General features: G+C 32.7%; 1 protein-coding gene and 1 long non-coding RNA gene across 2 annotated transcripts; both read right to left on the bottom strand.

Moving 5' to 3' along the window:
• Positions 1-18,875: 18,875 nt before the first annotated feature.
• On the bottom strand, positions 18,876-68,230 carry LOC127705143 (uncharacterized). Its single transcript, XM_052209392.1, has 8 exons — positions 67,905-68,230; positions 56,308-57,093; positions 46,976-47,101; positions 44,926-45,204; positions 37,571-37,695; positions 26,204-26,384; positions 20,416-20,553; positions 18,876-19,161 (listed from the first exon to the last, which is right to left on the bottom strand). The coding sequence occupies exons 1-8, from the start codon at positions 68,152-68,154 to the stop codon at positions 19,067-19,069; spliced, it is 1,980 nt and encodes a 659-aa protein (XP_052065352.1). The 5' UTR covers positions 68,155-68,230; the 3' UTR covers positions 18,876-19,066.
• LOC127705155 (uncharacterized) lies at positions 40,045-42,604 on the bottom strand. The gene is made up of 3 exons (XR_007983718.1): positions 42,235-42,604; positions 40,954-41,061; positions 40,045-40,080 (listed from the first exon to the last, which is right to left on the bottom strand). It is a non-coding gene; the product is annotated as an uncharacterized LOC127705155 (long non-coding RNA).
• Positions 68,231-72,089: the final 3,859 nt, after the last annotated feature.

Genomic DNA, 72,089 nt, shown 5'->3' with positions numbered 1-72,089 from the left:
AGGGTCAATTTAGGCCGTATCACATATTTACATTTAAAAATGCATATTGAAGCTATATGAAATAAAATTTTGTGTCTTTTCTATCATTTCTATACTCAGGTGACATGATACAATAAATCTGAGCACAAAAAGACTCTTGCATTCAACTTTTTTTGCAGACAGTATGGTCTGATACAAAGATTTTTCACTTTTTAGTGAAAAACATGCATGCAATTTTAGTCTCAACAGGCTTATATTTGAACCACTTGCTATCCTACTGAAGAAAAGAAAGGTATTATGTGACATAAAACAGGTACAAAAGACATTGTTAAGTGCTTTTTATACAAATTTAGTGAGGTCTTTATAATGGACTTCAACTTTTATGTTCCAAGCTCCTCACATTCAACTTGATCCAAACAGGGCGTTAGACGAGGATCATATATACAACACATTTTGCGCATATTGTCTGAGATAATCTTCTTTTCTGTAGATTCAGAGTTCACAAATGAGTAATACAACTGGATTGAAACATAGAAACACAAATATTGACACATAAAAACCTGTCAGATAGAAAGTCAGAATGCCACTTATGCATCAAAATTGAAAAAGCTATGAAATGCTTATTTTGACCATAAAATGCCAAAATTGGTCATTTTTGCAGAAATTCTATCAAATAAAAGTTTAAATCCTTTAGTTTTATGCTATTTGATAAATTGACGCCATCAAATCATTCAGGGAAGTTGCCAAAGTACAGATTCTATATTTCCTGATTTCACCTCTTAGGGTAGAAAAAGTTGACCAATCTTAATGAAACTTGGTATGACTAAAGCTTATTAAACTATAAGACTGCTTACAAAGTTTCATGGCAATAGGATATATATTATAGACAATATGACTAATTCTATATTGAACTTTGAGTGTTAAATTTAGACGTTAAAATTGAAAATTTTCAACTATCAACAATTGAGGCTTAAAAAATTAAAATATTGCAAAAAAATACTTTTGAAATGCCTTAATATATAATATATTGTGTATTAAAAGCAATAGAGTACTCATTTGATTCATCAGACTTATCATAATTATTAAAAAGTCAAATTTATATGAGCCTGTGGCTAAAAATGGAGGTTTTCCAATGAAGGGGGGCCTTACATGAAGATGTAATATTTTCCAGCAATTTTAAATTTGTAAAGCTTTTTGGTTATAAATAATCCTTACATATGTATTTAATGTACTTTAAATGGAAAGAAAACTTACAAATAACATATCACATTAGCTTAAAAGGGTCTTAGGCCAAGTAAGACTGAAAATAATTTAGGGTCAATTTAGGCCGTATCACATATTTACATTTAAAAATGCATATTGAAGCTATATGAAATAAAATTTTGTGTCTTTTCTATCATTTCTATACTCAGGTGACATGATACAATAAATCTGAGCACAAAAAGACTCTTGCATTCAACTTTTTTTGCAGACAGTATGGTCTGATACAAAGATTTTTCACTTTTTAGTGAAAAACATGCATGCAATTTTAGTCTCAACAGGCTTATATTTGAACCACTTGCTATCCTACTGAAGAAAAGAAAGGTATTATGTGACATAAAACAGGTACAAAAGACATTGTTAAGTGCTTTTTATACAAATTTAGTGAGGTCTTTATAATGGACTTCAACTTTTATGTTCCAAGCTCCTCACATTCAACTTGATCCAAACAGGGTGTTAGACGAGGATCATATATACAACACATTTTGCGCATATTGTCTGAGATAATCTTCTTTTCTGTAGATTCAGAGTTCACAAATGAGTAATACAACTGGATTGAAACATAGAAACACAAATATTGACACATAAAAACCTGTCAGATAGAAAGTCAGAATGCCACTTATGCATCAAAATTGAAAAAGCTATGAAATGCTTATTTTGACCATAAAATGCCAAAATTGGTCATTTTTGCAGAAATTCTATCAAATAAAAGTTTAAATCCTTTAGTTTTATGCTATTTGATAAATTGACACCATCAAATCATTCAGGGAAGTTGCCAAAGTACAGATTCTATATTTCCTGATTTCACCTCTTAGGTCCGAGTACACAGTTATTTCGTAGTGCATTTCTTTTAGACAATAAATGGAAATTAAAAAAATCCCACCTACGCTTTCTCAATAATATTTTTACAGTGTGTTGTACTACTTTTGGGACAAATTATATCAAAATTATAGAAAACTTCATCGGCTCTAACTCAAAATATGGACAATTTCATGCTAAGGGGGTCTTCAAATCTTTTGACAGCTTCCGATGTGCTAATTTTTAACATTTTTCAGCTGGACCAAATCACTTCTTTACTTTGAAATTCATGACCCAAATTTTTTTACAGTGTCATTTCACCCCCTTACTTACTATTTGAGTCATAAAACATGGAGAAATAAATTCGGAAGGGGTATAAAAAAAATCGACAAGTAACACACTGTCCACACTAGGGACTATATTCGTGGACAACGAAAATCAAAGGACGATAACTGTGTACCCGGACCTAATAGGGTAGAAAAAGTTGACCAATCTTAATGAAACTTGGTATGACTAAAGCTTATTAAACTATAAGACTGCTTACAAAGTTTCATGGCAATAGGATATATATTATAGACAATATGACTAATTCTATATTGAACTTTGAGTGTTAAATTTAGACGTTAAAATTGAAAATTTTCAACTATCAACAATTGAGGCTTAAAAAATTAAAATATTGCAAAAAAATACTTTTGAAATGCCTTAATATATAATATATTGTGTATTAAAAGCAATAGAGTACTCATTTGATTCATCAGACTTATCATAATTATTAAAAAGTCAAATTTATATGAGCCTGTGGCTAAAAATGGAGGTTTTCCAATGAAGGGGGGCCTTACATGAAGATGTAATATTTTCCAGCAATTTTAAATTTGTAAAGCTTTTTGGTTATAAATAATCCTTACATATGTATTTAATGTACTTTAAATGGAAAGAAAACTTACAAATAACATATCACATTAGCTTAAAAGGGTCTTAGGCCAAGTAAGACTGAAAATAATTTAGGGTCAATTTAGGCCGTATCACATATTTACATTTAAAAATGCATATTGAAGCTATATGAAATAAAATTTTGTGTCTTTTCTATCATTTCTATACTCAGGTGACATGATACAATAAATCTGAGCACAAAAAGACTCTTGCATTCAACTTTTTTTGCAGACAGTATGGTCTGATACAAAGATTTTTCACTTTTTAGTGAAAAACATGCATGCAATTTTAGTCTCAACAGGCTTATATTTGAACCACTTGCTATCCTACTGAAGAAAAGAAAGGTATTATGTGACATAAAACAGGTACAAAAGACATTGTTAAGTGCTTTTTATACAAATTTAGTGAGGTCTTTATAATGGACTTCAACTTTTATGTTCCAAGCTCCTCACATTCAACTTGATCCAAACAGGGCGTTAGACGAGGATCATATATACAACACATTTTGCGCATATTGTCTGAGATAATCTTCTTTTCTGTAGATTCAGAGTTCACAAATGAGTAATACAACTGGATTGAAACATAGAAACACAAATATTGACACATAAAAACCTGTCAGATAGAAAGTCAGAATGCCACTTATGCATCAAAATTGAAAAAGCTATGAAATGCTTATTTTGACCATAAAATGCCAAAATTGGTCATTTTTGCAGAAATTCTATCAAATAAAAGTTTAAATCCTTTAGTTTTATGCTATTTGATAAATTGACGCCATCAAATCATTCAGGGAAGTTGCCAAAGTACAGATTCTATATTTCCTGATTTCACCTCTTAGGGTAGAAAAAGTTGACCAATCTTAATGAAACTTGGTATGACTAAAGCTTATTAAACTATAAGACTGCTTACAAAGTTTCATGGCAATAGGATATATATTATAGACAATATGACTAATTCTATATTGAACTTTGAGTGTTAAATTTAGACGTTAAAATTGAAAATTTTCAACTATCAACAATTGAGGCTTAAAAAATTAAAATATTGCAAAAAAATACTTTTGAAATGCCTTAATATATAATATATTGTGTATTAAAAGCAATAGAGTACTCATTTGATTCATCAGACTTATCATAATTATTAAAAAGTCAAATTTATATGAGCCTGTGGCTAAAAATGGAGGTTTTCCAATGAAGGGGGGCCTTACATGAAGATGTAATATTTTCCAGCAATTTTAAATTTGTAAAGCTTTTTGGTTATAAATAATCCTTACATATGTATTTAATGTACTTTAAATGGAAAGAAAACTTACAAATAACATATCACATTAGCTTAAAAGGGTCTTAGGCCAAGTAAGACTGAAAATAATTTAGGGTCAATTTAGGCCGTATCACATATTTACATTTAAAAATGCATATTGAAGCTATATGAAATAAAATTTTGTGTCTTTTCTATCATTTCTATACTCAGGTGACATGATACAATAAATCTGAGCACAAAAAGACTCTTGCATTCAACTTTTTTTGCAGACAGTATGGTCTGATACAAAGATTTTTCACTTTTTAGTGAAAAACATGCATGCAATTTTAGTCTCAACAGGCTTATATTTGAACCACTTGCTATCCTACTGAAGAAAAGAAAGGTATTATGTGACATAAAACAGGTACAAAAGACATTGTTAAGTGCTTTTTATACAAATTTAGTGAGGTCTTTATAATGGACTTCAACTTTTATGTTCCAAGCTCCTCACATTCAACTTGATCCAAACAGGGCGTTAGACGAGGATCATATATACAACACATTTTGCGCATATTGTCTGAGATAATCTTCTTTTCTGTAGATTCAGAGTTCACAAATGAGTAATACAACTGGATTGAAACATAGAAACACAAATATTGACACATAAAAACCTGTCAGATAGAAAGTCAGAATGCCACTTATGCATCAAAATTGAAAAAGCTATGAAATGCTTATTTTGACCATAAAATGCCAAAATTGGTCATTTTTGCAGAAATTCTATCAAATAAAAGTTTAAATCCTTTAGTTTTATGCTATTTGATAAATTGACACCATCAAATCATTCAGGGAAGTTGCCAAAGTACAGATTCTATATTTCCTGATTTCACCTCTTAGGTCCGAGTACACAGTTATTTCGTAGTGCATTTCTTTTAGACAATAAATGGAAATTAAAAAAATCCCACCTACGCTTTCTCAATAATATTTTTACAGTGTGTTGTACTACTTTTGGGACAAATTATATCAAAATTATAGAAAACTTCATCGGCTCTAACTCAAAATATGGACAATTTCATGCTAAGGGGGTCTTCAAATCTTTTGACAGCTTCCGATGTGCTAATTTTTAACATTTTTCAGCTGGACCAAATCACTTCTTTACTTTGAAATTCATGACCCAAATTTTTTTACAGTGTCATTTCACCCCCTTACTTACTATTTGAGTCATAAAACATGGAGAAATAAATTCGGAAGGGGTATAAAAAAAATCGACAAGTAACACACTGTCCACACTAGGGACTATATTCGTGGACAACGAAAATCAAAGGACGATAACTGTGTACCCGGACCTAATAGGGTAGAAAAAGTTGACCAATCTTAATGAAACTTGGTATGACTAAAGCTTATTAAACTATAAGACTGCTTACAAAGTTTCATGGCAATAGGATATATATTATAGACAATATGACTAATTCTATATTGAACTTTGAGTGTTAAATTTAGACGTTAAAATTGAAAATTTTCAACTATCAACAATTGAGGCTTAAAAAATTAAAATATTGCAAAAAAATACTTTTGAAATGCCTTAATATATAATATATTGTGTATTAAAAGCAATAGAGTACTCATTTGATTCATCAGACTTATCATAATTATTAAAAAGTCAAATTTATATGAGCCTGTGGCTAAAAATGGAGGTTTTCCAATGAAGGGGGGCCTTACATGAAGATGTAATATTTTCCAGCAATTTTAAATTTGTAAAGCTTTTTGGTTATAAATAATCCTTACATATGTATTTAATGTACTTTAAATGGAAAGAAAACTTACAAATAACATATCACATTAGCTTAAAAGGGTCTTAGGCCAAGTAAGACTGAAAATAATTTAGGGTCAATTTAGGCCGTATCACATATTTACATTTAAAAATGCATATTGAAGCTATATGAAATAAAATTTTGTGTCTTTTCTATCATTTCTATACTCAGGTGACATGATACAATAAATCTGAGCACAAAAAGACTCTTGCATTCAACTTTTTTTGCAGACAGTATGGTCTGATACAAAGATTTTTCACTTTTTAGTGAAAAACATGCATGCAATTTTAGTCTCAACAGGCTTATATTTGAACCACTTGCTATCCTACTGAAGAAAAGAAAGGTATTATGTGACATAAAACAGGTACAAAAGACATTGTTAAGTGCTTTTTATACAAATTTAGTGAGGTCTTTATAATGGACTTCAACTTTTATGTTCCAAGCTCCTCACATTCAACTTGATCCAAACAGGGCGTTAGACGAGGATCATATATACAACACATTTTGCGCATATTGTCTGAGATAATCTTCTTTTCTGTAGATTCAGAGTTCACAAATGAGTAATACAACTGGATTGAAACATAGAAACACAAATATTGACACATAAAAACCTGTCAGATAGAAAGTCAGAATGCCACTTATGCATCAAAATTGAAAAAGCTATGAAATGCTTATTTTGACCATAAAATGCCAAAATTGGTCATTTTTGCAGAAATTCTATCAAATAAAAGTTTAAATCCTTTAGTTTTATGCTATTTGATAAATTGACGCCATCAAATCATTCAGGGAAGTTGCCAAAGTACAGATTCTATATTTCCTGATTTCACCTCTTAGGGTAGAAAAAGTTGACCAATCTTAATGAAACTTGGTATGACTAAAGCTTATTAAACTATAAGACTGCTTACAAAGTTTCATGGCAATAGGATATATATTATAGACAATATGACTAATTCTATATTGAACTTTGAGTGTTAAATTTAGACGTTAAAATTGAAAATTTTCAACTATCAACAATTGAGGCTTAAAAAATTAAAATATTGCAAAAAAATACTTTTGAAATGCCTTAATATATAATATATTGTGTATTAAAAGCAATAGAGTACTCATTTGATTCATCAGACTTATCATAATTATTAAAAAGTCAAATTTATATGAGCCTGTGGCTAAAAATGGAGGTTTTCCAATGAAGGGGGGCCTTACATGAAGATGTAATATTTTCCAGCAATTTTAAATTTGTAAAGCTTTTTGGTTATAAATAATCCTTACATATGTATTTAATGTACTTTAAATGGAAAGAAAACTTACAAATAACATATCACATTAGCTTAAAAGGGTCTTAGGCCAAGTAAGACTGAAAATAATTTAGGGTCAATTTAGGCCGTATCACATATTTACATTTAAAAATGCATATTGAAGCTATATGAAATAAAATTTTGTGTCTTTTCTATCATTTCTATACTCAGGTGACATGATACAATAAATCTGAGCACAAAAAGACTCTTGCATTCAACTTTTTTTGCAGACAGTATGGTCTGATACAAAGATTTTTCACTTTTTAGTGAAAAACATGCATGCAATTTTAGTCTCAACAGGCTTATATTTGAACCACTTGCTATCCTACTGAAGAAAAGAAAGGTATTATGTGACATAAAACAGGTACAAAAGACATTGTTAAGTGCTTTTTATACAAATTTAGTGAGGTCTTTATAATGGACTTCAACTTTTATGTTCCAAGCTCCTCACATTCAACTTGATCCAAACAGGGTGTTAGACGAGGATCATATATACAACACATTTTGCGCATATTGTCTGAGATAATCTTCTTTTCTGTAGATTCAGAGTTCACAAATGAGTAATACAACTGGATTGAAACATAGAAACACAAATATTGACACATAAAAACCTGTCAGATAGAAAGTCAGAATGCCACTTATGCATCAAAATTGAAAAAGCTATGAAATGCTTATTTTGACCATAAAATGCCAAAATTGGTCATTTTTGCAGAAATTCTATCAAATAAAAGTTTAAATCCTTTAGTTTTATGCTATTTGATAAATTGACACCATCAAATCATTCAGGGAAGTTGCCAAAGTACAGATTCTATATTTCCTGATTTCACCTCTTAGGTCCGAGTACACAGTTATTTCGTAGTGCATTTCTTTTAGACAATAAATGGAAATTAAAAAAATCCCACCTACGCTTTCTCAATAATATTTTTACAGTGTGTTGTACTACTTTTGGGACAAATTATATCAAAATTATAGAAAACTTCATCGGCTCTAACTCAAAATATGGACAATTTCATGCTAAGGGGGTCTTCAAATCTTTTGACAGCTTCCGATGTGCTAATTTTTAACATTTTTCAGCTGGACCAAATCACTTCTTTACTTTGAAATTCATGACCCAAATTTTTTTACAGTGTCATTTCACCCCCTTACTTACTATTTGAGTCATAAAACATGGAGAAATAAATTCGGAAGGGGTATAAAAAAAATCGACAAGTAACACACTGTCCACACTAGGGACTATATTCGTGGACAACGAAAATCAAAGGACGATAACTGTGTACCCGGACCTAATAGGGTAGAAAAAGTTGACCAATCTTAATGAAACTTGGTATGACTAAAGCTTATTAAACTATAAGACTGCTTACAAAGTTTCATGGCAATAGGATATATATTATAGACAATATGACTAATTCTATATTGAACTTTGAGTGTTAAATTTAGACGTTAAAATTGAAAATTTTCAACTATCAACAATTGAGGCTTAAAAAATTAAAATATTGCAAAAAAATACTTTTGAAATGCCTTAATATATAATATATTGTGTATTAAAAGCAATAGAGTACTCATTTGATTCATCAGACTTATCATAATTATTAAAAAGTCAAATTTATATGAGCCTGTGGCTAAAAATAGAGGTTTTCCAATGAAGGGGGGCCTTACATGAAGATGTAATATTTTCCAGCAATTTTAAATTTGTAAAGCTTTTTGGTTATAAATAATCCTTACATATGTATTTAATGTACTTTAAATGGAAAGAAAACTTACAAATAACATATCACATTAGCTTAAAAGGGTCTTAGGCCAAGTAAGACTGAAAATAATTTAGGGTCAATTTAGGCCGTATCACATATTTACATTTAAAAATGCATATTGAAGCTATATGAAATAAAATTTTGTGTCTTTTCTATCATTTCTATACTCAGGTGACATGATACAATAAATCTGAGCACAAAAAGACTCTTGCATTCAACTTTTTTTGCAGACAGTATGGTCTGATACAAAGATTTTTCACTTTTTAGTGAAAAACATGCATGCAATTTTAGTCTCAACAGGCTTATATTTGAACCACTTGCTATCCTACTGAAGAAAAGAAAGGTATTATGTGACATAAAACAGGTACAAAAGACATTGTGAAGTGCTTTTTATACAAATTTAGTGAGGTCTTTATAATGGACTTCAACTTTTATGTTCCAAGCTCCTCACATTCAACTTGATCCAAACAGGGCGTTAGACGAGGATCATATATACAACACATTTTGCGCATATTGTCTGAGATAATCTTCTTTTCTGTAGATTCAGAGTTCACAAATGAGTAATACAACTGGATTGAAACATAGAAACACAAATATTGACACATAAAAACCTGTCAGATAGAAAGTCAGAATGCCACTTATGCATCAAAATTGAAAAAGCTATGAAATGCTTATTTTGACCATAAAATGCCAAAATTGGTCATTTTTGCAGAAATTCTATCAAATAAAAGTTTAAATCCTTTAGTTTTATGCTATTTGATAAATTGACACCATCAAATCATTCAGGGAAGTTGCCAAAGTACAGATTCTATATTTCCTGATTTCACCTAATAGGGTAGAAAAAGTTGACCAATCTTAATGAAACTTGGTATGACTAAAGCTTATTAAACTATAAGACTGCTTACAAAGTTTCATGGCAATAGGATATATATTATAGACAATATGACTAATTCTATATTGAACTTTGAGTGTTAAATTTAGACGTTAAAATTGAAAATTTTCAACTATCAACAATTGAGGCTTAAAAAATTAAAATATTGCAAAAAAATACTTTTGAAATGCCTTAATATATAATATATTGTGTATTAAAAGCAATAGAGTACTCATTTGATTCATCAGACTTATCATAATTATTAAAAAGTCAAATTTATATGAGCCTGTGGCTAAAAATGGAGGTTTTCCAATGAAGGGGGGCCTTACATGAAGATGTAATATTTTCCAGCAATTTTAAATTTGTAAAGCTTTTTGGTTATAAATAATCCTTACATATGTATTTAATGTACTTTAAATGGAAAGAAAACTTACAAATAACATATCACATTAGCTTAAAAGGGTCTTAGGCCAAGTAAGACTGAAAATAATTTAGGGTCAATTTAGGCCGTATCACATATTTACATTTAAAAATGCATATTGAAGCTATATGAAATAAAATTTTGTGTCTTTTCTATCATTTCTATACTCAGGTGACATGATACAATAAATCTGAGCACAAAAAGACTCTTGCATTCAACTTTTTTTGCAGACAGTATGGTCTGATACAAAGATTTTTCACTTTTTAGTGAAAAACATGCATGCAATTTTAGTCTCAACAGGCTTATATTTGAACCACTTGCTATCCTACTGAAGAAAAGAAAGGTATTATGTGACATAAAACAGGTACAAAAGACATTGTTAAGTGCTTTTTATACAAATTTAGTGAGGTCTTTATAATGGACTTCAACTTTTATGTTCCAAGCTCCTCACATTCAACTTGATCCAAACAGGGCGTTAGACGAGGATCATATATACAACACATTTTGCGCATATTGTCTGAGATAATCTTCTTTTCTGTAGATTCAGAGTTCACAAATGAGTAATACAACTGGATTGAAACATAGAAACACAAATATTGACACATAAAAACCTGTCAGATAGAAAGTCAGAATGCCACTTATGCATCAAAATTGAAAAAGCTATGAAATGCTTATTTTGACCATAAAATGCCAAAATTGGTCATTTTTGCAGAAATTCTATCAAATAAAAGTTTAAATCCTTTAGTTTTATGCTATTTGATAAATTGACACCATCAAATCATTCAGGGAAGTTGCCAAAGTACAGATTCTATATTTCCTGATTTCACCTCTTAGGTCCGAGTACACAGTTATTTCGTAGTGCATTTCTTTTAGACAATAAATGGAAATTAAAAAAATCCCACCTGCGCTTTCTCAATAATATTTTTACAGTGTGTTGTACTACTTTTGGGACAAATTATATCAAAATTATAGAAAACTTCATCGGCTCTAACTCAAAATATGGACAATTTCATGCTAAGGGGGTCTTCAAATCTTTTGACAGCTTCCGATGTGCTAATTTTTAACATTTTTCAGCTGGACCAAATCACTTCTTTACTTTGAAATTCATGACCCAAATTTTTTTACAGTGTCATTTCACCCCCCTACTTACTATTTGAGTCATAAAACATGGAGAAATAAATTCGGAAGGGGTATAAAAAAAATCGACAAGTAACACACTGTCCACACTAGGGACTATATTCGTGGACAACGAAAATCAAAGGACGATAACTGTGTACCCGGACCAAAAGCATCACAAAAATGTTCTTGATTTACAGTATACAAGTATTTGGTAAACAGGGAGTTGATGCATGAGGAATCTGAAAATGCATCAATTATTAAGTCATGCTCACATGAAGCTTGATACCAAATTTCAAGAAACTATGATATGGTCCGAGTACACAGTTATCGTCCTTTGATTTTCGTTGTCCACGAATAAAGTCCCTAGTGTGGACAGTGTGTTGCTTGCCAATTTTTTTAGTACCCCTTCCAAATGTATTCCTTCATGTTTTATGCCTCAAATAGCAAGTAGAGGGATGAAATTACACTGTAAAAAAATTTGGGTCATGAATTGTAAAGTTAAGTAGTGATTTGGTCCAGCTGAAAAAGGTTAAAAATTAGCACTTCGGAAGCTGTCAAAAGATTTCAAGACCCCCTTAACATAGAATTGTCCATATTTTGAGTTAGAGCCGATGAAGTTTTCTATAATTTTGATATGATTTGTCCCAAAAGTAGTACAACACACTGTAAAAATATTATTGAGAAAGCGCAGGTGGGATTTTTTTTATTTTCATTTATTGTCTAAAAGAAATGCACTACGAAATAACTGTGTACTCGGACCTAAGAGGCGAAATCAGTAAATATAGAATCTGTACTTTGGCAACTTCCCTGAATGATTTAATGGTGTCAATTTGTCAGATAGCATGAAACTAAAGGATTTAAACTTTTATTTGATAGAAATTCTGCAAAAATTATCCATTTTGGCATTATATGGTCAAAATAAGCATTTCAAAGCTTTTTCAATTTTGATGCATAAGTGGCATTCTGACTTTCTATGTGACAGGTTTTCCTGTGTCAATATTTGTGTTTCTATGCTTTAACCCAGTTGTATTACTCATTTGTGAACTCTGAATCTACAGAAAATAAGATTATCTCAGACAATATGTGCAAAATGTGTTGTATAAATGACCCTCGTGTAACGGCCTGTTTGGATCAAGTTAAATGTGAGGACCTAGGTACATAAAAGTTGAAGTCCATAATAAAGATTTCACTAAATTTGTATTAAAAGCACTTCACAATGTCTTTTGTACCTGTTTCATTTCACATAGTATCTTTCTTTTCTTATGTTAAATAGCAAGTGGTTCAAATATAAGCCTGCTGAGGCTAAAATTGCATGCAAGTTTTTCACTAAAAAGTGAAAAATCTTTGTATCAGACCATACTGTCTGCAAAAAAAGTTGAATGCAAGAGTCCTTTTATGCTCAGATTTATTGTATCATGTAACCTGAGTATAGAAATTATAAAAAAGACACACATTTTTATTTCCTATAGCTTCAGTATGCATTTTTAAATGTAAATATGTGCTACGGCCTAAATTGACCCTAAATTATTTTCAGTCTTACTTGGCTTAAGACCCTTTTATACTAATATGGTATGCTATTTGTAATTTTTCTTTCCGTTTAAAGTACATTTAATACATATGTAAGGATTATTTATAACCAAAAAACTCCACAAATTTAAAATTGCTGGAAAATAATACATCTTCATGTAAGGCCCCCCTTCATTGGAAAACCTCCATTTTTTGGCACAGGCTCATATAAATTTGACTTTTAAATAATTGTGATAAGTCTGATAAATCAAATGAGTATTCTATTGCTTTAAATAGATAATATGTCATATATTAAGGCCTTTAAAATGTAATTTTTTGCAATATTTTGATTTTTAAAGCCCCAAATGTTGATAGTTGAAATTTTTCAATTTAAACGTCAAAATTTAACACGCGAAGTTGAATATAGAATTTATCATATTGTCTATAATATATATCCTATTGCCATGAAACTTTGTCAGCAGTCTCATAATGTATTAAGCTTTAGTCATACCAAGTTTTATTAAGATTGGTCAAATTTTTCTATCCTATTAGGTCCGAGTACACAGTTATCGTCCTTTGATTTTCGTTGTCCACGAATAAAGTCCCTAGTGTGGACAGTGTGTTGCTTGCCAATTTTTTTAGTACCCCTTCCAAATGTATTCCTTCATGTTTTATGCCTCAAATAGCAAGTAGAGGGATGAAATTACACTGTAAAAAAATTTGGGTCATGAATTGTAAAGTTAAGTAGTGATTTGGTCCAGCTGAAAAAGGTTAAAAATTAGCACTTCGGAAGCTGTCAAAAGATTTCAAGACCCCCTTAACATAGAATTGTCCATATTTTGAGTTAGAGCCGATGAAGTTTTCTATAATTTTGATATGATTTGTCCCAAAAGTAGTACAACACACTGTAAAAATATTATTGAGAAAGCGCAGGTGGGATTTTTTTTATTTTCATTTATTGTCTAAAAGAAATGCACTACGAAATAACTGTGTACTCGGACCATATGTTTTGTTTCCTGAGGAAAATGTGACCAACATTTGATTAACATTTTAATTACTATTACTCATTGAACTATGGAAATGAGGTCAGGGTAATTAATTACATCATCATGATTAAATGGACATATTCAATATTGTATTTATATTGTGTCATAGATCAAATTTATTCGTTCAGTGTATGTTTACTTGTTTTTGTTAATATGTCTTTTTGATTGAGTGAAGCCATTTCAATTGATATTTTATAGTGTGTCTTTCTATGTTATAATGTTTCACTACTATTACTACAGGTTAGGGTGAAGGTTGGCGCCTGTAAAAACGTTTAAACTCGCTGCATTTGTTTGCACCTGTCCTAAGTCAGAAACCTGTTGTTCAGTGGTTGTCGTTTGTTGATGTGGTTCAAAAGTGTTTCTCGTTTTTCTTGGCTTTCCTGATTGAATTGTTTTACAATAGTCATTTTGGGGCCCTTTATAGCTTGCTGTTTGGTGTGAGCCAAGGCTCTGTGTTGAACGCCGTACTTTAACCTATAATTGTTTACTTTTTACACATAATGACTTGCATGGAGAGTTGTCTCATTGGCACTCATACCACATCTTTTTATTTCTATATAATTACATTAGATGTATGTTTCATTATTATACGTTATTTTGATTGGCTAACAGCAATCTCGCGTCATTCTTCATTTCAAAATGAATTTTATGAATTGTAACATACATGATGACACACGTTTCCACAATAAAGTGCACAGGTAAATAAAAGAAAAAAATGATAGTAATCGTATTTTCATGATCATAGCGAAAAAATGTAATTATAAGTATTGAATGCTTCTTTTAGTAATTTCATAGGGTTGTAAAAGCGTTGACCGTGCGTACATTTTTAGAAAGAAGCGCTTCCTCGCTTCATACAAAATGTACTTCGGTCAACGCTTTTACACCCCAATGAATTTACAAAAAGAAGCATTCAATTCTTAAATACACTTTTCAATCTAAAATGATTCTAGCTTTAGACCAAATATAATTAGCATATTGCTCAAAGTTAGGATTTTCCTATTCATGAAAACTCTAAACCAACTTTATTGACCTGCTATTCAGTAATATTGCTTGACAATGAAAAAAAATGAAGTTATAAATCATTTCTACAAAAAAGTTCATTTTCTAGTAGCAACTGAGATTTGATTTTGGTTTATACTGATTATTAACTTTGATCATTATACTGTAAATCAATTACACCCTATTGAGTGGCATAATGCAATATTTACCCTTCTGGAACCCTATTTTAAAAACTTTTTAAATGATGTATTTTAACTTTCAAAAATTTGCAGTTATTAAACAAATAATATTTAAGCATCAAAATACTATTTATATTAAAAAGAAAATGTTCATAGTATTCTAGATTAAATCTTCCCCTTCAACAGGCCCTCAAAGTACCATTAACTGACACCATGCAAAATACTTCATCAAATATTGTACATAAATATATAGAAGTATATTATAAAATTAAAATTCACATGACAGCATGGTAGGTACAATTATCATCCTTACCAACACAGACAAAAAACAGATAATCTGCAAGATACATCATGTACCGTGTTACAACCCTAGATATAGCTGATGAGGAAAGGCACTTCTCGACTATAAACAAGAGCATATCTAATAAATCCTAGTTAGTTGAGTGGTCTAGAGCTGGACACAGAGCAGGCAGTGTTGCCACAATATCACAGAAGAAGGGTTTCCAATCCCGCTGAGAAAAAACAAAATGTTGCTATATAATGTCTTTTTTCACAGCATTCAAAACCTTATGTATGCCTAACTTGTAGTTTCTGAGAACTGCCAAGGACAAGTTCAGGTGAGACAAGAAAGATGGAAAAATAATGATAAGGAAACAAACAGAGCAAAAAACAATGTCTTATAACTTCTTTTTAGAAGACATCACAATATGGCTCTTTAAGAGATCTTTAAAAAAAGAATCAATATCATTATACATTTTGTATGAAAATTTTATAAACACCAACCCACATGTTATAACAGCAAGCAAAAAACAATTTACATATAACCTTTTCATAAGTTAAAAGGCAACATTTAAAACAAAACAAAAGCATTAGCCCAATGCACATTATATACTGTGATTTCATTTATTTTTGGAAAAAAATTCATATTTGTGGATATAATGTGTATGTGAAGGTTTGGTACCATTAAAACGTTTAAACCCGCTGCAATTGTTTGCACCTGTCCTAAGTCAGGAATCTGATGTTCAGTAGTTGTCGTTTGTTGATGTGGTTCATAAGTGTTTCTCATTTCTCGTTTTTTATATAGATTAGACCGTTGGTTTTCCCGTTTGAATGGTTTTACACTAGTAATTTTTGGAACCCTTTATAGCTTGCTGTTCGGTGTGAGCCAAGGCTCCGTGTTGAAGACCGTACTTTGACCTATAATGGTTTACTTTTATAAATTTTGACTTGGATGGAGGGTTGTCTCATTGGCACTCATACCACATCTTCTTATATCTATTTGATTTTGTGGTTCAGCCAAAGTCTTCATACAGATCTATAGAAAATTTGTATTTCGTTGGACATTTAAATTCATGGTTAACATATACACTCAAAATCCACGTAAATTGGTATCCCACAAAATATAATAAATTCACAGTATGACAAACCATGTATCTGTTTTTAATAATCATGACAAAAGAAAACAAGAGTGCACACGCTGAAATGTCTCGCCTTCTTTACTAATCATTGATATTATGTTGATAGTCCTAAATATAAAGCTTTATTACAACTGTCACATAAACTTAACATTAACCAAGTAAACTAAACATTGACCAATGAACCATGAAAATGAGGTCAAGGTCAGATGAACCATGCTAGGCAGGCATGTACAGCTAACAATTCTTCCATACAACAAATATAGTTGACCTATTGCTTATAGTTTAAGAAAAACAGACGAAAACACAAAAACTTAACACTGAGCAATGAACCTTGAAAATGAGGTCAAGGTCAAATAAAACCTGCGTGACTGACATATAGATCATAAAATATTTCCATACACCAAATATAGTTGAACTATTGCATATAGTATTAGAAAAAAAGACCAAAACTCAAAAACTTAACTTTGACCACTGAACCATGAAAATGAGGTCAAGGTAAGATGACACCTGCCAGCTAGACATGTACACCTTACAATCATTCCATACACCAAATATAGCTGACCTATTGCATGCAGTATTAGAAAGAAAGACCAAAACTCAAAAACTTAACTTTGACCACTGAACCATGAAAATGAGGTCAAGGTCAGATGACACCTGCCAGCTAGACATGTACGCCTTACAATCATTCCATACACCAAATATAGTAGACCTATTGCATACAGTATAAGAAAAACAGACCAAAACACAAAAACTTATCTATAACCACTGAACCATGAAAATGAGGTCAAGGTCAGATGACACCTGCCAGTTGGACATGTACACCTTACAGTCCTTCCATACACCGAATATACTAGACCTATTGCTTATAGTATCTGAGATATGGACTTGACCACGAAAACTTAACCTTGTTCACTGATCCATGAAATGAGGTCGAGGTCAAGTGAAAACTGTCTGATGGGCATGAGGACCTTGCAAGGTACGCACATACCAAATATAGTTATCCTATTACTTATAATAAGAGAGAATTTAACATTACAAAAGATCTGAACTTTTTTTTCAAGTAGTCACTGAACCATGAATATGAGGTCAAGGACATTGGACATGTGACTGACGGAAACTTCGTAACATGAGGCATCCATATACAAAGTATGAAGCATCCAGGTCTTCCATCTTCTAAAATATAAAGCTTTTAAGAAGTTAGCTAACGCCGCCGCCGCCGCCGCCGGATCGCTATCCCTATGTCGAGCTTTCTGCGACAAAAGTCGCAGGCTCGACAAAAAATAATTCAAGTGCTAAAAAGATAATGGTAACCCCACATTCAAATATGAACCAGAGATTTAAAAATTTATGGCTTTTATCTGAATAAATATTATTATAACTATGAAGGCAAAGTCAAGTTAACATTTAGAACAATTTGAGCACTAATTTGCCTCATTAATTACTGGGAAGATAAATAAAAAAATTAATTAAAACACAAACATACAAATATATATATAATAAATGGAGAATGTGTCAATGGGCCACAGATGCCCACACCTGTAAACATGCAGGAGTCAACTTCCACATACAGATGCAGGATTCAGGTAGTTAAGACTGTTTTGTGATTACATGCATTGTGTATAAGTTTTATAACACTTGGTTTAAGCAAACTAAAGGTAGAGGACGGAAACAACAGATTTAGCAATTTTTCCATCTATAAAAGGGCATAACTCAAGAACAGTAAAAGTGACACCACCCAATTTCAATTCTGATCTGTGTTTTGTGGTAATAATCATCATGTATAAGTTTCATTACATTTGGTTGATGAAAACTAAAGTTACAGAAAGGAAACAAAAAAATCAGCAATTTTCATGTTTAGAAAGGGCATAACACATGAACGTTAAAAGTGACGCCACCCAATTTCGAACTTGATCTGTGTTTGGTGGTAAAATGCATTGTGTATTAGTTTTATAACATTTGGTTGCGGCAAACTAAAGTTAGAGAATGGAAACGAAAAGTTCAGCAACTTTTATGTTTATAAAGGGACATAACCCATGAACGGTAAAAATCATGCCACCCAATTTCAAAATAATCTGTGTTTTGTGGTAATAATCATTGTGTATAAGTTTTATAACATTTGATTGAGGCAAACTAAAGTTAGAGAACGGAAACCAATTTTTGGGGACATACAGATCGGACGAGACGGACGGGACAGATAAAGGTAACACTAAATGCCCCTGATACCTAGCAGGGGGGGGGGGGGGGGGGGGGGGGGGGGGGGGGGGGGGGGGGAGGGAGGGGCATACAAAAATCTCACATTGACCCATAGAACAGCAGAGGGTGAACTGTTTGGAAGTTGATAAACCATATACAAGACTGATTAGTAGATCTGTATTACAAAAGTATCAAGTTGTAATTATTCATCATAGGTGCTTCTTATACAGGGAATGCAATTGTACTTTTATGGAGAATCAGTTAGATTAGAAGTCTGTGTTTTTCTGGAAACTATCATCTGTATCCTTATTTGTATTCATAGTTGTCATAGGTTCCCTTTCACCTTCTCTGGTATCTGTTTCTGTTAAATACAATACATATTTCTTTAAAATTCTTAAACACATATGTTATTTACAAAAACTAAATTAAACTTACGTCGTATTTGCTCAATAAATCTTATATAGACAAAAAAGTCCTCATTACAGTAGAAAAATCAATAACTACAAGAGTAAATATAAAATTGTAAAGTTCCTGTTTTCGTTTTTAACAATTATGCACAGTAACCAGCTGTTGCCTTTCAATGACACTTGTACCTAATTTTTAAGGAACATAATATTTCCTGAAATTTTTTATATCTAAATTCCAGAGAGTATAATGGTAAATAAGGACTTCACCCTCTTTCACAGGTAGCACCTACCTCATACAAGTCAATTCCTTACTAAGAGAATGGTTTAGGAGATCACAATGTCAAATTGTGTTGGTTGTTTACCTGTTTAGGCTCTTATTATTTTGATACAGCAATTTCAACTGGAATCATGGGTAGAAATATTATCTTTTCAAAATTGAATGTGAGAATTTCAAATAAGTTTTATTCTTAAGATGTCCTTTGTAGTTCAACTGCAGATTTTCTTTCTTTAGGCTAAAGATGTTACTACTTTTCATTAACAAATAATATTTATTTAATAATGATTATACAGCTGAATTTGAAATAGTCATGAAAATTCAATCATAGGGAAAACAAATGTGTTTCTATCTATCAAGCATGCATATTACTACAGAAAAATTTTGTTCATAGATTTTTTTTTTTACAAATTATAAAAAGTTCTCAAATAAGCCCCACTGACCAAATTTGTAAGAATGGGGACTGTAATCCCCCTAACTAGTGATGGACTTCTAATGTTAATTAAGACAGACATGTATTGAACCAATTTACAAAAGTTTTGATAAGTGCTTTAAATTTTGACACAAACTTATAATTGAGGAAACATTTTTTTTTAATAAAATAGGATGATTTGTCTGTGAAACACCATAGTATTTTTCCCAAGCATGTTCACAGCGCAATAAACATTAAAACAACTTTTAATTGATGCCTGCTTCCCTTTTTGCTGGTTAACAGGACTTATTTCAAGGAATTTTGCAGATATATTGGTTAACAATCCCAATCACAACAGAATTAGTCATATAACTTTTAAAAATACCAGAAGTAAACTTAGTTTTCAGTTTATTTCCAATACACCAATGATTAAGACCATGAATACATCTTATTTGATTCCTGTGCAACTGCTCTTAAAATATCTTCTGTAGACCAATCCTTGAACTTAGATCACAATCTCACCTATTTTGAAACACAATAAATCTTTCTTGTACACAATACAAAAAAAAGCAGCAGCTAGGCCCCCTGAACACCCTAAACACAGCAGAAGCATTTGACACACTTTATCACCACATGGGCTTTTTAATGAGTCTTCATTTCCTGAAATAGAAAAGACAATTCATCTAAATACTTAACAACTAAAGTATTTTGATTTACTATGTTCCTTATACAAAGAACACATATTACTTTAATACAAGCAGTCAGAATAACAAAATGAAGGAATATCTTAATCCATAACTTTCTACTGTTCTTCAATACTTAAGGGCATATGATACATTTTCGATCACATGATGATTTTTTTACGAAAATTTTCATACCAGCTATTATTCACCTAAGCAATTCAAATATGTAATAAAAGATATAACTTCATGTGCTACTTAAAGAGATAAAAGGGGTCAAAATTTTAGACATTTACTCAAGATTTTGGTTTCTTGGACATTTCTATCCTTTGGATAGACACACCTAACTTTTTTATTCCAACAGATAAACACAAGCGGATTTTTGTAGAAACATTATGAAAATCTTCTTTACATAAATATGCTCTTAATATGTGCAACAGTTTTTTGGAAATAATTAAATTTTAACAAAGTTTCAGTAATTTAGGAAAAAACCGGCATTTTGTGTGGTATATTTATCCAATTTAAAAAAAATTCAATGTTGACTTTTTTATTAAAATTGGTGCAAATAATCTTCATACGTAATCAAACCTAATGCCATTTTATAAAAGAGGGGTCTATGTACTCGTTTTCAAGTTGAATCAGTTTGAATCATAAAAAACAGTCGAAAAATGTATCTTTTCCCGATATGTCACAGTTTGACATCGCGAAAATAACATTTTACGTTAGCAACGTCATTACCTCCCCTGTAACTGTATTGTATGCCCTTAAATAAAACTCCATGCATGTATTTATCAACTTTCATCAATGCATACTATTGACTTATTCTGAACTATTTCTAACTTAACATTGACCTATGAACCATGAAAATTAGGTCAAGGATGAAACCTATAAGACAGACATGTACATCTTAAAATCATTCCATACACCAGTTATAGTTGACTTACTGCTTATAAGGAAAGAGGACTAAACCAGCCACTCAATATTTTGTCACAGAGAAAAGTGAGAATTTTACATGACTAAAAAACTGCAAATCTAATTTATTTAGTTGCTGAACCATGAAAACAAGTGAAACTGCGAGCTACTGTTCACTGATGATACCCCTGGCCAAATATAATAGTGTAAAAATATGCAAGTGTTCAGTAAACAGGATCTTGTTGAGTGATGAATCTGAAAAAGCATCACACAGTATAGATGACTTATATAAACCCTGAAACCAAATTTCAGAAATCCTTATGATGTAGTTCCTGAGAAAGATGCGACGAAAAATATGCATGGGACTGACTGACGGATGGACTGAAGGACAGACAGAGGTAAAACAGTTTACCCCACTTTTTTTAAAGCAGGGTATAATTAGATCAAGGACAATGAACATATAGAAACCTTGTAAAAAAAGGCATATGTATACAAGTTATGAAGCATAAATCATCCAGATCTTCTACCCTCTGAAATACAAAGGTTTATATGAATAGTTTACACCACTGGTTAGTTATCCCTATGTCTCCCAGTCACATAAAATTCTATTAGATTGACAACAATGTGTGAACAAAACAAACAAACAAAATAGGTATAAATGTCAAAAATAGGGGTACAGCAGTCAACATTGTGTTTCTATCTTAATCACTATAAAAAAAAAAATATTTGTGTGTTTACAGAATACACACAAGACAAATTTGATCAAATTAACAAGTAAAGGTGAAGCAACAAGACATCATTGAGATGGGAGCCATCTCTGTGGGCCATGCTGTGATTAACGTGTGGTAAAAAAATTGTATCTTTACCATAGAACATGGGGTTGTCAACTGAAACCAAAGTTGTTGACCTTGACCGTTGACCTACGAAGTTGTAAAATTGAGAATGGAAATGGGGAATGTGTCAAAGAGACAACAACCCAACCATAGAGCAGACAACAGCCGAAGGCCACCAATGGGTCTTCAATGCAGCGAGAAACTCCCGCACCCGGAGGCGTCCTTCAGCTGTTCATACATTATGACACACTCTCTGGTGTTGGTTAATATACATGTCAAGTATAAACTTTGCAATCATAATAGTTCTCAAGATATAAAGCAGACACAACCTTTACCATAGGACATGGGTTGTCAACTGAAACCAAAGTTTTTGACCTTGACCTTTGACCTAGGAAGTTGTACATACATTATGACACACCCTTTGGTGTTGGTTAAACTTTGAAATCATAACAGTTCTCAAGATATAGAGCGGACATGATCTTTACCATAGGACATTGGGTTGTCAACTAAAACCAAAGTTTTTGACCTTGTCCTTTGACCTAGGAAGTTGTTCAAACATTATGACACACCCTCTGGTGTTGGTTAATATATAAAGTATAAAGTATGAAATTATAACGGTTCTCTAGAAGGGACACAATTTGTTACGGATGGACGGACAGACTGATCACTATAGGGTTTATTCAGTGGGCTTTGGGATATCACAATAGCAATGGCTAAAACAGTTTACCAAATTGCAGTTTGATTTCTTCTCCCACAAACTGAACAACTGGTAAAATATCTTAACAAATTCCTTATGTGAACGGTTGTTAACTTAGTATGATTGAAGTGAGTGCAGTGAAATAAAAAATAATACTTACAATCCAGCTCCAGTTAATAGATGTCTTTGTCAAGAATTTCAAACAAAACAAGAAATGATTGTAACAGGATGCTGTTACGAAGTCTCCCAAACGAAGCTCCCATAATTCGTAATTCCCAGGGTCGCCTGACATTGGGCAACGTTCAGTGAAAATTGGTTTGGTCCAGTAAAGTTATATGCATTAGTGATGCCTGGGGACTAACCTTGTATATCATTCAGATCATCTTGGCATGACAAACCTGAATATATATGGTTTAGGGGTGGGAATCTCGACCATTTACAAGATACTAGAACATTGGGGGTGGGGAGGAACCCCTGGGGACTGGCCCTATACGTCATTCAAATGTTCATTACATGACGAACAGGAATATATATGGTTTAGGGGTGGGGATCTCAACCATTTACAAGATATTAGAACATTGGGGGTGGGGGGAACCCCTGGGGACGGACCGTATACGTCATTCAAATGTTCGAGACATGACAAATAGGAATATATATGGTTTAGGGATGGGGATCTCAACCATTTACAAGACATTAGAACTTTCTCAAATGGCAGGGGGTCAGGATGACCCCTGGGGACTAACCCTGTATATCATTCAAACCATCTTCGCATGACAAACCAGAATATATATGGTTTAGGGGTGGGGATCTTGACCACTTAGAAGATATTAGAACTTTCTTAAATGGCAGGGGGTGGGGTGACCCCTGGGGTCTAACCCTGTATTTCATTTGATGTGCTTTATCATGACAAACCGGAATATATATGGTTTAGGGGTGGGGATCTCGACCATTTACAAGATATTAGAACTTTCTCAAATGGCAGGGGGTGGGGATGACCCCTGGGGACTAACCCTGTATATCATTCAAACCATCTTAGCATGACAAACCAGAATATATATGGTTTAGGGGTGGGGATCTTGACCACTTAGAAGATATTAGAACTTTCTTAAATGGCAGGGGGTGGGGGTGACCCCTGGGGACTAACCCTGTATAACATTTGATGTGCTTTATCATGACAAACCAGAATATATATGGTTTAGGGGTGGGGATCTCGACCATTTACAAGATATTAGAACTTTCTCAAATGGCAGGGGGTCGGGATGACCCCTGGGGACTAATCCTGTATATCATTCAAACCATCTTAGCATGACAAACCAGAATATATATGGTTTAGGGGTGGGGATCTCAACCATTTACAAGATATTAGAACATTGGGGGTGGGGGGAACCCCTGGGGACGGACCGTATACGTCATTCAAATGTTCGAGACATGACAAACCAGAATATATATGGTTTAGGGGTGGGGATCTCGACCATTTACAAGATATTAGAACTTTCTCAAATGGCAGGGGGTCGGGATGACCCCTGGGGACTAACCCTGTATATCATTCAAACCATCTTAGCATGACAAACCAGAATATATATGGTTTAGGGGTGGGGATCTTGACCACTTAGAAGATATTAGAACTTTCTTAAATGGCAGGGGGTGGGGGTGACCCCTGGGGACTAACCCTGTATAACAATTGATGTGCTTTATCATGACAAACCAGAATATATATGGTTTAGGAGTGGGGATCTCAACCATTTACAAGATATTAGAACTTTCTCAAATGGCAGGGGGTCGGGATGACCCCTGGGGGACTAACCCTGTATATCATTCAAACCATCTTAGCATGACAAACCAGAATATATATGGTTTAGGGGTGGGGATCTTGACCACTTACAAGATATTAGAACTTTCTTAAATGGCAGGGGGTGGGGGGTGACCCCTGGGGACTAACCCTGTATTTCATTTGATGTGCTTTATCATGACAAACCAGAATATATATGGTTTAGGGGTGGGGATCTCGACCATTTACAAGATATTAGAACTTTCTCAAATGGCAGGGGGTCGGGATGACCCCTGGGGACTAATCCTGTATATCATTCAAACCATCTTAGCATGACAAACCAGAATATATATGGTTTAGGGGTGGGGATCTTGACCACTTACAAGGTATTAGAACTTTCTTAAATGGCAGGGGGTGGGGGTGACCCCTGGGGACTAACCCTGTATTGCATTTAATGGGCTTTATCATTTAGAACATTTTCAATTAAAAAGATTGTGTCTATCACGAACGGTTTTCAATTGATAATCATTTGAAAATTTTAAAAAATAAAATCCCATAGGGTTCTATAGTAAAACCCTCTTTTCTTTTTGCCCCTCAAAGTACCCCTTTATAAACCCCATTGCACAAACAAAACCCTGATTGCACCACTAGACATGTTAGTCTAACATATTGTGAAACCCTAAGTTAATCTGACAAGCGGTTTTGGAGAACGGGTGCGGACAAGTTCAAATTTAAAAGCGGCGGAAGAAGAAGAAGAAGAAGAAGAAGAAGAAGAAGAAGAAGAAGAAGAATAATAATAATAATAAGAACTGAGCAAAAACAATAAGTCTTCCCAAACTTCGTTTGGGAGACTTAATAATGACTTACTATAATATGAGTCACTGATATAAATATTTTAAAGCTTATTCTACTATGAATTAAAATCTTCTATCTTTATGCCAATTTTTCTGCATATAGCATATAATTGATTTCCCTTGAAATGATACTGCTCTCACATCACCAGACATATTTCTGCCTGTTAAAGTTTTTTGTTTGAAATTATGTTTTTGGATTCAAATTATTAACAACACAAATATGTCATATATTTTATTAAACTGAAAATCTGTAAATATGATAGGATTTAATAATTTACATGAAAGGCAAGGATTATTGATCATCATATTTTTAACAAAAAGCATGAAGCTTCATGCAAAACTTGAAGGTCACTGCTTTCGTTTGGTATAAACAAACAAAAAATATTTATTTTTTTTATATCACACAAGGTGGTTTGAGTCTTCATAATTATTAAGATTATATTGAAGCTTACTTGAGAAAGTGAAAGATGTGACCAAACATTACAAAATCAGATAGAATGACATGAGACTTGCTAAAATCCAATGGACCCTTCCTGAAAGCTTAAGGTAAATAAAAACTCACATACCTCTGCATAAAGTTGTATTAATGATTTCCTTGATTATAATATTTTCTCTGAACAAAAGCATAAATGTTTTGTTATTGTCTTCTTTAGTCAGTTTAAGATTTAATTTGATTCTGGTTTCAAACCATGATCCATTCTTTTTTGGATTTTCAATGGATGTTAGGTGTTTTGTTATATTTTGATCCTGAAAACAATATACAATGTTCCATTAAGATAAGATATCCAAGGGTACTAACCTCACCTTGTCATATTGTGACATAGACCTTGTTATTATACATATGGTTCAATTTAATCCCCATGGTGTTAAGCATTTTTAAAACAATAAATTGAAAAAGACTTGATATATATGTCAAGAACTCTATCATCTATGGTGTATAAACAAGGCAGGTCACAGGATGATAAATGCATTTTAATAGCAAACATGTTATTATAATATATGACTATATCCTATCAGAAATTTAAGGAAAAGGAAATCTTTATTCTGTCATTATTCCAAGTTCCTCCTTCGGTACCTCGAATATATAAGATAGCACACTCACTCTGGGTCTCATTGTCACTCGATTTGAGGTCATAAGATGGTGCAGACGCATAAAAATAGTCAAGAGATACCAATCAGACAATGATCCGAAACTTCAGCAGTTCGATTGAAAGTGTTCGAGTACTTTTAGTTGGGAAAATTTAATGCAAGTAGCCACCAAAATAAAATAACAGTTAAATGACATTGTCAAGAGATAGGTAAGATGTTCGAGCATGAATAGATCAGAGATACAATAAAGTTTTCTGGAAGGACAGATGTACAGAGTCTAGAGTACTAGACCTACTATCTTCTTTAGGAAAACAGGTATAAATTTAAGAGGTGCACAAATTGTCATTATGTCATCAATAATCTCTGGCATAGGAATTATGAAGGATGTGCATCCTCTATAATATAAAAAGGTGAAGTCCATGATTTTGTTAGGGAAATCCAAGAAGTCATTCTGATGAAAATGTAAAATTGGAGATGCACAAGTACATAACAATATAAAAAATATGTGAAATTTCGCTTAAACTAATTCTTTGGGTTTAGTAGAAATTTGTCTAGACTGACAGAAAGACATCATTAGATTCCAATATAGATATTTTTAAAAAGTTCTTTTTTTTATTTATATCAACTTAATAAACTGTTAACACAGAGATATGTCTCGCCTATTTGTTATTAATATAATGCAAATGTTGAAATTAAAATAGCTATACTTTAATATGTATGTTGTATACAAATATTCAAAGTCAATGAACCATGACTTGAAGGTACAGGGCTAAACAATCTCCATGGAAATGAGATGTACCAATACTAATACAACTGTATACCAAATACCACTGAAATCTCACAAGTCGTTCCCTTTAAACAAACCTAAACACAAACATTAACTTGTAAACTATGTAAATGTTTCAGTCAATGAACCATAATCAGGGTGTGGGGTTATATAATCTCCATGGAAATGAAACTTGCAAATGCAAATACATTTGCATACCAAATATCATTGACTTAACATTAGTGGTTCATCTTAAACTGACCTAATCACAAACTAATACATGTAAACGAAGCAAATGTTCCAAAGTCAATAGACCATGACTGAGGGGGCGTGGCCAAATAATCTCCATGGAATGAGATATGCCAATGTTTATACAACTGCATACCAAATATCATTGACCTACCACTAGTGGTTCCCATAAACTGACCTATAATCACAAACTAATACATGTAAACTAAGCAAAAGTTTCAAAGTCAATAAACCATGAATGAGGGGGCGGGACCAAATAATCTCAATGGAAATGAGATATACCAATGCTTATACAACTGCATACCAAATATCATTGACCTACCACTAGTGGTTCCCCATAAACTGACCTAGTCACAAACTAATACATGTAAACTAAGCAAAAGTTTCAAAGTCAATAGACCATGACTGAGGGGCGGGGCCAAATAATCTCCATGGAAATGAGATGTGTCAATGCTAATACAAGTCTGCATACCAAATATCATTCACCTACCACTAGTGGTTCCCCATAAACTAGACCTAATCACAAACTAATACATTGGTGACGCCGCCGACGCCGGAAACAGCATACCTATGTCTCGCTTTTTGACTCCATCAAGGTGAGACAAAAACTTTTTAAGTCAATTCCCCACCCCTGCTTTAAATTTATATAGTTTATTTTGGCCACAGTATATTTTCATTAAAACCCAAGTACAAAAAGCTGTTTCTCAAATTATATGATTTTATTACCAAATTAATTTTGACTCCAAATTTGACATCCAGAATCAACTTGATATAGCACATATGATACCTATATGTCAATTTCGTTAATCCAATAATTGGCACAGAAAGATAATTCTAAAATTTATTTGCCAATTTTCACAAAAAATAATATGCATATCAGCATATAATGCATTACAATTGTTCTCCTTTTGCACAAATTTCTATAATATAAAAGACACATTAATGTACTTACCTGATCATCAGGTCCTGATGAGGGATGGAATCATATACCATGCCACATCCTATCTGTGTTTTTGTTTAATGTTTTTTCATTGTAACGATCTGATGAGTTAAGCCTTTTTCAACTGATTTTTATAGTTTGTTCATATGTTGTGCTGTTACACCACTGTCCCAGGTCGGGGGGAGGGGGAAGTGCTCACAAATATTTTTAACCTCGCAACATTCTTTATGTGCCTGTCCCAAGACAGGAGCCTGTAGTTCAGTGGTTGTCGTTGGTTCACATCTGTCATATTTGTAAATTGTTTTGTTATAAATTAGGCCGCAGGTTTTCTCCATTGAATTATTTCATCTTTTTCATGTCAAGGACTTTTATAGCGACTGTACAGTATGGGTTTTTCTCATCGTTGAAGGTTGTACGGTTGCCTATAACTGCTTACATCCACTTTATTTGAACTTTGGTAGATATTTGTCTCATTGCCAATCATACCACATCTCCTTATTTTTATAATAAAGTTAAGATTATTAGATTAAAATTTGAAATGTTAGCAGTTATTATTTGTTTAAATAATTGGAACTTTTTTATATAAATAGATTATTAAGACACAATACGTATTGGAATACGAGTCAAATCTTCAAATATAGACTTTAAAATTAATTTTTATGATATTCGGATTTTGTTTCATATGATATAGGGGGACCAGCATGCCTGAGGAACGCTTAATTTCGGATTCATCAGGGGGGGGAACTTGTGTTTAAATTGGGACCTTTAAGACTGAAACTTGAATCCCTGTCTCTGTGTCAGTGGTCTAGGGCAAATTTGTCCATCATGTACAAATTGCTAAGCACATGTGAACTGACACAGACACAGGTGCTTGATTATTTGTCATATACCATGAGATTTTACCACTTGGTGTCATCTTGTGAATTTGTGTCAGTGCTGTTTTTTGATAGGGAATACCGTAGACTCCAAAAACAACACAATTTTAGGTGGGGCACTGACATTCCTCATTTGCAGTCTGTGAACCTTCGGCCAAAAGCCGTGTACACTAAACCTCAGACATCTGGTCCAGCAAAGTTTGCTAGTAAACAGCAGGACAATGTAAAGTATACCTCACACTCTGCAGAAGGTCTAGATATCTGCAGAAAGTATAACAGTAGGAAAGGTTGCACATTACAAAGCTGTCGTTTTGCGCATATTTGTTCCATCCAGGGGTGTGGGCCCATCATCAATCCTTTGCCCATCCAAAAAACTGGGTATAAAGGTAAAGCCTGTGCGTGACCTAGATTTTAATGTTTGGCAAGAAGAATTAAAAAATGATTTTGATAAGGATTTTCTTTTACATGGTGTAAAAAATGGCTTTGACATAATGTTCAAAATGATTTGGCTTTAATAAACATATCAGCAAAAAATCACCCATCAGCTTTTCCATCAAGTCCGTTATATGAAAAAGCTCATCAACAGATTTTAACTGAAATTGAAAATGGGAATTATGAGTTTACTGAATCTACACCCAAAATTATCAGTCCTTTAGGTGTCAATCCAAAACCTGATGGAGGTGTAAGAATAATCCATGATTGTAGCAGACCACTTGGGTCAGCTGTTAATGATTTTGCTGTGGATATGGAAAAACAAAAGTTTCAATCTGTTGATGATGCAGCAAAATTAGTCACAAAAAATTGTTTCATGGCTAAAGTCGATTTGAAATCTGCTTATAGATCTGTTGGCATCAGTCGCTGTAGTCAACAGGTAACAGGTTTACAATGGACTTTCCCTGACGGTCAACCCCATACCTTTATTGATAAAAAATTGCCCTTATAATGGCTCAAAATTAGCACCTGGTATTTTTCATAGACTTTCATAGGCCGCATGATGTCAAGCAGAGGCTTTACTGTTATTGCATATTTAGATGATTTCTTCATCTGCGAACGCACTAAACAGCGTTGTGCACATGGCCTAAGAGTCTTGATTGATTTGCTGCGCAAGTTAGGCTTTGCAATAAGTTGGTCCAAGGTCTTTGACCCTTGCCAGAAATTAGTATTTTTAGGTGTGGAGATAGACTGCACAACATTGGAATCAAGATTACCTTTGACAAAACTAGAGCAGCTAAGGGCAGAATTAGCAGATTTTAAGCAGCGTAAGCATGTTTCAAAGAAACAATTGCAGTCCCTTGCGGGAAAACTATATTGGGCTTCTTTAGTGGTTCACGGCGGAAGAGTTTTTCTTCAGAGAATCATTGATGGCATTATGAAGCTTAAGCATGACTGGCACAAAATGCGCTTATGCGGTGATATCTTGCATGATATCCATTGGTGGTACAATTTTATGTCCACTTTTAATGGAAAATCCCTCTTACTAAACACTAATCCTGTCACCTCAGTATATACTGATGCTTGCAAAACAGGTGCAGGGGGTAATTTTGGTACAGATTGGTTTTATGTTAATTGGAAAGAGGATTTCCCATTTGCGCAATCTTTGCATATAAATGAGCAAGAGGCATTTGCTGTGGCTTTGGCGGCCAAGCGATGGGCTAAGTGTTAGAAAAATAGGCGTGTACATATTTTTTGTGATAATTCATCAACTGTAAGTTGTATCAGTAAGTGTACGTCTAAGAACAAACTTTTGATGACTTTTTTGCGCGAGTTGTTCTGGCTTTCTGCTTCTTATAATTTTCATCTTGTGGCTATTCACCTGCCAGGCAAGGAGAATGATATGGCTGATGCCGTTTCACGGTTGCATGATTTAAAGTTGTGTAAATTTTTTACTAAGGAATGCTTACCAGCCCCGTTGTTTGTGCATCACCTTGTTTCTCACATATCCTGTCACTCCCCCCGTTTTCTTTTATTTAGGCTCACAGGCACGCAGGGAAGTTGCTAACTTGGACAATTTAGTTGACACCTTCAGGAGTTACACTTATGCTGAATCCACAAAAAAGACTTATCAGACTTATTTGAACTCTTACAGAAAATTTTGTGCACTAGTTAATATTTCTTTAGTACCTTAAAGTAAAGAAAATCTAGCCAGATACATTGCATTTTTGTCACAAAAATTGTGCTTTAATTCTATCAGTAATTATATATCAATAATTAAACTTTTACATTTGGAGGCAGGTCAACCACCACCAATAGATTGTCATTATATTCATACTGTTTTGCAGGGGGCTAAACGTGTATTAGATACAATGGTTCAAAGAAAACTCCCTATCACACCTCAGCTTTTAAAAAAGATTTTAACTACCCTGGATCTTCAGAATCAAAATCATATTAGTTTTTGGGCAGCATGCTTGGTTGCCTTTTTCTCCTTTTTCAGAAATTCAAATTTATTTGTCCCCGCTTTGGCTGAATTTGATGCTGGTAAGCACCTCAGCAGACAAGACATTGTTTTTCAGACTAGTGGCACATTGTTTCGCATACGAAAGTCAAAGACCATACCATTTGCAAACAGGTTGTTGGAAATTCCACTTCCCAGAATCCTTAATTCCCCTCTTTGTCCTTCACAGGCACTGCTATTACATGTTAAAATGATACCAGCTGTCAGCTGTCCATCTCCTGCCTTCTTGCACATATCTAAGGGGACAGCAGTTCCTTTAACATATTCCACGTTTCTTCACATGCTTAAGCATTCTTTATAACAACTTAAATTGGACACCAGTGGCTACTCTGGTCATAGCTTTCGCAGGGGTGGGGCTACATTCGCTTTGGAATGTGGAGTTTTGTCAGATCTCATCCAGGCTCAGGGGGATTAGAAAAGTGAGGCATACAAAGGTTACTTGGACCCTTCCTTTTCTCATAAACATGTACAGCTAGTCATGAATGCCTTTGCATCCGCTCTAAGTCAATAGCGTCCTTCTGATGCATGAACCTAATTTACTACCTTTCCACAGGTTTGGGATTATTTTGGAGTACCACAGTTTTTCAACTTGATTTTGCTTTCTTAGTAAATATGTTTATTGCTTATTAATATGCAAAGAAAATATTAAACTGTGATTCTTCTCCAAAACCTGTGTTTGTTCAGTTTGTACTTAATACAATAACCAGTTAGCATATGTCTTGGTCCTGTTACTTAACTCTGATTAGTGTAAACCAAGTGCCTTTGTCTGCACTGTAACTCTTCAGCATTTGGTTTTGGGCACCAAAGGGATAGCAACCTGGTTATTGGTACCACTGGCCTTATTAATAAACATCAAATAAGTGAGGATCTGGGTGGGACAAGTTTTGTGGATTAATATATACACTTTGAAACACCGTTCAAATTTTAAAAATAGATTAAGCTGTGATATGTATTATTGGTCAAAATATCATTTTCATAAGTATCTGTGTAAAACTAATGACCAAAAAAATTGAGATGCAAGTTACAAAATGTGTGATGCAAATTGAAAAAAAAAACTGATGTGCAAGTTACAAAAACTGAGATGGAAGTAACAAAAGTTGCGATGTAAATAATAATGAAGAAATACAAATATCAAAATACAACAGTCCAGTTGATATCTTCAAAAGACAAACTGAGTGTTATAAAAGACAAGTTAGAAGTCACATATGCTATTTCTTTTCCATATAGCATGATTCTAAGAAGCGGACTACCAAGTCACATGCGATTTCATTTCTTCGTAAGGCCATAGATTCTTAGTCGTGAACTATCAAATCGCATGCCATTTCATATGGTAAGGCCATAGATTTTGGTTGTGATCTACCATATGTCACATGGCGTTTCATATCGAAATTTTAAAATTTGATTGGCAATAAGACAACTCTCCACCAGAGACCAAATGACATGGAAATTAACAACCATTAACCACTGTACAGCCTTCAAAAATGTGCAAAACCCATTACACATAGTAAGCTTTAAAAGGCCCCAAAATGACAAATGTAAAACAATTCAAACATGAAAACTAACGGCCTAATTGATGTAAAAACAATAAACAAGTAACAATTTATATAATATACAGCTACAAACCGAATTACAAGCTCCTGATTTGTATGGTCACATATTCTTAGTTGTGGACTACTAAGTCACATGTAATTTTTAGTTTTCTTCCTTATATAAAAATACGGAGATATAGTATGATTGCCTGTAAAGCAAATATCCACCAGACACCAAAGAACACCTTTTTAAGCAATTATAGGTCACTATACAACCTTTAACAGTTATCAAAATCCACACTGTAAAGTAAGATATAAAGGGCCCTGAGCATTACAAATTCTCAAAAAAATGAAAGAACTCCAACAGTAATTTAAAGGAAATTTATGGGGTCAATTGACAATTTTGGTCATGTTGACTTATTTGTTGATCTTACTTTGCTAAACAATTTTGCTGTTTACGGTTATCTCTATCAATTTTATAATATTCAAGATAATAACCAAAAACTGCAAAATTTCCTTTAAATTACTGCAAAACTAATATGACAAGCAGCAACCAACTACAACTACTGAATTACAGGCTCCTGATTGGTACAGGCACAATGTTGCAGGTTAAACTTGTTTATGATCACTCATCTGTCAATCGATTTAGACAGTGGTATAACAGCATTACATGACAACACACTGTAACAAGAGTGCACACGTTGATATGTCTCACCTGCTTTACTAACCACTTAATTTATGTTGAAAGTCTTAAAGATAATGATTTTCCTACAATTATCACATGCCAGATAAATCATGTGAGACAGACATGAACACCTTACAATTATTCCATATACCAAATAAATTTGACCTAATGCTTATGGTAATTGAAAAACAGACCAAAACACAAAAACTTAACATGTACCAGTGAACCATAACTAGAGGCTCTAAGAGCCTGAGTCGCTCACCTATTAAACAACTTAGGACACAAATTATAGACAAGAACAGAATTCATGACAAATTTCTCTGTTTTGGTGATGGAGACGTGTTTGTAGATCTTATTTTACTGAACATTCTTGCTGTTTACAATTATCTCTATCTATAATGAACTTAGCCCAGTTGTTTCAGAGGAAGTGATTTTTGTAAAAGATTAAAAAAATTTACAAAAAATTGTGAAAAATGGACTTTAAAGGGCAATAACTCTTTATGGGGTCAATTGACAATTTTGGTCATGTTGACTTATTTGTGGATCTTACATTGCTGAACAATTTTGCTGTTTACAGTTTATCTCTATCAATGTTATTATATTCAAGATAATAACCAAAAACTGCAAAATTTCCTTTAAATTACCAATTCAGGGGCAGCAACCCAACAACGGATTGTCTGATGCATCTGAAAATTTCAAAAGCAGATACATCTTGACCTGATTGACATTTTTACCCTGTCAGATTTGCTCTAAATGCTTTAGTTTCAGAGATATAAGCCAAAAACTGCATTTTACCCCCATGTTCTATTTTTAGCCATCTTGGTTGATGGCAGGGGTCATCGGATACATTTTTTAAACTAGATACCCTAAGGATGATTTAGGCCAAGTTTAGTTTAATTTAGCCCAGTAGTTTCACAGAAGAAGATTTTTGTAAAAGTTAACGGATGACGATGACGCAGGTGAGCTAAAAATGAAGTTAAGGTCAGATGATAATGGCATGACAGACATATCCACCTTACAATCATTCCAAACCCAAATATAGTGTTGACCTTTTGCTTATAGTACTTGAAAAATTCGTAAAGTTTCTGCGGAACCCAGTGTCTCGCCTACTTTTTCTGTTAATCGCAGGCTCAACAGAAATGAGGAAGTAAATCAATAAAAATATTCCTCTTGATACTATCTTTTGATTGTAAGAAGCTTCTGTCCAAGTTTGGTAAAAATCCAGGATAGTTTATGAATCTAATAAATGTTTAAAAACTTTAACTGCAGACTGAATGTAATGTTAACTGGAAGAAAACAAAATTTCCTTCTAGATACTAGCATTTGATTGTAAACATGCTTCTATCCAAGTTTGGTACAAATCCAAAATAGTATAAGAAAGTTATTAAAATTTTAAAAACTTTAACCACAGAGTGAATATGTTGTTTCCTGGCAGAAAATCTAAGTCCATTTAAAAGTAAAATACGGAAAAAAATGGATTAATTTTTTTACAAAATTTCCTTCTAGATACTAGCTTTTGATCATAAACAAGCTTCTGTCCAAGTTTGGTACAAATCCAAAATAGTATAAGAAAGTTATTAAAATTTTAAAAACTTTAACCACAGAGTGAATGTGTTGTTTCCTGGCAGAAAATCTAAGTCCATTTAAAAGTAAAATAAGGAAAAAATGGATTTTTTTTTTTACAAAATTTACTTCTAGATACTATCTTATGATCATAAACAAGCTTCTGTCCAAGTTTGGTACAAACCCAGGATAGTTTAAGAACGTTATTAAAATTTTAAAAACTTTAACCACAGAGTGAATGTAATATTTCCCAGCAGAAAAACTAAGTCCATTTATAAGTAAAATACGGAAAAAATGGAATTTTATTTTTACAAAATTTACTTCTGGATACTATCTTATGATCATAAACAAGCTTCTGTCCAAGTTTGGTAGAAATCCAGGATAGTTTAAGAAAGTTATTAAAATTTCAAAAACTTTAACCACAGAGTGAATATTTGTGGACGCCGCCGCCGATGACGACGGAATTTAGGGTCGCTATGTCTCGCTTTTTTCGACTAAAGTCGAAGGCTCGACAAAAACAGACTTAACATTGACCAATGAATCATGAAAATGAGGTCAAGGTCACATGAAACCTGCCAGACTGACATGTATCCCTTACAATCATTCTATACACCACATAGAATTAACCTACTGCTTATAGTATCTGAGAAACAGACCTAATCACCTAACTTTAACCTTGATAACTGATCCATGAAATAAGGTTGAGGTCAGGTGAACCCTGTCTAAGGGACATGTAGACATAATGCAAGCAACCTATATACCAAATATAGTTATCCTATTACTCATAATAAGTGAGAAATTCACATTACAAAAAAACTGGGTTTTTTTTTCAAGCAGTCACTGAACCATGAAAATGAGGTCAAGGACAATTGACATATGACAGATGGAAACTTGGTAACATAGGATATCTGCATACAAGGTATGAAGCATCTAGGTCTTCTACCTTCTGAAATATAAAGCTTTATAATAAGCGTAATACCTATATGTCTCGCATATTGTCACTTTTGTTGAAGACAAAACAAAGATCTGTTGGAAAGGGCTTGAGCAATCAGATCAGCATCAGGCACAATAAAGCTAACAAAAAGATAATAAAAACACAAAGTAGTGATCTAGAGAACTGACAGTTACTGACAGCTACATCAACGCCAATTACTTTAATAGTGAATAAATTGTGTTTTCCCAGACTAAAGTATCAATCGGTACACACTTTCTATAGTTAGTAGTGACAAATACTAAAGATCAGTTTCATTACTAAACACACAGTGGTTTCTTATTAAAGATATAGTGAGCAAAAAAGATAACAACCAGACGCTTGCATTATATACTATAGGACACATGCAATCATGCATGCACAATTTATATAAACTTAAATCTTTTGTTTTTTCTTTAATTCTGAACACCAATCCTATATCATGTCACCGCAATATAGATATTTTGTGTTGAGGCGGCATATAGCAAACATCAATTAATTAATTAATCAGTACTAACTCTACTTGAGTATTGTAATGAGCTAGTTTCTTGAGCCAATCCCAATAAGGCCAGTTTTACACATTCATAAATGTCTTTAGTTTCTTATTGTCATCTTAAATGTATGATGCATCGGGTTTAGATGGGGGTTAAGTTTAATTATTAACCAATCACTTAGATCCATCAGAAGTTCACCGACTACTTGCACAAATGTAATTTAGATATAAATGAGTATTGAGAAAAAAAAATGTCATTTTGTCATTAATACTAGCAGTGCCTTAAAATGTAATGTCAAGATGAAAGTGTTAGAATAATTACCTGAATAAAAGCAGTGAATGAAGGCTGTCTATTGGTATGGAAAACTTTAGCATCTAATATCAAGTTATTCTCTCCATTGGTATGCTTGCATAACACCAAATCAGCATCAAATGGTTGATCCAGAACTGTAAAGTTATATTTAATCTGTTATGTGAAGATCTATGAACAGCACTCAAATTCAATACTTTTTGTCTTTTGGTAAAGCATGTTTATTCAAAGCTTGATGATCAAAAGAGAAGGTTCAGATTGTTTTTTACAACAAATTCAAAACATGTGCTTTATATGCCCACCTTTGAGATTCAAATGAACTTTGAAGAAGAGACTTGTTTCCTGCGGGGCACAGCTTGATATGACCACAGAGGTTGAACACTGAACAATTGGGGCAAGAATGGACATTACAGTCAAGCTTGACACAGCTATGAATTTGGATTGTGATTAAATATTTGACACAGCAAAGGTTTCTGACACAGAATGAGTGTGGTCAAAGAACTGAAAAATTTGAAATAAGCCTTTTAACTTTTATGGTTCAATATCCAAAATTTAAATACACAGTTAAATTCAGCATTAATTCGCCAGCATACACAGAGAATTTAATTCATCTATTCATTAGTATACAATGTTAGCCAAGTTTTCAAAGGAGTTCACTTATTAAAAAAAAATTTATGTTTATACCACAAAGTTCTCAAACAAATTTACCAAATAAATGGGGAATGTGTCCATGGGACACAGATGATGCCCCTGCTTGCATATAATGTTATAAAGGGATATAACTCAAGAACAGAAAAAGTTTTAATTTTGATCCTTTGAACCTGAATGTGGACAAATTTGTAAACCGGTTTAATTTTTGATCCTTTGAACCCCAATGTGGACAAATTTGTAAACAGGTTCCAAAATCAAAAATCGAAACACATGGTTACATTTGGCATATCAAAGAACCCTGAGAATTAAATTTTTGAAGAAATCAAACAAAGTTTAATTTTGGGTCCTTAGAACCTCAATGTGGACCAATTCAAAAATTGGGGCACAAAATCCAAAATCTAAATACATGGTTAGATTCAGCGTATTAAAAACCCAATGAATTCAAAACTTTGATTTAAACCACATTAAAATTGTTCAAGAAATAAGAAATTTATACAAAGTATTAGAAAAGTATTGTTTTTGAACCCTTTTTTCCTAAATGGTTTGGACAGTAACCCCCAAAATCAATCTCAACCTTCTTTTTGATCCCAGCAAACACAAAAACATCTTTAAAATGTTTTTAAAATGTTGTGTCTAATGTCATCAAAATATCACAAAAAAACGTGAGAAAAACATTAAATGTATGGTAGAATATATATCGCTAAAACGTTTTCTAATATATTTTCTAAAATATTTGCATAATATAATTAAAATGTTGTAAAGAAATATCATGATAATGTGAAAAAAAATGGCGTATAAAACATTTTGATAATCTTTTAAAAAATATTTTCTAGAAATATTTTCTGAACGTTTGAAAAACATCATGAACATCAAATAATGTTATAAAAATGTTTTTTGGATGTTTTCTTGCAAGTGAGACTGTGCCTAAAAAATGTTTTCAAAATGTTTTAAGAAGATGTTTTTGGTTGATATCTAGATCATATCAATATAAAAATTTCTGTACTTTTGATTGAGTTTCCTGATTTTGTAAATAACAAATCATTAGTTAAATTAATTTATACACAGTGATTAATTCTATATACAAACAAGAATAAATCAGTTGTTTTGCTAAGCATATGTAATTCACAATTTAAAGTCTCTAAAAACAAGAAGTATCTACAAATTTTGACACATCCAAAATGTCAGACACAACTCATCATGGTCAAGCCACTTACCAAATATGAAGTCATTCTGTTCATCAGCATTACTAATTAAAGTAATGAAAAATTTGAGAACATTCAACATTTTGAAATACAATGTATAAGCAAACAGGAAACAGGTGCCAGATACAAAAATGTTCACACATCACAGTTCATCACTATCAAGCAGCTCATTAAATATGAACTCATCTTTATCAGCAGTTTTGGGAAAAACAGTGATGAAAAAATATTTTGTTGGACAAAATCTGACAAATATAGGTGGACAGACGACAGACAGTGCAAGAAAGCCCACATTCCAACCACAATGGTATAATGTTTAGTTTTTCACTCTCAACTTTTATTACCTATCTTATACACATCATGCATATGTCAACCTGAACATGCATGACATATATGCCATTGGACATTATGCAAACATTATACACATTTTTAAGTTCAAGTTACATTGACTAAAACTTGTGTCCCAAATTCAGATTTTTCAATACAACTTCTCTTTCTAAACTAAAACAATACACTTCTAATAGGGTTACATCTTAAGTCAATAATCAACACCATTTGACATCAACTATTTGATTTATTTAAGAATACACTGAAAAAGTCAATCAATTGTCTTATTCAAAATCACTTGGAATGTTTTGTAGTGTCATATCTTTTTCTTGCTGTGCCATGCTTCTGAAAAAAAAATTAATCTTACATTCATATATAAACTTCTTGCACATTCCTTTATTATAGAACGTTTCACGTTGCCTGAAGGATATACATCCCCTCCCCTTTAAAGTTTTGAAACAAATAACGATGATAGTCTGTCGGAAGGGGACGATAAATGGCTGACCGTGTTAAGAGAGAGAGCAATATGCCACGCTGAACTTCATTTAGTTATTAAAAAAAAACCACATAAAAAACTTTAGACTAGATATGTGTCCAGTCAAGAGTCTTATTTCATTATACTCGTTGATTGTTGTCTATCATATTTTTTTTCTTTTATTGTTTTGTATAAATCAGGCTGTTGTTTTTCTTGTTTTTTTTTTTTTGGTTTTCATTAAATGCATTGTATCATGTAGGGGCCTTTAAAAGCTCTGCTACATAACGTCATTAAACATCTTATTGTCCTTTTTAAGTGTTAAACTCTGTAGAGTGACATAGTTTATAACTTGTCATTTGTATCTAAGGGCATATGATACAGTCCTAGAAGTATACTATAGGCACATAATAACTTATCGAGGTGTTACGCATTGTTTTCGCAATGATGATAATAATATAACTTAACTTCCGAGAAACACACATATGTCATTAAATGAGTTGTTTATATGTATTTGAAATACTTCAAAGGAAAGCAAATATGTTGTTTATGAAAGCACACTGTTGGACTAAAAGATTGATTTAAATAAACAACTTGTTTCTATTTTGTCACAAAAAAAATAATTTATTCAAATATCCAGATATCTTTTCTGTATTGTATACCCTTAATCTTGAATGTAATGCATTGTTTATGCTAAATATTTGAATTAAATATGGAATAACAGTAATTCTGTATGAAAATCTTACTTCAAAAAAAAATTCTCCTGAAAGGTTGTACATTCTAAAGAACCTGCGCCACTTCCAAATTGTAAACCTGCATATTGAACTTGTCCATTGTGGCTTTTCTTTTAGCTCCTGTTAAAAAATAAAAGATACATTGTGTGTATGAAGCAATAAATATAATTTTAAGCAACAGTTTATATTATCTTGCTTGTACTGAAGTCTTACATAGTCTTTGTAATGTTCATTAAGCTGTTAAGGGTAATTTAATTTACTGTTTTGCAAATACATTCATACACTGATTTTACTAGAAAAAAAAAATCTCCATATTCAAATGGTGCTTATATTAGTGTTATTGTAACTTGTTTATGTGCCTCATAAACAGGTATTGAGTCATGCTTATTGCAATAGTTGTTGTTGGTTTAAGTCTGTGAAATTTCTTTTTCATAATGTGTATTTAATGTAGGCAGTTAGTTGTTTTGTTTCAATTGTGTTGAGAAAAATTTAACATTTGTTTGTCAAGGCTTCAAAGTGGACTATATGGCATTGGTTTTCTCAGTTTTGAAAGCCGTACACTGACGTATAATTTCTTTTATCCAAGTCATTTAAATTCTGGTGGATAGCTGTCTCATACACCTTATCGCTATTTCAGTATTTGGAAATCTGTCCTGCTTGAACTTTTTACGTCAGCATACGTCATACAATAATACACCTTATCGCTATTCCCGCTTGACCCGAGAATCTATCCTGCTTGAACTTTTGACGTCAAACAACAATCACTTTTCCATTGTGGCATCAGATAGTTTTTATGATGACGTCAAAATTTTAAGGGAACTTGTGACAGTTGTGTGATGTCCAGTAATGGCGGACAAATAGCGATATGGTGAATTATTTTCAATTGTGGTGTCAAATATTTTCTAATATGACGTCAACATTTTACGGGAACTTTTGTGATGTCCACGGCCAGTAATGGCGGACAAATAGCGATAAGGTGTATTGGCAATCAAACACATAAGCCACATATCCTTATAATTTTTTTTATATCAATGAACAAATTCATAATTGGTGTACGTAGTTGCTTGAACAGTGGCGGATTTAGGGGCCCCGACCCCCTTTTGGACTACTTATAAGATAAATGTATAGACTATTTACAAGTATCACTCCAAACGTTTGCTTGCCTTGGGCAGGGGCCCCCCTTTTTTCAAACCAGATCCGCACCTCCAGAAACAGATGTAATTTGGTTCCGATTATGATTGAACACACACAATGAATGCACAAGTTTCATCTTAACAGATTAATCATTCTTACCAAGTGAGTATATATCGCGTAACAAACAATTTTCTTGGCTCTCTTTGTTGATATCCTGTCTTCGTTTCGAAATTCAAATTTCAAAATCATTTCCGGTGATAAAACAAAAGTCGATTCCGGAAAAGGTCGGTTTTCCGTAAGGCATATAAACGATACGAAAATTGAACTTAGTACAGTTACAGTTTTCATTTCTTAATTTCTTAAATATACACGAACGAAATGAATAAACATTAAAGAAAGGTGATTGTTTATTAATACATTATTGCTTAATTTAATGTTGACTCTTTTGAATTTTAATATAAGAAGGAATAAAATCTGACTTCAAGGATCTTCAAGATATCAAGTAAGGATTTCAACCATAGTATCTTGCTTGTCATGATATTGCATATGAAATGTAGTACTATATCTTATCCTGAAAAAAAACGAGCTAATTCCACAAAACGTTGTTTGTGGGGTTTTGAATAAAGTTTTAATAAAATGTTATTTTTATATCCGAAAAAATGTTGAATAAAATATCAGTAAGACTATTAAATAATGTGTATGTCAAAATATTTTATAGAAAACATTTAGCTGATATTTTTCAGATGTTTTACGTAAAACATTTTAATTTTACGTTATAAAACATTTTATCCAAATAGCAAAACTATATTTTCTGTAAAACATTTTTTTGCAGAATGTTTTTTGGATATTTTGAAAATATTTACTTTAAATGTTGTTAAAATATAAAATACCAATTGAAGAAAATATAATTTTTTTATATTATAAAATATCTACGGGATATTTTAGAACAATGTTTGAGAACATGAATAAAGGTTATTAGCAATAAATATTTTGTTAATGTTGTAAAGACATTTTACTTAAATGTTAGAAATAAAACATTTCAAAAACAATAAAATCAACATTTTTTTTATGTTTAAATGATATCTTATTGAAATATTTTGTGAGAGACGTCCATATGACATTTAAAAAATGTTTTTAAAATGTTGTGTGTTTGCTGGGATGAATGGAACATTGCGGTGCATTTATTGTCTTGAAACAAGAAAAATGTTTCTTTTTGGCCCCTAATTCCTAAACGGTTTGGGCCATAACCCTCAAAATCAATCCCAATTACTTCCCTTTGAGGAATGGAATTTTGTGGTACAATTTCAAAGAGAGTCATATACTTGGCACCATCTTATGGTGTTTATATATCGTTCGCTATGCCCGTGTCTGTTGTGAAGTTTTGGATTTTAATGAACACAATTTATGTATTACTTGTAAATCATTAAGTCAGGGATTTCGTTACCACAAATTAATTAAAACCTTTACTAAATTCTTCCATAGATATAAAGACTTGGTTTTTAAGTTTGGTTGTACCTGTAGAAAACTTAATTCAAACAGGATAGCACATCCTCATTTTTACAGAGATGTTGTTTACTATGCCTGGAAATTAATCTTATCCTGGTAAACTTATCGATCCTTTAAATAAACTTATTCTAAAAGGTTACCAATTCAAAACTGTTATTAGATCTTTGAATATTGTTTTTATTGGTATTTATATTGATTTTGTTATCACTAAATTAAAAGCAAACTAAATATTATTGTTATATTCATTACAAACATTCTTGCAACCTGTCGATACCTGTATCTTGGCATTGCACAAGGTCATGTTATTCTCTTGACTGTTTATGACGTCTTTACACTAAATCCATTGGATGGTGGATGTGTATTAATTGATAATTCAGTCTTAGATGCATGACTTTTTTTTTATTTGTTGTTATTGGATTTGAACTAGCTATCAGTAACTGTATTTACTCTCAGATCTGTACTTAGTGTCTTTTTGTTGTTGGGATGTATAAGTACCCGGCCATGTCTACTCTGTGTTTTTTGTTAGATGTATTTTTATTTGTATCCATCTGATGAGTTAATTAAGCCTTTTTAAACTGATTTGATAGTTTGTTGTTGTACTATTACACCACTGTCCCAGGTAAGGGGAGGGTTGGGCACCAACTAACATGTTTAACCCCGCCACATTCTGTATGTGCCTGTCCCAAGTCAGGAGCCTGTAATTCAGTGGTTGTTGTTTGTTGCTGTGTTATTTACATATTTGTTTGTTTCGTTCATTACTTTGTACATAAATTAGGCCGTTAGTTTTCTCGTTTGAATTGTTTTACATTTGTCATTTCGGGGCCTATTATAGCTGACTATGCGGTTTGGGCTTTTCTCATTGTTGAAGGCCGTACGGTGAGCTTTAGTTGTTAATTTCTGTGTCATTTGGTCTCTTGTGAAGAGTTGTCACATTGGCAATCATACCACACCTTCTTTTTTATATTGACCCTTCATAGCAAGAGAGACAAAAATATGAATACTGAAATCTGACAGACTTAAGTCCACAGTCAACCTTTGAAGCAATTGTCTTTTGAAAAATTATACTTTTTAATTTTCAAATTTAAGGGGATAAAACAGTGACCTTATCAATTATACCATCTCCTTGCACATTGCCATTCCAATCTATCAATATAAGGTCTCTGAAAATGTTGTTCTTATATATTGATTACTTAGAAGAAATGTGATATTTACATTTCAATCTATTCATATATTAGCAAAAACGAAAGTTTCTCCTCATCTTTGATGCAGGAAGCCATAAGATTATTCATATACCGAAGAGATATTATTTAGCTATTTAACCATTAGAAATTTTTTTATTCATACCTGCTCTATTTACTATATCAACTATCAGTTTGGAAAATCCAAACCAACACTTATAATGAGCTTCAATATCTTCATGATTCCAGTCTTTAATTTGCATTCCAAACCATTTTTCACCTTTACCATCAATGAATCTCACTTTTTCAGTTGGTGATGTTTTTACATTAAAGAGTGGCTTAGTACCACTTTTCCCACCAGTCCATTTTAAAGTACCTTCGCAATGTCCATTGTAAAAGCACTTTAATAGCAATTTATCTGAATACAGTTGACAAACAAACATCACTATAATGAAATTAAAAAGAAATAGCAAAACAACTTAATTGTGACTGATTTGTCACAATAAAACATAGTTCAGGTTAAATTCATATAATTATTATTTTTTTTCTTTCTGTTTATCATTAAAACAATTTAACCTGTTACAAGACAATATATCAAGACTTTTTGTTAATCAAATTAAATTAGTTTTATTTAATCATTATTAGGAAAACTAACTAAGGTTTGTTTATTCCTGTCTTGCAGTGAACTAATGCAATAAGGTATCAACATGTCGTCATTATATTGGGTCAAGGGTTCAATGGAACCCTGTGTCTTGCCTGTTGCTGTCAGTGTAAAAGTGTAATGTTAACTCTAAAAGGTAAGTCCTATTATCAGTAAAATACAGAATTTAAAAAGAGTGCAGGTGCTGAAATGTCTCGCCTGCTTTACTGACCATAATTTACTTTATGTTGAAAGTACTTTTAAAAAGATAAATGTTTAACTACAAGTATCACATAAACTTAACATTTTCAATGATCCATGACAATGAGGTAATGGTCAGATAAACCCTGCCTGACAGACAAGTACACTTATTGCTTATAGCTAGTATCCAACAAACCGACCAAACCATGAAATCTTAACTTTGACCAATGAACCATGAAATTGAGGTCAAGGTCCCAATTATACATGTCATACAGACAGCCTGTTGTTCAGTGGTTGTCGTTTGTTGGTGTGGTTCATAAGTGTTTCTCGTGTTTGAATTGTTTTACACTAGTCATTTTGGGGCCCTTTATAACTTGCTGTTCAGTGTGAGCCAAGGCTCCGTGTTGAAGGCCATACTTTGACCTATAATTGTTTACTTATTATACGCTGCGACTTGGATCGAGAGTTGTCTCATTGGCACTCATACCACATCTTCTTATTTATATGTACACTTCACATTCTTTTTATTACTGCACAAATATTATAAGTTAACCAATCGCTTATACTATATAAGAAACACTTAACCAGGAAAATGAGGTCAAGGTCAGAAAAAACTTGACAGTCGGACATGTATACACCTTACAATCATTCCACACACCCATTATAGTTGATCCATTGCTAATATATAGTATCTGAGAAACGGATCTAACCACAAACACTTAAAATTGATCAAACATGAACATGAGGTCAAGGTCAAATGAAACCTGCAAGTCAGACATGTACACCTTACAATCATTCCATTGTAATCCCTATGTCTTGCATTCTGCGACGTTCGTCATAGGTTAGACACGAAACTTTAACTGAAGACAAATGAAATGTAGACTCCACAGATGATGCTGTTGATGGAATGTAGGATAGCTATGTCTGGCTTTAATGACAAAATGTCCTCTCTCCACAAAAAATGGTTAAGATAACACAAAACAACATACTAAATATTAAATGTGAGCTCTCACCTTGGACATAAATTTAAATAGAACCGCTCTTATGGATTTTCTAGGACTTGCAAACTAACCCTATTGTAAATTTAATTATCATAGACTGATAACAATCCTGCATACCAAAAGCGAAATTCCAAACATTGTTGTAATTCATGAAGAATGCTTAAGCGCTCCATTTGTATTTTCTCTATCAATTACATAGATATTGTCTCATGTAAATAAATATTTTGTATTTAAAGCAGATGACTGGATAATATTTCTGTTGAAAATTTGGTTCCTTCCACACATACAAATTGCAATATATATATTTATTGTATGCAATTAAATGAAATTCTGCAAATTTTGCTGAAAACTTGTAAGTGTTAAAATATACTCACACTGACAAGGTGTGTTCTGTTTTGATTTTCCATACGCCCCACAAAAGCATACCATAAACAAAATAAGTTGTAAAATTGTTGAACGTAATGTCCTGAGCCTAACATGTTGAAAGATACAAATTAAATCTGAAAAGAAATTTACAAAATTTACTTCTGGATACAATCTTATGATCATAAACAAGCTTCTGTCCAAGTTTGGTAGAAATCCAGGATATTTTAAGAAAGTTATTAAAATTTTAAAAACTTTAACCACAGAGTGAATGTAATGTTAACTGGCAGAAAAACTAAGTCCATTTATAAGTAAAATACGAATAAACAGGATTTTTTTTTACAAAATTTACTTCTGGATACTATCTTATGATCATAAACAAGCTTCTGTCCAAGTTTGGTAGAAATCCATGCTATGGAATGCTATCAGATTTGTCAAAAGTTGGAATACAAAGGTACACATGAATATACAGTGTACAAGATATGAATGCAAAAATAAAATTCTAATATTTTACTGCAAGTCTTAATTGATGAAATTTCAAAAAGTTGTACCAACTTATATAATATATAATTTGAGCGGTAACTGCAATCAAATGACTCTATTTTAATCCAATAACAGACTTGTTAAGGGGTTTGAAAACATGTTTTGTGAGTACTGTACCTGGCCTTAGACCCCTTATTAATTATGTCAGTGGCAGAACAATAGGAACAGATAAGAATTATAATGCACTTTAAATATCAGTGCTTATAAAAAGCAACTTATTCAATAGGAGTGGTTACTTATGAGACTATGTATTACCTTGACTAAGTGATTTTCAGATTAAAAGTTATTTTATTTTTATTATTTTTTCATTACCAAATGTACTACTAATTTCTCTTCTACTATATATATTTTGTGTGGACCAGAAGAAAACAGTTATCTCCTCTTTCTCTTTTGGAATTAAACAAAAAAATTCTTAATACATGTAATATCCCAAGTCAAACTGAACTGCTATCATTAGCAGTTTATTAGCTGTTATTTACCAGTTCTTCATATTTTTGCAGTCTTTCAGCTGTTCTTAGCATTCCATCTAATAGCAGTTTGAGAAACTACCTTATTTAACCATTTCTTAGCATTCCTCTTAGCATTCATCTTAGCAGTCTGGATACCTAATCTGGCCAACAGTTATGGCAGCAGTTCAATAGCAGTTTGATAGCAGTTTTGGTTTTAATCTTTGTTATAAAAATGCTTGGATCTGGCTGTGTTTTCAGCTTGATAGTAAACCTTTATTTGAAGGTTATTTGATAATTTTCAAATGTGCATTTTGGCTCCAAGCTGTGTGTAAATTCTTGCTAGTGAAACACTGTATTTTTGTCAATTATAAACTTTAATTTGGGCTAAATGGAATACTTTCACACACCTGCAGTACAGTAAGTTGAAGTTACAGATAATGCATGTGTATTTTCTGACATAACTTTGTAGGGGAAAACAGAAATAATACAGAAAGCTTCAAAAAAGGGGGATAGTCGCTTATTCAAATAGAATATCTGATGATGATAGGATTGTAATAAAATACTAGCATATACTAATAGTGCAAGATGTTATTTGAAAATAAAAATATGAATATTTTAATATAATTTTGTAAAAAAAAACCAAAAATAAATCATATAATTTCAAGAGTTGAAAAAAGGAGGAGGAAATATTAGGGAAACCTAGGTCACAAATAGCTGATTGTTTAATATTGACCAAACAATCCATTTAATGAAGTTAATATATGTTACTTAAGTTTGTTTCAGAAAGTGGAAACATAATATATAGTTGTCTCATTAGCAATCATGCCAAAACTTATCATTTTGAGCTCCGTTGGATAGAAATCGACCTCATGCATGTACATGTAGAAGACTTTGATTAATTTTGGAACATTCAAATACAAAATAAAAGACGAATTTTAGTCTGTTTTGTTGGGTTCTTATAACAACTCAATTTTCAAACAGTTACAAACTTTCCGTAGAGATTTTTCAACCCGAAATAGGTTAACAGATGTATTGATATTCATTTGCAAAAGGTCAATTTCTATACAGCACAGCTCATTTTTATAATGTTCAATATTCCTACAGTTTTATTTCCAAAGTGTTTCACCACTCAGAAATTCCTTTATATATATATATTTCATATAAAATGAATTGACAAAAACTTATTTCAGGTCTGATTTTGAGGATCTTTTTTACTGTTGAGCTTACAAATGTGAAGTGCATTTTATGGTTATGATGAAATATTTTTATGACATGTCATTACTCAAAAATCATTATTTTTATACAATATTCAAATTAAGTGTCATTTTTTTCTTTATAGCAATATGATTTTTTCATGCAGAAATTCATATTTGTCTTTAAACATTTTAAACAGTGATTTTCTTAAAAGTATAAATCATTAATGTATTTCATAATTATTGCAAGAAACTGCAGACATTTCTGTATTTAATGGGGGAAAAAATTTATTTAATTCAAAACACATAATAACTTAAGTAGAATTTTTATCAAAAATATGTTTTTATATGAAATATATTATAGTTGAATTTCTAAATGGTGAAACACTATTGACCTCTCACTGTACAAGTAAATAAACTAATTCCTTAATTCAATATGATTTCCATTCAAAAATCATTTTCTTCAGGATTAATAAGAGAACCTCTATTTCTAAAAAAAAATTATTTTTTGTTTTTGCTAAATATCACAGCATCAGTATCATATTAAGCTCTCTAGGTTCATAACTGACAACCCTGGTTTACCATTTCTATTTACATGGTCATGGACAAGGATTTAACTAAGTCAAATAAGACCAACATTGCTCTAAAAAAAATTAAGTTTTCCATCTAATTTGATACTGGCCTTCAGATTTGAATACATAGACTAAATAACATTAAACATTTCATCAGTAATACCAATTTTACCCATAAAATCCATGAAAACTAGTATCTCATATACATTAATGAATATGCAGTCTTATAACAATGGAGAAAATTACCTAATCATGAATACACAGCATCCATCAATGAACAACATAATTGAGCTTAAGGTCAGATTTACCCCTATGAGATGGACATGAACACCTTACAACCTATGACTGGATTAGTTTCGCAATGTCTCCCATGCTGACTATTTTTTCAGATAATTCATTAAATGTACATTTCAGGTTTTCATGTTATAACAAGCATTCTGTGAGTATTGCATGGCAATACATAGTCCAATACCGGTTACAAATTCATTGTAATGGAACGAAATTCTAATTTGATCTATAACTTGTCATGGTGTAAATTACATAAAAATATCAAGTCAAAATCTTCAAGCATGACGAAAAAACTGTTGAAAACTGATTATTTAAGTGAATTTTCTATGTCCAAAGACCATAACTCTGCACAAAATTGGGAAATTTGTTCTCAAATTTTAATTTTATGATAGAATAATACTTACGTAATTGGAAATTACATTAGGATTATCTCCCCCTAATTAGTATTCACACCGCCGTTCTCACTTTAAAATATCAATAAAGCGCTCAGGTATATCAACTCCCACCACGCATGCGTGATTCCCCAGTCTCTCTCGGCGAAAAGTGTTCGCCAAAAAAGATTCGATAGGGGAGGTGGGTGGGAGCCAATTACGTAAGTATTATTCTATCATAAAATTAAAATTTGAGAACAAATTTCCCAATTTTATATTAATTCATAATACTTACGTAATTGGAAATTACATTAGATTTCTAAGCTATCCACAGCTGAAGAATCTTTCTGTACTTTGTATACTGTATTTTCTTCACATCAGTTCAGATATAAATAACACAACACTATACAGTTAAAAAAATTTTCTTCCATTTTCTATAAATTTTCTGTTTTTTTTTTGTTTTTTTTTTTCAGAATTTTCCTTCATCTGTACAAAATTCTTATTTACACAGAATTTAAAACTTCTACGTCTATAAGACAACAATAAAAACAACTAAAGGTTGATTCCTTTGCCAGTCCGCTGTGTCCATAATAGACTTTACAGATGCGCCGTTAAAAAGTGCCCAAGATGTAGAATGAGCACGAAATTTTTTGTCTTTTTCATTGTAAGCACATTTAATTGCATTAACAATCCAAGACGAAATAGTCTGTGATGTAACCGGTTTATGCGGTTCAATAAAGGATAAAAACAACTTGTTCTCAAACTCACTGTCAGAGTTCCTGAAAGGTGCAGTTTTTTTCAAATAATAATAAATAGACCGCTTAGGATCTAATAATTTATCTGATTGATAAGATGGAATAAAAATCTTGCTGCTAAAATGTTTTGGTCTATCCTGTTTTGATAGTCCATGACGAACAAAAGTCACCCCTTTCTTCTGCACAACAATCGACTCTTCTCCAATACACAGAGATTGTAAGTCACTGCATCTCCTGAAAGAAGTAATTGCAATTAAAAATGCAGTTTTCCAAGAAACAAATTTCAAATGAGCATGTTTCATTGGTTCAAAAGGTGCTTGTTTTAATTTTTTTTAAACTAAGGGTAAGTCCCATTCAGGTATAAGCACTACTTTTGGAGGTCTCGAGTTAAAACACCCTTTATAAGACGAGTTAAGTAAGGATGTTGTCCTACTTGAATTTTCCCAATTGGAGCTAGAACTGAGGATAACATAGATCTATAACCAGCTATGGTTCTATACTGAAGACCTTCTGAGTATAAATATGTCAAAAACTCAGCCGCCTCCATCAGAGAGGCATTATAGGGATCAATTTCCCATCTACTACACCAGCTATTGAATTTTCGAAATTTGACAGAGTAATCTTTTTGAGTCCCATAGCGCCATGAGGCTCTGAGTAATTTTCTAGTTTCTTTAGAAAAACCTTTCTCTTTTAACTGTTTGTCGATAAAAACCATGCAGTCAGATTGAATACTGCTGGATTTGGATGAAATATGTTTGTTTTTGGCTGGTGTAATAGATCCTCCCTGACTGGCAGGCTCCTTGGATAATCTATTATGTACTTCAGAAGATTTGTGTACCAATGTCTGCGTGGCCAATGTGGGGCTATTAGAATTAACTGACAATCGTACCTCGTCATGTGTTGCAGTATTTTTGGTATTAGACAAATTGGAGGGTATGCATATGCATACATGTTGTTCCAAGGAATTGTTAGAGCATCTATTGCATAAGCCTGAGGGTCTGGGTTCCAGGAGCAATAGATCTGCATGTGTTTGTCGATTTTTCGCAGAGGCGAAAAGATCTATGTGAGGTGTCTCCCAAATCTGAAACATTGCATGTGTTACCTCTTTGTTTAATGACCATTCTGTTGGTTGAATTTTTACCCTGCTTAAATGGTCTGCTAGTATGTTCTTTTTTCCTGCAATGTGTGCAGCTTTCAGAAAAATTTGATTTTCTAGTGCTAATTGCCACAGTTTCCAAGTTCTCATACAAAGCTTGGGAGAACGAGTGCCTCCTTGTTTGTTTATATAACGAACAACCGTTGCATTGTCTGAACGAATAAGAACATTTTTGCCTATCAATTTTGGGAGAAAATGTTTTACAGTTAGAAAAACTGCCTACATTTCTAAAGAATTTATGTGGAGAAGTTTTTCGTCTACTGACCATGAACCCTGAACTATGAAACTGTTGTTGATGTGACCTCCTTACCCTGATTTTGATGCGTCTGTTGTTACTGTTATTGAAGTTTCCCAAGGTGTTATTGATCTGCCCATAACCAAATTTTCTATTTTTAACCACCATCTGAGGTGACCTTTTAGATGTTTTGAAAAAGGAATTTTTATTCCTAGATTTTGACATACTGGTTTCCAATGATAAAGGAGGTGTAACTGAATTGGTCTCATAAAGAGTCTTGTATTTGGAATTAAATCTATGCATGAAGCCATAATACCAAATAGTTATAGAAAATCTCTTGCTGTTGCTTGATTTTGCTTGTTTAAGATAAGTTCTACTGCAGAAAGGAGTTTTGACACCCTTTCTGATGTAGGACGAACTATTCCTTCTTTTAGAGAAAACACTGCCCCTATGTAAGTTATTGATTGTGTTGGAATTAGGCTTGACTTTTCTAGATTTACTACAAACCCTAAATTTGTTAGGAGGTTGAGCGTTTTCTCTCGATCTGAAATCAGCATTTGTTTGGCCTGATTTATCAAAAACCAATCGTCTAGATAAGCTGCTAGACGAATATTTTGGGCTCGTAAATGAGCTGCCACTACAGAACACACTTTTGTGAAAATTCGAGGTGCTGAATTTGGAACAAAGCACAGCACCTGAAATTGGTTGGTAACACTGATTGTTGACACAAAAACTTAGATACTTTTTGTGTGTTTCGTGAATTGGTATGTGGAAATATGCATCTTTTAAGTCGAGAGAAATTGCCCAATCTCCTTTTTGTACTAAGTTTAAGACACTGTTTAGAGAATCAATTATGAAGTGTTTTTTCCGGAGACACTTGTTAAGAGGTTTTAAATTTATAACAGGTCTCAAATCGCCTGTCGTTTTTGGTACTAGAAAAAACGTACTGTAAAAAACGTAGTTTTTTTCTTTTACAGGTACATTTTCTATAGCGTTTTTTCCAAAAAGTTGATCTATTTCTGTTAGCAGAATAGGTAAATCTTTCGCAGGAACATTTGTTTTCTTTATTCCTGTTTGTGGGATTTTTCCCGAAAATTCCAATTTGTAACCCTCTTTTATTATTTTTAAAACCCAACTGTCGTTTGTTATTTTTGCCCAATTTTGCCAAAAAAGTTTTAAACGACTTCCTACAGGTATCTCCGGGGTTCTGACATAAAATATTTACCTGCTTTTTGTAGTCATTTTGATCTACCATTGCCACGAAAAGAACCTTTCTTTTCACCATCAGCCTCTTTTCTACCAGAACAATAACGTCTGAAATTAGGCTTAAATCCACCTTTGTTTTCACTTGGCTTAGCTGCTATCTTTGGAATGCGAAAATTTGAAAAGTCATTTTTAGCCACTTTAGGACCATTAGTGTCTTGACTAGTATGAATGACAGTACTCTTCCTTTTAAAACTAGAGGTTGAAGCAGTTGATTTACGAGTTAATTCTGGCAGTAAATCTTTAATTTGTTTATTTGTCTCTGAACGATTTTTCAGTTTCTCTTCAAAATCTTTCCCAAGAACACCATCACTTGACAATTTAAGCGATAAAAATTTATCATTTAGCTCAGTTATGTCCTCTAGACCTGTATCTAACAAGGTAGCTTTCCTATGGATCAAATGATGGAAGGCACCTGTTCTAGCTGTTTGATCTATAGATTTCACTGACATGGCAAAAATGTCTTTGACCATTTGGACAAGTAAATCAATATTTGGTTCAGAATCATTCAGTTTTTCCATTAATGAACCCAAAGCTTGTTGCATGTATGCGTTATAATTAAACCCATTCTAGCTGCTGACTGACCTTTGAAAGCCATATTTTCAAAAATTTTCTCAGGTTTAGAAAAAAGTTTATTATGAGCTTTACCAGCATTAGGACCATGTCGTTTACAAAGTAAAGTTTGAGTAATGTCATCTAGTTTTGGTAAGTTTAGTATATCAGCTGATTTATCACTCACAGGAAAACTAGCCCTATATTCCTCTTTATATGTTGACAATAATAAAGGATTATCACAGTGCCATGATTGATTCAAAATATTAATCTGACTTTGATCTAGAACAATACCAGCTTCAGATTTGTCTGGTTTAGTTTTGGCATCTTCACCAAAAATATAACCAAGGATATCTCTACTGACATTTTCAGTATCAAGAGAGTCCTTATCAACTACCGAATATCTCTGAAAACGGTTGTGTGTACTGTTTTTCACAGAAGATTGTTGGGATTCATTGTCAGAATCTATATCTAAATCGAGACCCCTTCTTTCGTCTCTATCCGGTTGAAGGGAAATTGCATCATCAATGTCATGATTTGCAACACTAGCATGTCCGAGAGAATTCTGCCCACCTGACGTGGCAATGTCCCTAGAATCCTGAGAAATATTCTGCCCACCTGAAGTGGCAATTTCTCTGTCCGTTTCTTGATGTCCACCTGAAGTGACAGTTTGAGAAACGAACTTTTCGAAAAGAGGTAGAAAAATGTCCATACGAGAATTCACCGAATTAACGGTCTCTTTGACACTAGAAATTTCTGCTCTCAATTCATTTTCTACATTAAATGACAAACCTGTTGTCGAAATTGTCTATGGTTCCTCTGATACATTTTTAGCAGACGTGCTGCTAGCAGTAGAAGATTTACGAGATTTACTTTTCGTCTTTTTACGACTTCCGGTTTGTTTGACTGATGATTTAGCTTTAGGAAAATTTGCCTCTTCACTTGCCGAATTTATGGCCGTAATAAAAGCTTCTGCCATGTTGACAATGAAAAGCGTCTATCTCAAAACTTATAAACTATGAAAATACACGGTATATAATTAAAAAAAGTAACATTTTCCAAGAGGAAAAAATAAAGCGTGTGAACACTTTTCGCCGAAGAAGAAGACTGGGGAATCACACATGCGTGGTGGTAGTCGATATACCTGAGCCCTTTATTGATATTTTAAAGCGCGAACTGCGGTGTGAATACTAATTAGGGGGAGATAATCCTAATGTAATTTCCAATTACGTAAGTATTATGAATTAATATAAAATTATCAGACTGGAACAAAATTCCAACTTGATCTGTAACTTGTCATGATAAAACTATATACTAATTATCAAATCAATATCTTCAAGAATGACAAACAAACCTACCACTAATTATATATAAATTCTTCAAACAATTTACCAAAGAAAAGGAAAAAAATCCAAAATATCATTTTGTCATTTAAAAATCTTTTAAAAAATGAGTTATTTCCCTTTGAACAGAAATCTACTAATTAATAAGTGTTTCATCTAAAATTTAATTCTAGGGAAAGGGCTTTAACTGAACAAAGAGAAAAGCTAAAATCGTGAAAATTGAACTTGACCTGTAACTTGTCATGATAAATCAATAAACCAAATATCAAATCAATATCTTCAAGCACGAAAAAAAAAAGTCTGGAAAACAGACAGACAGACAGACAGACAGACAGACAGACAGACAGACAGACAGAGGGACGGAGTGTAAACCTAAACTCCCCTTCAACTTCGTCAGTAGGGGACTAAAAAGGGGGAAAATTGTGTACTGCAGGTCACAGGCAAGACAAAAACATGACAAGACATGGATATGCTGAATCTAATGTTTTTGCCATTTTAAAGGTTGTTAAACGCAATACATCAACATAGTTGCATCAAAGTATGCTTTTGTATATCAATATGTTTGAATGGTATAAACTAACATGCATACAAAAATATTTTTTTTACTATTTCAAGTCACCTACCATTAAATAGTGGATAGGTTGTTGATTTTGGCACTGGATAAGCTAATGTTTCATTTTCTGTCATTAGTCCAGGGTCTGATTCAGCAGATTGACTGATTTCTGATTCAGTAGTTTGTCCGTTTTCTAATTCAGCTGTGGTTTTAGGTTTTTGTTCAGCAGCTAGTCCAGTTTCTGATTCAGATGTTTGTCCTGCTTCTGATTCAACTGTTGGCTTAGGCTTTGTTTCAGCACTTGGCCAAAGCTTTGATTCAGCTGTGGGTTTGGGTTTTGATTGAGTATTTGGTATAATTTCAGATTCAGTAGTTGGTCTAGTCTCTGATCCAGCAGTTGGTCTAGGCTCTAATTCAGCAGTTGATTTATGTTCTGGTTTAGCTGTGGGCTTGGGCTCTGATTCAGCTGTTGATTTGGGTTCTGATTCAGCAGTTAGCAAATGCTCAGATTCAGCACTTGGCCAAGATTCGGCATTTGGTTTGGGGTTTGATTGAGTATTTGCTCCACTTTCTGAATCAGTAGTTGGTCTAGTCTCTGACCCAACAGGTGTTATAGGCTCTGATTTAGCACTTAATTTGGGTTCTGATTCAGCTGTGGGCTTGGGCTTTGATTCAGCAGTTGGTCCAGGCTGTGATTCAGTAGTTAATTTGGATTCTGATTCAACAGTGCGTTTAGGTTCTGATTCAGCAGTTGGTCCATGTTCAACAGTAGGTACATATTCTGATTCACCAGTTGTTTCAAGTCTTGCCTCTATTGTGTGTCTTTTATCTGGAGATGTTAAATCAGCATCTGCATCTAAAACTTAATGACAATAATGACTATCTTCATTATGGCATACATAATTATAAAAGAACTTAACAAGGGGCTCCCTAGAGCCTGAATTGCTCACCTGGTAAAAATATGGCATTTTGCTATTTGTTTTTACCTGATCTGCAAATTTTAGCTCATTTGTAAATCTAAAGGACTGGTATATTTTTGCAGATCTTGTATTGATTATCATTTTTACTGTTTACAGTTTATAACTATCTATTAAAGTTTTCAAGATAATTGGCAAAATCATAACAAGAAATGAGCTGTCAAATTGACAGCAAACCAGGTTTTCTGTATTTATAAGACACTTTCAGGCTTGTTTGACCTCCAAGGTTCTGTGCCTATTTTCCAATCTATCATGGACCATAACTCCTGAAGGGCAAAATTAAAAATCATCAAAATTGTATTTGGTCTCCTTTTTGTCAGCAGTAACAACAAATTGAAATTTGAAAAGGATTGATTAAATGGTTCATAAGTTATTGTATGGAAACGACATAAAGTGCCATTTTCCAATCTACCTTGGACCATAACTCCTGAACAGCAAAACTGAATAACGTCAATACTGTACCTGATCTCTCTTTTGTCATCAGTAACAACATATTAAATTTGAAAAGCATAATGGTTGAACAGCTCATAAGTTTTTGCATGGAAACATTACATTCAGTGCCATGTTTCAATCTATCAAGGACCATAACTCCTAAAGGGTAAAAGTGAAAATCATCAACAACGAAATTAATCTCCCTTTTGTCATCAGTAACATCATGTTAAAATTTGAAAAGCATTGGTTGAACCGTTCATAAGGTCCTACACTGAAACTGTTGGCAGCCGCCTGACACCTGGTTGAACTGTTCATAAGGTCCTACACTGAAACTGTTGGTAGCCACCTGCAGCCAGTCCACCACCCACTGCCCCTGTTTCATCCCCATTATAACATACATTTTTTTCTTTGTAGAAATACCCAGTTAAAAATAAGTGAAAATTCGTCATTTAAGGGCAATAAATCCTACAAGAAATCTGACAATTTGGCCATGTTGACTAATTTGTAGATCTTATTTTGCCTTTTAAAGTTTCTCTCTATCTACTTGACAAAAATGGATAGAAATGCAGGGGATATAACTCCTATAAAGAGTCTGTTGACATTTTCTGCCATGTTGTTTTTTTTGCAGATTTTATTGAAACAAACATTTTTGCTATTTACTGTTTTTCTCTATTAATTATAGTTTCTGCAAAAAAATGCTAAAATCATCTTTCAAAGGCAAAAATTCCTTAATGGGATCAATTGACAATTTCGAACATGTTCACTTATTTGTAGTTCTTATTTTGTTGAACAAGTTTGCTATTTATTGTAGCTCTCTGTCTATTATAGTTTCTACAAAAAAAAAACAACAGGGGTAAAAATGATTATTCAGGGGTCAGTTGACAATTTTGGCAATGTTGACTTATTTGTACATCTTATTATTCTGATTATCTTTGATATCTACAAATTCTCTCTATCTATTATGGTTTCTGCAAAATATGTATACAAGAAATGAGCTGTCAAATTGACAGTAAACCAGATTTTTTTTTGTACTTTGAAGGCAATTTCAGACTTGTTCTACCTGCCTTGTTCTGTGCCTATTTTACAAATATAACAAGGACTGTAACTCCTGAACGGCAAAATTCCTAATCATCATTATCCAGATTAACCAACATTTGTCATCTGTAACATCATACTGTGAATTCATTTAATTTCATGCATACCAATTTTGGTATATTAAAGGAAAATCATATTATTGTGGTTATTTGATTTCATGGTTTTGCATACAATCATATTGGAAATTTGTATTTCGTTAAACTTTTTAACTTGTGGTTAAAAATACACACAAAAATAGGTATCCGACAAAAAATAATGAATCCAGAGTATTTAAATTTGAAAAGCTTTGATGTAATGCATGTAATGGTTCATAAGTTATTGCATTGAAACAACAAAAAGTTTCCTTTTTCAATCTATCAAGGAACATAACTCCAGAACGGTAATACTGAAAATCATCAATATCTAACTTGACCTCGGAGGCTTCATTTTGACTTTTTTTTTTTTTATGTAACAATAACTTTATTGTATATTTGTCATAAATTACAACATACTCAAATTTGAAAAGCATTAGTGGAATGGTCCATAATCAATTGCACAAAACAACATAAAGTGCCATTTTCCAATATATCAAGGACCAAAACTCCTGAATGGAACAAGTGAAAAATGTTCATATTAAACGTGACCTCCATTTTGTACTCAGTAACATGATATTCAAATTTGAAAAGCTTTCGTTGAATTGTTCATAAGTTATTGCAAGGTAACTGCTGGCAGTTGCCCATCTGCCTGCCAGCCAGTTGTACTTCAACATTTTAATAACCATTTAAACATGGGTAAAATTCATCTTTCAAGAGCAATTTATGATTTAGGCCATGTTTGACTTATTTGTAGACCCTATTTTTCTGAACATTTTTCCTATAAACAGTTTCTCTCTATTTATTATACCCCCTAAGGTGACTGAGAAATAGATATAGGGTCATTTAGGTCTTCTTCCAACCAGCAGTAAAACCCTTGCCAAAGTGGGGCATCCTTTTGACTGTTCAGGATGTATAGTACTCAGCTATGTTCAATCAGAATGGGGACATTAAATCCAAAGCCTTGTGCCAAGGGAGTGCCACTGTCTTAGCACGTTAAGAACCCTTGCAACAACTCTTTGAGGGGTCTGTAGATGGCCTGTTGCATGGCAAAATTTCTGTCCCTATCCAATACACCTTCATTTTCCAGTGGCAGTCCAAATTTTACCAACCTTCATCCTGGACAGCCTTTATTACAAGACCTACCTATTATATTTATTGTTTATTTGTTCTCATCCTGAACATGCATGAAATATTTGCCACTGTACATTTAGCAACCAACAATCAATCAATCTATTTATTATGGTTTCTGCAAAAATGGGCAAAAATCATCTTTCATGGGCAATAACTCCTATAATGCAGCAATTGACGATTTCGGCAATTTGATTTATAATTATTTTATTAGATTACTTAGATCTTATTTTGCATAACAGTTTTGCTATTTACAGTATCTCTCTGTCTATTATTTTTTTTTGAAAAATGAATAAAAATCATCTTCAAGGGCAATTATAAGAGCTATTTGGGTTTAAATGATGATTTCATCAATGCTGACTCAATTGTAAATCTTATTGTTCTGGTCATAATTACTATTAAAAATTTCTCATTATCTATTATTGCTTTCAAGGTTATAACCAAATACTTTGAAATTTGCAAAAAATTGACACTTCAGGGCCAATTACTCCACAACTGATTGTTATGTTTTTCTAAAAATTTCATCTGAGATAGACCTTGACACAACTGATCCTTTTCACCCTCTGTCAGATTTGCTCTAACTACTTTAGTTTTTGAGAATAAGACAACAAGAGTGCACACACTGAAATGTCTCGCCTCCTTTACTTATGATTGTATTTATGTTGAAAGTAATATGAAAGTTTTATTACAAGTATCATATAAACTTAACATTATCAATGATCTATGAAAATGAGGTCAAGGTCAGATGAACCATGCCAGACAGACATGTACACCTTACAATCATTCCATACACCAAATATAGTGGTCCTATTGTTTATAGTACCTGGAAAACATACTAACCACAAAACTTAAAATTGACCAATGATCCTTGAAAAGGAAGTCAAGTCAGAAAAACCGTAACAGACAGACATGAAAACCTTACAATCATTTCATACACCAAATATAGTTGACCTATTGCATATAGTATCTAATAAACTGACAAAACCATGAATACTTAACATTGACGAATAAAATATAAAAAATGAGGTCAAGGACTCAAGGTCATATGAAACCTGCCAGACAGCCATGTACACCGTACAATCATTCCATACAGCAAACATATTTGACCGATTGTTTATAGTAGTCGTATCTGATAAACTGACAAAACCATGAAAACTTCACATTGACCAAATAGAATTGACCTATTGCTTATACAATATTTGTGTTCTCCTTTTTTGTCATCATTCCTTCAATTTTAGTGCCAAACATTTTTGTCGGCTGTTTCAAAGGTACAATAGTCATTTCATGATAAACAAAAAATATAGAAATAGCAAATGTTCATGTTGCTTTCTACCAATTTTTATGAAAAATTTGTTGGTGGTCATCTTGTTTCTTTTTGCTTATTAAATCAGTTTCCTGTTTGGATGGGTCCATTTCATATGAGCAAAATGATGAGGATGAAACATGGTTCAAAATAAAATCATACGGAATTATGATAAACTAGAGGCTCTCAAGAGCCTGTGTCGCTCACCTGTATTTACCGATGCTTTGGAAATCATGTAAAATAAGGTTAAAATCATAATTAATAGTATTAGATATTAGATATTATAATGATATCTAAGATAATAACAAAAAACTGCAAAATTTTTGTAAAATTACTAACTCAGGGGCAGCAACCAAACAACGGGGTGTTGGATTCGTCTGAAAATTTCAGGGCAGATAAATCTAAATCTGATGATCATTTTTGCTGCCTGTCAGATTTGCTCTAAATGCTTTAGTTTCAGAGATATAAACCAAAAACTGCATTTTACCCCTATGTTCTATTTTTAACCAAGTCGGCCATGATGGTTGGAAGGCGGGGTCATTGGACAATTTTTTTAAACTAGATACCCTAATAATGATTATGGCCAAGTATGGTTAAATTTGTCTCTGTAGTTTCAGAGAAGAAGATTTTTGTAAAAGATTACAAAAATTTACAAAAAATTGTTAAAAATTTACTATTAAGGGCAATAACTCCTAAAGGGGTCGACTGACAATTTTGGTCATGACAACTTATTTGTAGATCTTACTTTGCTGAACATTATTGCTGTTTACTGTTTATCTCTATCTATAATAATATTCAAGATAATAACCAAAAACTGCAAAATTTCCTTAAAATTACCAATTCAGGGGCAGCAACCCAACAACAGGTTGTCAGATTTGTCTGAAAATTTCAGGGCAGATAGATCTTGACCTGATAATCAGTTTTACCCTCGTCAGATTTACTCTAAATGATTTGGTTTCAGAGATATAAGCCAAAATCTACATTTTACCCCTATGTTCTATTTTTAGCCATGGCGGCCATCTTGGTTGGTTGGCGGGGGTCATTGGACACATTTTTTATACTAGATACCCTAATGATGATTGTGGCCAAGTTTCGGGCCAGGTGAGCTAAAAAGGAAAACAAACTTATTGTAAAGGGCCATTAACAGAGATTTTTGTTCTGTAAAATTATTTGTGTAAACTACATTTCTAGATGTGTTCCCTTATTTTTAGAATAATGTCTTATCATTTCTGTTTGTTTAAATATGGTAAAAGAATGTACAGAATTTGTGGTAAACGCTACTACAAAGATATTCCTATCTATAGCTGAGGGGTAATATATTTTTTTTTAAATGCAAAATTGGGTTGCTGGATACTTAAACCAACAAATTAACAAACCCTTGCCTAAGGTTTGGTAACATTTGGCCCAGACGGTTCAAGAGAAAATTTTTTTTTAATATTTACAATGACTGAAAATGGAAGACAGACAACTAACGCCAAGTGGTGGCAAAAGTCACTGGGTGAAAAGATACATTTGACATCAGTTTATACAATTTAACCATCAACATTTATTGGCTAGAGGTGCTTAATGGATGCAAACCCTAACCTAAGTCACTTAGGCTTGAAATGTTGGTCAAAGTAACCTAAATTATGTGGAAAGATCTTGTTCTCAATATAATAACCCTTATAAGGAGTCAGTTGACAATTTCGGCCATGCTGACTTATTTGTCTTATTGTGCTTAACATTTTTGCCAATTATAATTTCTCTCTATCTTTTATGGTTTTTGTAAAAATTGCAAAGAGGGTAAAAATCATCTTTCAAGGGCAATAACTCCTATAGAGGTCAATTGATAATTTCTTCAGTGTTAACTATTTGTAGATAGTATCTGCTGAACAATTTTGCTATATATTATTGCTCTCTATCGTAGTTTCTGCTAAAAGTTCAAGAAATTGGTAAAATAGGTCATTCAGGACCAATAACTCTCATAAAGAGTCTATTGACAATTTCGGTTGTGTGACATATTTGTAGATCTTATTGTGCTTAACATCTCTGCCAATTACAATTTGTCTCTATTTGTCTTTATCAAGGTGTTTGTAAAAAATGCAAAGATTGGTAAACCATCTTTCAAGGGCAATAACTCCCATAAGAGGTTAATTGATGATTTCAGGAATGCAGACCTGCCAACTTTTGAAAATCTGCATGAGGGGTTTTAATGCAAGACCAGATTTTTAAGGGTAACAATTTTGCGGCGTTTCTGTGTGCACTGTTTTTTACTCTTAAAACAAGGAATTATTTGAATCTGGAATAATTTTGATTTCTGGAAAATTGATGAGAAATATATGATGAAAACTAACCCAACTAAATAGGGTTAGCCATGCGCGCATGGCTAAGGTGGGTTAGTAAGTTCATACTGAAATGATAGTGAAAGTAAAATTAACCTTAGCCATGCACGCATGGCTAACCCTATTTAGTTGGGTTAGTTTTCATCATACATTTCTTATCAATTTTCCAGAATTCAAAATTATTCCAGATTCAAATAATTCCTTGTTTTAATATAGTCTCATATCTCTTCATTTTTCTTTTGGTATACTGATGATGAGCTAATAAGTCTTACTTTCTTTTATTTGCATGATTCTTGTTCTTATTAATTGGCATAACAACTTAAGAATAGACAAAAATGGCCTAAAAAAATAAAGGATACTAAATGAAGACCCCCCTTCCCCCTCCAAAGACCTTTCTTATCTTTGCACTATGACTTAAAAGACCTAAACCTAAATGTCCTAAAGTTAGAGGGGATGAAGATAGATCTTGAGTTAGTCAATCAGTAATGAGAAAACGAATAGAATTTTGAGTTATCGTTCTTGGTATTCAGAGGTGCTCCTACCAGCAGAGGCTTTTACACAGAAGAAGTGAATACAATATGGCGTCGATTTTAAATCAGAACTGGACAGAAACAAGTCTGATTTTGAAAAATTTAACGGATATTGATTAAAATTGAAAAGGCAACGGACCAATTCTATTTACAAATTAATTAACTTTGAGGATCATTATGACCAATCAGATAAGTAGATTACCTGTAACAACATTATGATGACACCTGTTGTGACCATTGATTAGCTTGGGGTCGTAAACTTGACATAAATATGTCGCAAGGTAAAATTATAGATTTATAGAAATTGATCAGAAAAACTGCAAAATCGGTAACCCACAATTTTATCGGGTAGATTTTCTAAAAATCAGGATTTTGATCCGATATCGGGATTCGAGGTTGAGGCATGAAAATCAGGATGATACTGCCAAAATCAGGATAGTTGGCAGGTCTGGGAATGTTGAATTATTTGTGGATCTTATTTTGCTGAATATTTTTATTATTTACAGTTTCTATCTATTATATTTATTGACCAATGAACCATGAAAATGAGGTCAAGGTCATATGAACCCTGCCAGACAGGCATGTACACCTTACAATCATTTCATAAACCAAATATAGTTGACCTATTGCTTAAAGTATCTGATAAACAGATCAAATTACTAAAACTTATCATTGACCAATGTACCATGGAAATGAGTTCAAGGTCATATGAACCCTGACAGACAGACATGTTCACCTTACAATTGGTCCATACATCAAATATCATGAGCTATTGCTAATAATATCTGAGAAATAGACCAAGTCACAAAAGCTAAGCATTGTCCAATGAACCATGAAAATGAGGTCAAGATAAGATGAAAACTGCTAGACGGACATGTACACCTTGCAATCATTGCATACACCAAACATTGTGGCCCTATTCCTTATAGTATCTGAGAAAGAGACCAAACCACAAAAACTAAACATTGTCCAATGAACCATGAAATTGAGGTCAAGGTCAGATGAAACCTGCCAGTCAGATTTGTACACCTTACAATCATTCTATACACCAAATATAGTTGACATAATGCTTATAGTATCTGAGAAACAGACTTGACCACGAAAACTTCACATTGCTCATTTATCCATGAAATGAGGTCCATGTCAAGTGAAAACTGTCTGACAGGCATGAGGACCTTGCAAGGTACTCACATACCAAATATAGTTATCTTAGTACTCCTAATAAGAGAGAAATTAACATTACAAAAGATCTTAACTTTTTTTTCAAGTACATGTAGTCACTGAACCATGGAAATGAGGTCAACGGCAATGGACATATGACAGACAGAAACTTTTTAACATAAGGCATCTATAAAAAAAGAATGAAGCATCCAGGTCTTCTACCTTCTGAAATATTAACCTTTAAAGTAATTAGTTATAGCCACCGCGGACGGATCACTATCCCTATGTCTCGCTTTCTGAGACAGAAGTCACAGGCGAGACAAAAATCATCACTTAAAGCCAATAACTCTTATCAAGGTTCAATTGACAATTTCACCTTTGTGGACTTACTTGTAGATCTTATTGTGCTAAACATCTTTGTCAATTACATTTTCTCTATTTTTATAGTTTCTGCAAAAACAAGGCAAAAACTTAGTAAATTATGTCTTTCAAGGGCAATAACTCCCATACATGTAGGTGGTATATTCAGTGTTTCGTCAATGTTGACTTATTTGTAGAATAAGTTTTGCTGAACATTTTAATTACTGAAAGATTCCCTCTATCTTCTTTAGTTTCTGCATAAAAAAAATCATCATTCAAAGGCAATAACACCTATAAGAGGTCAATTGACAATTTCTACAAAATCACTTATTTGTAGATCTTATTGTTCTGGTCATTTTAACTGTTCAAAATTTCTCTCTATCTGTTAAGAGTTTTCATGATGATAACCAAAAACTTTGAAATTTGCAAAAAAATTATCCAATGAGTTGTCTGATTTTCCCTGAAAGTTGTAGAGGAGATAAACCTTGACCAGCTAGTCAATTGTACTCTTGACAGTTAAATTTTGCTCTTAGGCTAACTGATTTAGTTTTTGAGATATAAGCCAAATAAAGTTCTAAAAAAATTGACATTTCAGGCCTAATCATTCCCAAATGCCGGTTGTCATATTTTTCTGAAATGTTCTGAGGTGATAGACCTTGACCTGATGGTCATTTGTAGTTCATGTCAGCCTTGCTCTTACTGCTTGAGTTCAAAAACTGCATTTTACCTCTATGTTCTAGAGACAACAACGGACCCCAAGTGATGGCAAAAGCTCACATGGCCTCTCAATTTATGAAGATAGATATAAGAAGATGTGGTATGAGTGCCAATGAGACAACTCTCCATCCAAGTCAAAATTTATAAAAGTAAACCATTATAGGTCAAAGTACGGTCTTCAACACGGAGCCTTGGCTCACACTGAACAGTAAGCTATAAATGGCCCCAAAAATTACTAGTGTAAAACCATTCAAACGGGAAAACCAACGGTCTAATCTATATAAAAAATGAGAAACAAGAAACACTTATGAACTACATCAACAAACGACAACTACTGAACATCAGATTCCTGACTTAGGACAGGTGCAAACAAATGCAGCGGGTTTAAACGTTTTAATGGTACCAAACCTTCACCCTTTTTCTGAAACAATAGTGTAACATCACAACATAGAAAGACACACTATAAAATATCAACTGAAATAGCTTAACTCAATCAAAGGACATATTAACACCAGTGAACATACACTGAACAAATAAATTTGACCTATGATACAATGTAAATACAAAATAAATAAACTAAGGGAAGAATAATAAAAGTAATATGTTATATCGGTATGAAATGTTAAACAATTTAAGAAAAATAATATGCTCAAACAAAAATATCAGCCATTTGCAATAACTTAAAACACAGGTACTGTGGATTCATTATTATTCGTTAGGTACCAATGTTCGTGGATACAGGTAAACCACGAATTTAAATGTTCAACAAATCACAAATTTTCTATAAGATTGTATGCAGACTTTGGCAAAACCACGAAATCAAGTATCCACGAAAATGCAAGTTTTCCTCAATCCACGAAAATTGGTACCCACGAAAATAAATGAATCCACAGTAAATGAAAATAATATTGTTGTTACCGGTAGGTATACGTGTACAGTTCCAATAGATAAAGGAAATATTTTTACAAAATAAATAATTTTGATGTTCATAGTATGAAGCGGAAATTTATAGTAGTACCAAACACTTATCAAAGCTGGTATATAGACCAGATATAACCCTGAAATACATTAAATTACAAAAAAGCATTACAATTAGTATCAACAGGTCAAATAAACAAGAAAGTATGATTTGAGAGTACTCGCAGTTACTGACAGCTAGTTAAAAGCCAAAACAATTAATAATAAAAAATCATGCATCAGAGACTAAAATCAACTAAAACACATCCCAGAGATTTAGTATTTTAATGTCATGGACAGTCAAAGAAGACATGACTTGTGCAATGCCAAAAATAAATGTATCGACAGACAGTAGGATAGTTAGTTTAACCTCTTTATAGATCAAAATGAACGTGGGTGTGTCTTTATACATCCCGTTTGAAAAGAATACAAATTTAGTTATGTTTTAATTTGCTGATGACAAAATCGATATTAGTGCCAATGTAAACTATATACATTTATATTAGAAATTTCTTTTTTAACATCAAAAATATTAACTAAATATAGAAATAACATTATCTGGGTTGTAACTCTTTGTTTTACACATACATGTTTATATGCACTTTACAATACCTTTTGATTTTTCTTTGTGCAAATCTTTTGGATGTGATTTTGATTTGGCACCATTGTAGTCAACTGCACCGCTATTGAAATGTTGACTGTAGTTATTGTGACAAATATTTATGTGACTCATAGAATGTTTGTCACATCCTGCTACAGGACACTGTAACGGTTGTGGTTTCAAAGCTGAATTACTTGTCACTGTGACATGGTTTGATGTTGAAACTGTCACTTCACTTAATTGTACATGCAGGTCCATCATCTTATATGTTGTCAATGTGTTACAATATTTCTTTTTGTAAAGATTGGTCTAGTATTTCTTCTTGAAAGATTGGTCAATCTACCTGAAAAAACATAAAGAGATAGATATATCATGTTATTTGAATTTGCAAATATCTTAAAAAGTAACATTTTAAATGATAATGGTTCAAACATTTATTTCATTCCTATAGATATGGGAATAACTATTGTATTAAACTAAGATGATGGATTAAACGTAACTTTTACAAGTCATGAAGTAAATAAACTGTTAACACAGAGATATGTCTCGTCTTTTTGTTATTTTGATAATGCAAATGTTGAAATCAAAATAGCTATACTTTAACATGTAAGTTATGCAAATATTCAAAGTCAATGAACCATGACTGAAAGTACAGAGCTAAACAATCTCCACGGAAATGAGCTAATGCTAATACAGCTGCATACCAAATACCATTGACTTATCATAAGTCGTTCCCTTTAAACAATCCTAAACACAAACATTAACTTGTAAACTATGTAAAAGTTTCAAAGTCAATGAACCATGATAAGGGGGTGGGATTATATAATCTCCATGGAAATGAGACTTGCAAATGCCAATACATGCATACCAACTATCAACGACTTAACATAAGTGGTTCTTCATAAACTAATCTAATCACAAACTAATACATGTAAAACTAAGCAAAAGTTTCAAAGTCAATAGACCATGACTGAGGTGTAAGGACCAAATATTCTCCTTGGAAATGAGATGGGCTAATGCTTACATAACTGCATACCAATTATCATTGACCTAACACTTATGGTTCCCCTTAAACTGACCTAATCACAAACTAATACATGTAAACTAAGCAAAAGTTTCAAAGTTTCAAAGTCAATAGACCATGACTGAGGGGGTGGGACAAAATAATCTCCATGGAAATGAAATATGCCAATGCTTATACAATTGCAACTGCATACCAAATATCATTGACCAATAACTAGTGGTTCCCCATAAACTGACCTAATCACAAACTATTACATGTAAACTAATCAAAATTTTCAAAGTCAATAGACCACGACTGAGAGGGTGGGGCCAAATAATCTCCCTGGAAATGAAATATGCCAATGCTTATACAACTGCATACCAAATATCATTGACTTACCACTTGTGGTTCACCATAAACAAGACCTAATCACAAACTAATACATTATTGACGCTGCTGCTGCCGCTGGAAACAGCATACCTAAGTCTTGCTATTTGACTCTGTCAAGGCAAGACAAAAACAACAGAATTCTTGAAAAGTGGTTGTTCAAAGGTTTTTTGGCAACAACAAAAATAATAATAATACTGAGGACTAGACGATATTCTTCCAGGACTACCAAAGAAAAAAAGATTTTGATAACTCTGAAACAAAAGTACATACTGAAATATCTCCCCTGTACTGATTATGATTGAATTCATGCTGAAAAGGATGTTAAGCAAAAAACAATCAATCATGCTGATAGTCTTCAAAGGTTTTGCTACAATTATCACATAAACTTAAAAACATTATCAATGATCTTTGTAAGAAAGGTCAGATGAATCCTGCAAGATGAAATGTAGACTTTACGAACATTCCAAAATTACACCAAACAGAGTTGATCTATTGCTTAATACAGAACTTACCATGAAAATATAAAGTTAGCCAATGACCCAGGAAAATGAGGTCAAGGTCAAAAGAACCCTTCCAGGAAGACATATACACCTCATTATCGTTCCATACACCAAATATAATTGACCTCATATCAAATACTAAATACGACAAATAGTATCTCTGCAGTAATAGACAGTAATTGAAAAGTTAAATTAATCTATTTATAAGTAGAGGCATGTATTATTAGTACCAGAGATTTCCATTTTTAACTGATGCTATATTTCAATATTCATTATGAAAAAATAGAAAAACATATTTCACTAAATTAATATCAATTAAATAGCTGGCACTGCCAAATGATGCTCCCCAAACTGCACATTTATTGAAAGAAAACATTTTTATTTCAATGGTTCAGTCTACTAGTATACTTGGCGGGACAATTAACATGCATTATTTTGAGTACCGGTATATTTCGCCCGTATAAAATGTGTTACAATTTAGTGTGATATCATCCCAAAACCAATTATAAATATTTTTTTATATTCAGTAACAGTGACTTTGACCTTTGGCCTGTTGACCCCAATCAATAGGCTTCTTTCCCTTCCCAATATCATCCATCAGTATAAGTTTCAGTCTAATCATGCAAGGGAAACTCAAGAAACTAAGTATAGCTTCTGTCGGGCCTTGCAGTCATAAAACTTTCGAGCACGATTATCGTACTCTGAGACTCAGAAATCAACCAATCAAAATACTTGATTTTGTGTTTCGAGCACAAATCTTGTGCTCCCAGTACTGAGTAAAGTAATGCTGAATGCAATTATTTTTTTTGAAAAGTAATAGGGGTCAGCATAGGAATTTAGTGTGAATCGAGTGTTTGTAAACAAATCCATGTGTCAGAATGGCCCAAAAAAGCTGCATGAGATGGGGCTACATTTGTATTTTTATTAATGAAATATGAAAGCTAGCTAGGAAACCAGGTATAAATTTAATTCATGAAATAGGTTTGAAGTCAGAGGGAGATTTTTTACTGTATTTACCAATACTGTTTTCCATGAAAAATTCTGCGTCTGGCAAGGGTGCAAGGAGTATCCTGTGGGAGGAAGCATAACTCCATAAGGTCTATGCATGGGAAGAATCAGTTTTGTGTCAACAATAGAAATTACTCCTTAGAGTTATAAAACTATAAAAGGCATAAATATTCTCCCCATTTTACATCTCATTTTGCACATATTCCTTCTAATAATGTGTAAAAATAGAATTACCTCCCTTTGAGACGGTGTATTTATTAAGCAGTATCTCTTATGTTAAAAGTTGCAGATAAAGTTGTGAATAAGCACTTTTCAAGTGTTTCAATACTTGTGTAATCTAACCGTATGAAAATATGTTTTTTTTTATTTAATTCATTATCATTGTTTCTTCAATTAAAAAAATATTCTATACAACTTTTCATGATTAGATACCCTTCATCTATGAAACTGTTGTTGAAAGGTTTGTTTTTGGAGAATTATTTTAAACATTTGTGTTTAAATATTCTAACATGTTGTTTTAATCGTTTAATGTTAAGTTTGGTAAAACCCCGTCTTATTTTTATTTTTTGATCATTTTTCTATTTCAGTTTCGACTGCCCTGTTTTGGACGATGAAGCCCCCCTGAAGTTGGATTAACAGGACTTTCTGCAGATTGTGTGTTATAGACAGTTTTTCAACTATTCAAGTTATTAAAACACAAATTTAATAAAGTTAAGCATTATTGTTTTCTTTTTTGGTATGAAACTCCTTGAAAACACTTTCAAAGTACTTTTTGGGGGTATTTTCAGGGTATATGACCAAAAACTTTCTTATATGGAAAACTTTAACTAAAATACATCATTTCTTTAGGTCTAAAACTTACTTGCAATATTAGTCAAAGCAAACACAGAAATCATTATTACATATTTATTGAGCAAATTATTTTTCTTTAAAAAAAAAGTAAATGTACAACTTATAAAATACACATTGGCTGCAATATAGGCTATAGTACAAATTTCCTCTATCTTTGCATAACCAGCTTTTATGAATCTTGTATTGAAACTGGAACTTGAAAATTGATAAAATTACATGATAAATACAAAAATAATAAGGAAATGAGGAAAACAGGTCTCTTAAACATGTTAAAGGGGGTAATCCAGTAAATATATATTATATATATATTTACGTCACTTAGCAAAGGACTGCCCATTTGGAGGATATCTTTCTGGATAAAACTGAAGACCTGTGCTCCACTGATAGGTAGATGATAATGTTTGTAATTAAATTTTTTGGATATAATGGAACAAAACTAAGAG

Source organism: Mytilus californianus, unplaced genomic scaffold (genome assembly GCF_021869535.1).
Source record: "Mytilus californianus isolate M0D057914Y unplaced genomic scaffold, xbMytCali1.0.p SCAF_6, whole genome shotgun sequence".
Lineage (NCBI taxonomy): Eukaryota > Metazoa > Mollusca > Bivalvia > Mytilida > Mytilidae > Mytilus > Mytilus californianus.
Note: the sequence above shows the minus strand (reverse complement) of the source record. Positions and strands in the feature narration are given on the sequence as shown.

What these genes read in the sequence shown, in the direction of transcription:
- LOC127705143 (XM_052209392.1), bottom strand. Translation starts at nt 68,154, where the DNA reads ATGATGGACCTGCATGTACAATTAAGTGAAGTGACAGTTTCAACATCA. An exon ending in TGATATAGTAAATAGAGCAG is followed by an intron (nt 37,696 to 44,925) that starts GTATGAATAAAA and finishes ATAACTTTACAG; the next exon opens with TTCTGGATCAACCATTTGAT. An exon ending in TTTATTGTGTTTCAAAATAG is followed by an intron (nt 19,162 to 20,415) that starts GTGAGATTGTGA and finishes TGTATTTAACAG; the next exon opens with AAACAGATACCAGAGAAGGT.